This window comes from Zootoca vivipara, chromosome 2 (assembly GCF_965207765.1).
Source record: "Zootoca vivipara chromosome 2, rZooViv2.hap1.1, whole genome shotgun sequence".
Lineage (NCBI taxonomy): Eukaryota > Metazoa > Chordata > Lepidosauria > Squamata > Lacertidae > Zootoca > Zootoca vivipara.
In genome coordinates this window covers 106244688-106305635 of record NC_142584.1, presented here as the reverse complement: position 1 = coordinate 106305635, position 60948 = coordinate 106244688, and the positions used below count along the sequence as shown (strand labels likewise).

The 60948-nt window shown below is 47.0% G+C and overlaps 6 protein-coding genes across 9 annotated transcripts in view; 5 read left to right on the top strand and 1 right to left on the bottom strand.

Moving 5' to 3' along the window:
* Window positions 1-2826: 2826 nt before the first annotated feature.
* LOC118081094 (cholinesterase-like) lies at window positions 2827-10256 on the top strand. 3 transcript variants are annotated; one of them, XM_035107260.3, is made up of 4 exons: window positions 2827-2966; window positions 4579-6064; window positions 6878-7044; window positions 8924-10256. In XM_035107260.3, exons 1-4 carry the CDS (start codon window positions 2846-2848, stop codon window positions 8989-8991), a joined length of 1842 nt encoding a protein of 613 aa, XP_034963151.2. In that variant the 5' UTR covers window positions 2827-2845; the 3' UTR covers window positions 8992-10256. The 3 variants fall into 3 exon arrangements, with proteins under 3 accessions (XP_034963151.2, XP_034963153.2, XP_034963155.2); XM_035107262.3 differs by having other exon boundaries at window positions 2876-3337; XM_035107264.3 differs by having other exon boundaries at window positions 2922-3117.
* A 4937-nt stretch (window positions 10257-15193) lies between these two features.
* Window positions 15194-19652, bottom strand: LOC148687024 (uncharacterized). Of its 2 annotated transcripts, none has more exons than XM_088662702.1 (3): window positions 19541-19652; window positions 16883-18402; window positions 15194-16776 (listed from the first exon to the last, which is right to left on the bottom strand). In XM_088662702.1, exon 3 carries the CDS (start codon window positions 16280-16282, stop codon window positions 15272-15274), a length of 1011 nt encoding a protein of 336 aa, XP_088518828.1. In that variant the 5' UTR covers window positions 16283-16776; window positions 16883-18402; window positions 19541-19652; the 3' UTR covers window positions 15194-15271. The 2 variants fall into 2 exon arrangements, with proteins under 2 accessions (XP_088518828.1, XP_088518829.1); XM_088662703.1 differs by lacking the exon at window positions 19541-19652 and adding an exon at window positions 19096-19375.
* LOC118081096 (cholinesterase-like) lies at window positions 19555-25068 on the top strand. The gene is made up of 4 exons (XM_035107265.3): window positions 19555-19664; window positions 21252-22725; window positions 23147-23310; window positions 24548-25068. Exons 2-4 carry the CDS (start codon window positions 21263-21265, stop codon window positions 24640-24642), a joined length of 1722 nt encoding a protein of 573 aa, XP_034963156.2. The 5' UTR covers window positions 19555-19664; window positions 21252-21262; the 3' UTR covers window positions 24643-25068.
* Window positions 25069-27565: 2497 nt separating this feature from the next.
* Window positions 27566-34958, top strand: LOC118081097 (cholinesterase-like). The gene is made up of 4 exons (XM_035107266.3): window positions 27566-27652; window positions 30289-31753; window positions 32514-32677; window positions 34003-34958. Exons 2-4 carry the CDS (start codon window positions 30300-30302, stop codon window positions 34095-34097), a joined length of 1713 nt encoding a protein of 570 aa, XP_034963157.1. The 5' UTR covers window positions 27566-27652; window positions 30289-30299; the 3' UTR covers window positions 34098-34958.
* Window positions 34959-37936: 2978 nt separating this feature from the next.
* On the top strand, window positions 37937-44124 carry LOC118081098 (cholinesterase-like). The gene is made up of 4 exons (XM_060271009.2): window positions 37937-38231; window positions 40461-41928; window positions 42974-43137; window positions 44021-44124. The coding sequence occupies exons 2-4, from the start codon at window positions 40472-40474 to the stop codon at window positions 44122-44124; spliced, it is 1725 nt and encodes a 574-aa protein (XP_060126992.2). The 5' UTR covers window positions 37937-38231; window positions 40461-40471.
* A 7479-nt stretch (window positions 44125-51603) lies between these two features.
* Window positions 51604-60948, top strand: part of LOC118081099 (cholinesterase-like) — a 10042-nt gene continuing 697 nt past the window's right edge. Inside the window, exons 1-4 of the mRNA XM_035107269.3 lie at window positions 51604-51728; window positions 53352-54828; window positions 58009-58172; window positions 59934-60948. The exon at window positions 59934-60948 is cut by the window's right edge and continues 697 nt beyond it. Coding sequence (XP_034963160.1) covers window positions 53360-54828; window positions 58009-58172; window positions 59934-60001 — 1701 coding nt within the window. The 5' untranslated portion in view covers window positions 51604-51728; window positions 53352-53359 and the 3' untranslated portion in view covers window positions 60002-60948. The remainder of the gene's footprint in view (window positions 51729-53351; window positions 54829-58008; window positions 58173-59933) is intronic.

Below are 60948 nucleotides of genomic sequence, written 5' to 3'. Positions count from 1 at the left end.
GAAATGTCCCCTCTCTATTACTAAAAATGCGACACAGGAATCCAGAGGTGAAACCACCCACCCTCTTCTCCTGCCGCCTTCAAATAAGCCCCTTTTTACTTGTGGGTTTCTTAGTAAAGAGTGTCTTCCAGCTTACGTGGCCTGGTATCTTGAGAAACTCTAGGTTGTTTGACGGAATAACCTCTTGCCTACAGTAAAGGGTCTCACTCAGTTTGATTCCCCACTGCAAAAGTTTGCCCTTTCCACTCTGGCAACTTCGTGGCACCCCCGGTTATCCTCCTAAGCCTCCTCAGTGTAACTCTAAGACACAAACTGTCGCCTCTATTCCTGAGGTAAGTTTTGTCCTCTATTGAGCCACCACTTCTGTGAGTTCTCATACCCAGCTGGAACAATAATGATGATTCTTCTTGACACAAAAGAGATGAATTTTATTATCTTAAAACATATTAGTGTCTTTAACATTTAATGTGTTTATCAGCTTTGTTTCATTTGTACAATAACTCAGTCAAACATTTAACATCAAACTTTCCTAGACCATATCTAAATTCCCACTCTCCTGGCCTCTCAACTTTCTTCACATCACACCACTCCCTCCCCCTCTCCCTAACTGACCAAACCGCTGCTCCCTCCTTTTAAACTGGGAACAGTCCCGCCCCTGACCATTAGGTCCAGTCGTGACAGACTCTGGTTGCGGTGCTCACCTCGCGTTATTGGCCAAGGGAGCCAGCGTACAGCTTCCAGGTCATGTGGCCAGCATGACAAAGCTGCTTCTGGCGAACCAGAGCAGCAAATGGCAACACCGTTTACCTGTTTATCTACTTGCACTTTGACGTGCTTTCGAACTGCCAGCTGGGCAGGAGCAGGGACCGAGCAACGGGAGCTCGCCCTGTCTTGGGGTTCGAAACGCCGACTTTCTGATCGGCAAGCCCTAGGCTCTGTGGTTTAACCCACAGGACCACCCGCGTCCCTTCTACTCAGAGTAGACACATGGAAATCAATGGTCCTATCTTAGTCTTGTCCTTTAATGGTAGTCTCCTCTGAGTATGACTTATTTTGGAGGCAGCCTTTTGACTTTCCCCCTGCACCTTCTCCCATTTTATGTAAAAGCAAAGTCTCTCTGACCCCCGGCCTAAATTCTGATGCTGCCAAGATGTAACCTCCTCCCACTGGGCGAGCAAAACCAGTCGGTCATTGACTTTTGCTTACATACAGATGGGCAGATGCTCCCACGGCCAGGTGTTTTTCATATGAAAGTCTGGATCCTCAGCTGTACGTAACTTTCCTCTTCAGAGCGGGCTGTAGGGGATACTGGGGAGCAGGAGAACCCCATTAGAGTGAGTCTGTAAGGAACAGAAATGTGATGTGAGCTGGCCATGGGGGATAACTCAGAACATTACCAAAAACTGGAACCACAGCAACTCTAGACCATAAATGAATGGATATGTTAAGTCTAAATATGTACAAAACGCACAAAATATGTAAGCTGGAAAGGGTATGCAGATCAGAACACAGGTATCATTTGATTTTCACAGTACACTAAGTACCGCAATCCAGATCTCAGCTCAAAAACATACAAAATGCATATAAAATGGATACGTTAAGTCTAAATATGTACAAAATGCACAAAATATGTACAAAATGCACATTTCGTGGGAGGGAAACACTTTCAAAAGTAAATCAAACGCTGTGTAGTTTTTAAAGTGAGGTTTTTTTTGACACTTTAGGATGGGTTGAACTGATGAACAAAACTTAAGTGAAACATGCAAGACTTATCTGGAGAAGAAATCAACTAATATATTCATTCTCGATTCAGTAATCACCGAATCACCTTCCCATAGATGCTTACGTCTCCTCCCCCCCCAAATCCTTCCTAAGCAAACTGAGACTCTGTCAATGTGGCTGTCTTTGCTCGTCCCTCTTCATAACCCTGCTGGTTCTAGGAGAACAGGTGGCAGGAGAGCTGGTCGCAGCAGGATTGGAAGACACCCTGGCTTCTTCACCAACCTGACTCTTCTCTACCTATTGGCCCCCCTCCTCTTCAGCTTCTGCTTCTCGCTCTGATTCTGGACTTCCCTCTGCCACACCTCCTCCTCCCAGTCTGCTCTCTCTTCATTGTCATAGCTGACAAGTTTTCCCTTTTCTCGCGAGGAAGCCTATTCAGCATAAGGGAAAATCCCTTAAAAAAAGGGATAACTTGGCAGCTATGCTCATTGTCACCCCACCACCAATCTCCAGCCTTTGATCCTTCTTCCCTTGGGAGTTACCTACCTGGTGCCTTCCACCACTTCTCTGTGTCCAGCCAGTCCATGACATTGGGTGCTGACAGAAGAGTCACACAATTTATTCACTTAAGCACTGCATCTTGTTCTGACAGCCAGGCTATTCTTTGGTTGTATTTGTGGACATTGGTATTAACTCCATGGCCAAAGGATAGGAGGATTGCAATAACCTTGGGCTGAATCCTTTTAAGTTCTACTCAGAGTAGACACATGGAAATCAATGGTCTTAGTCATGTCCTTTAATTGTAGGTCTCCTCTGAGTATGATTGGATTTCTGTATTTTAGTGTTTTGTTGGAAGCCGCCCAGAGTGGCTGGGGGAACCTGGCCAGATGGGCGGGTTATAAATAATAAATTATTATTATTATTATTATTATTATTATTATTATTATTATTATTATGACTTATTTTGGAGGTAGCCCTTTGTCTTTCCCCCTGCATCTTCTCCCAATTTATGTAAAAGCAGGGTCCCTCTGACCCCTGGCCTACATTCGGATCCTGCCAAGATGTAGCCTCCTCCCACTGGGTGAGCAAAGCCAGTCGGTCATTGACTTCTGCTTACGTACAGATGGGCAGATGCTCCCACGCCCAGGTGTTTTTCATACAAGAGTCTGGATCCTCAGCGGTACCTAACTTTCCTCTTCAGAGTGAGCTGCAGGGGATACTGAGGAGCAGGAAAGTCCATCAGGGTGAGTCTGTAAGCAACAGAAATGTGATGCGAGCTGACCATGGGGGTTAACTCAGAACATTACCAAAAGTTGAAATCACAACAACTCTACATCACAAATCAGAGTGTCTCTTAAAATGGATGAGAATGGGGGAATGTTCTCTGGAGAACAGGTAAACAATTTGCCATAGGAAAGGAAATCAGAAACTTGAGTTCTAGCAGTGTCAATGTTGTTGCTGTTTTGGGTTTGTCTTTGGCGATTTCAATGATAACCCCTTCTGCCAGACTGTGCAACAATAGATCTGAAGAAACCTAATTCCTGGAATAGCTGAAGCACAGTTTGGAGATGCCTTGGAGTATCCGGGTGTTGATGCCCCAGGAGATCTGAGCAAGGTGAAGATACTTCTCAATGTCTCCATTTAAGGTGTAGCTGTTAAGATGTGCATGATCGAGAGATGTGATATACCCAGTTACCTGTTGCATTCATAATTTAGAGGAACCAAAACTTCTGTTTAGTAAAAGAGGACTTAATAACTATATATGCTTATGATGGTACAGGGACTAGAAACCATCAAAATATCAGGAAAAACTGGACAGTGTCTCCTGGCACCTTAAAGAGTTTTTATTGCGTGGACAGGCAGAGTCCCCCAAACCCCAGGCGACCCCTGAACTGAATAATGACTCAAGACAACTTGCTATGGGATTAAAATTGGCCACAACTTTATTAAGATTCAGATGTAGGGAGACCTTGGCTCAGGCACTGGGCGTTTATCCCTCCCAGTCCCCAGCCGGGGATCTGGGAGACTTCAGGATTATCCAGAATGTGTGGGGATTGGGCTGGCTCTGGAGAACATATGTTCAAGCAGAGAGCCCGCCCCCTGTTTGCTACCTCTGGAGGGGAGAGCAATGACAACCTTTTGGCATACGGCCAATGCCTCCCCTCTAGACCCCTAGTATCGCCGCCGCAAAGGGGGCGTGGGACACAGCTCCACGCCCCCCCCCCATTTAGGAAGATAGAGTAAAGGATTCCGCCCAAAGCCTGAAACCCCAAAGTTGTGACGTATTGGTACGGGAAAGGCGAAACCTGCCAGTGCAGGAAAATCCCTTTCCGGCCCTTCAACAGTGGCCCTAATGTAGCAGCGCCCACGTACCTGTGGAAAAGAGGTTAACCTGCAAAAGAAGACTTAAACAAGGATGTGGAGGGTGGGAGAAGCACTGGAGCAGACTGCCGCTTCACAGGTAAGATTCACCTTCTATTGTGTGGGCTGTATGGTCCCTCCCCATACCTGGCCAGTCCCCTGGCAATGCCTCCCCAGGCAGGATTGGACGATTGGCTGGGGTAGGCGGAGACTCCAGGTATCTAGCTTGGGGAGGATGCAGCCAGTCCGAACTACCAGGTAGCCGGTCTGGGATCCACGGGGCTGTGCACGGCCATGCAAAAGTCGCCCCCCATTTAATGTGGGGAGCGGTCATAGTGGTATATGTTCTTTTGTAGGCAGGGACATACAAAAAGCAGATTTGTTTGATACTGACCCTTTCATTTGGGTTTCTTCTTGTATTCAACCTTGGTTGCATTATTCTAATGTCTCATATTCTAATGTTTCCCACCACACCCCTATTTCTGATTCGTTCAGCTGCAGCTGCCATGCTTCATTTTTGGACTTCACCCTCCTCCTTCTGTCTCCTGTTCTTCCTCCTGGCTTCCAGCTCTGCCTCTGATGATGATGATACTGTGGTGGTCACCAGCAGTGGTCCTATTAAAGGCAAAATACTCCCAGCTGGCACTGGCTCTGTGACCGCCTACCTTGGCATCCCCTATGCTGAGCCCCCCGTGGGAAAATTGCGCTTCCAGAAGCCAGTTCCACATCAGCCGTGGAGCCAGGTCTTGGAGGCCACCACCTTTGGCAACTCTTGCCTTCAGTTAAACATTGAACAATTGCCATTTGCAGAGCTATTTGCTGCTAACACACCACTTTCAGAGGACTGCCTCTTCCTCAACATCTGGGTGCCCCACCCACGGCCAGTCACACCAGTGCCCATCCTCCTATGGATCTATGGCGGGGGTTTTACCATTGGCACAGCCTCTTTGGATATGTACAATGGGGCCTTGTTAGCAGCTACAGAGAATGTCATTGTGGCCTCCATGAATTACCGCCTGGGGAGTCTGGGTTTCCTGTACCTGCCCCCAGATGCCCCAGGAAACGTTGGCTTGTGGGACCAACATCTGGCTCTGAAGTGGGTGAGTGAGAACGCAGCTGTGTTTGGCGGTGATGCAGCCCGGATAACTCTCCTTGGCGAAAGTGCTGGAGGAGCCGCAGTTGGTTTCCACCTGCTTTCACCGGCAAGCCAACCCCTTTTTGCCCGTGCTGCGCTTCAGAGTGGGGTTCCCAATGCTCCCTGGGGTTGGAAGAATCCTAAAAATGCCCTAAGAGATTCAGTGACAGTGAGTCGCCTCATGGGGTGTCCTGAAGCTAACCACAGTGCTATGGTAAGCTGCCTACAGGGGATGGAAATGAACAGCAAAACGTTTGCTGCCTTGCAAGCTTTCTTATCATTGACAACGGATGGGGAGTTCCTCCCAGTTGATCCCTCAAAGTGGCTGGAGATTGGTCTTGTTCACGGCAAACCCATTCTCGCTGGTGTCACTGCTGATGAAGGGTCAACTATGGTATTTTTTATGTATCCTAACATGACATTGAAGGATGGAAAAATGACCCGGGAGCAGGCCCTTAAAGCAGTCAATGGAACTTTCACAGCAGAAGCCAAAGAAGATGTTGACCAGGATGTGTTACAGAAGTACACTGAAGGTAGCCATGGGCCAGAACAATATCGTTTGGCCATGACTCATTATATGGGAGATTACTACTTTGTGTGCCCACTGCTTGAATTTGCTGAGAAGGTGGGGAAAGATAAGAACCCAGTTTATGTTTACTCCTTCGACCACCGCAGTCCTGACTCTATTTGGCCTGAATGGGCGGGGACACCCCATGGAGCTGAGGTACCTTACTTGTTTGGAAGCGTGGAATTAGTGTTGCAAACAAACCGATCGGAGGTGAAGGCCGCTGAAGCCGAATTGAGCCGGCAAGTGATGCGATACTGGGCAGAATTTGCCAGAAGCGGGTAAGGCATTAATCAAACACTTTTGGCTCATCTGTGTCATTGATGGCACCTTTGTACAGCTTGTGAATGTGGTTCAGCTTGAATGTTGTGGGTGGTCCACTTCCCAGGCTCTTTCCTTTGCTAAAAGGCTTCCATTTTGTGGAGGACGGGTGGGATCCTCTCTGTCCAGTCATTGGGAGCTTCCCTCCCCAGGCCACACCTCTCATTTGCTGGGTTCTGTGCCATCCTTGAGGGCTTTTTCCAGGCTGGAATGTGTCCTTGAAATGTGATAATATCTCTTCCGTGCCCCGGTGGGGAGATCGGTGTTTTCATGGCTGGAATGTAGCCTATTGTACAAGGCAAGAGTCACATCCATTGACTGGCCCACTGTTGCCCTCACCCAACACTGGGTCCCAAAAGGTTATGTATGAGGTAATGTGGCCCCTGCTCTGAAAGGCGTTCTCCACCTCTGCTGTAGTTATCATGGACAATGCCTGACTGCACCTGTGTGAAAGCTTCTACCACAGCATGTGTGATCTTGGAGGGCACCATTTTGAGAAACACAGCCATTTTACCTAATGAGAATCTTTTGCCCATATACAGGACTGCTGTCAGCAACTGGAATCCTTGCACAGCTGCCCACTTCTGATGTCGGCTATGGGGCAACTTTTATTTCTGGCACAGCACTCTCGGCAGCACTGGGAGCAGGGTTTAGACAGCATTTAAATTCTGGCGTGGACTATCTATTTATTACATTATACAACACTGGAAGCTTCACTCTGCAAACCAATCTGCCGCTGAGATATGGCTCTGATTTCTTTGTTTCCTCTTCAGGAATCCCACTGGGTCCATGAGAGATGAGGCACAGTGGCCTGTCTACAACGCCACAGAGCAGAAGTTCTTCCACATTGGCACAGATGTGGCAGGCCAGCTCAAACAGATGTCGCCTAGCCCACGATGCGAATTCCTGAGCTCCCTGCATTCTAAGGCCATACAAAAAGGTGTGATCAGGGCCCTTTTGGGAGAGGAACCATATGCAGTTCCCCGCTCTGGAGTAGAATCACAGGACAGAATCAGAGAATTGTAGAGTTGGAACAAACCCCAAGGATCATTTAGTGCAAGCCCCTGCAATACAGGAATAGGCAGGTGGCTTGTGAGGAGGTGATGGCCTTGGTGTGATCAGATTCATGCTCCTACTGCAGCCACTAGTGAGAAATAAGGAGAAGGGATATCACTGAAAGTAGGCAATACTTCTGTGAGAGCTGCACAAAGAGGTGGCATTGAGGGCATATGTTCTAGGCCCACACCCCAGGAGAGGGACCACGGACAGGATCCCACCTTTCCTGCTTCTCTTCTTCACCTCTGCAACCTGCTTGTACACCTGCCTGTCACCCTGGCTCAGACAAGGGGTGGGTGGATGAAAAGGCCAAGCAGTGGATGTCCCTGTCTGCTTGCCTCTCCATCTGGCAAACAAGCCGGTGGTAGCAAGGAGGAGAAAGGTGAATCATACCAGCAGGTGATAATGCCAGAGTGGCGGTTTACTCGGTAAGAGAAGGGGCCTCATGACGTGTGCTTTGTTCAAGGGCCCTCCGAAACTTGGAACCAGTGCTATCTTCTGTTAGCCCAGAATGTTCTAGAACAAGGCCCAAATATGCCCCTCTCTAAGAAAGTTTTGCCTCAGCATTCCAGGCGCCAATGGTGAAAGCGGAACATCATCTAGCTGTTCTTTCTCACATCACGGTCCTTTTTCTTTTATCATAGGTTCTCCACAAACTCCCCACAGCAGTATTCTTCCCTCAGTACTCCAAGGTTCCTCCTCTCCATTTCCCTCACTGGCTTATCCACCCTCCAAAGGCCATTATCTCAACACTCCAAATCCCTTAGCAACAGGTGCCAAGGCTGCCTCAAACCAGAGCCAGTGTGGTGTAGTGGTTAAGAGCAACAGACTTGTAATCTGGGGAACCGGGTTCACGTCCCCGTTCCTCCACAAGCAGCTGCTGGGTGACCTTGGGCTAGTCACACTTCTTTGAAGTCTCTCAGCCCCACTCACCTCACAGAGTGTTTGTTGTGGGGGAGGAAGGGAAAGGAGAATGTTAGCCGCTTTGAGACTCCTTCGGGTAGTGATAAGGCGGGATATCAAATCCAAACTCCTCCTCCTCCTCCTCCTCCTCCTCTTCTTCTTCTCAGCCTTCACTTGCTTACAATTCAATCCCTTTCCTTGTTTTCCCAGGCAACTGGTCTTAATGAAACATATTATAACAGCAAGAACATTAAACAACTTAACAAAATGTGGCGAATAGATAAATTATCTCCCACACATCTTTTCATGAGTCCTTTCCCCCCTAAATTGCCGGCAGCTGCAGGAATGTGAGGAACTGAATTTAAGAATGAAGAAATGAGAAACTGGGAGAACCAAAATTGGCAGATCTGTCGATCTTTAGTGGCTACTGGTCAGGGATGATCAGGCCAACAACAACATCTGGAGAGCCACAGGTTCCCCATCCTCTGCTTTTTTAAAAAGGCCTCATCAGTTCCCACAGCATTCTGGTACAGGAGACATGCTGGCTGCATGCTGTGGAAAAGGAAACCTTGTTATTGTCATTGTAGGAGTAGCAGCAATTTTTTTTAAAAAAAATAATGGTAAAGTGAGGGGGGAATGAAACACCTGTTCCCCTCAGCCACCTCAGAGAGCTTTGCCCCTGAAGCAGCTTAAGACCCCATCTTCAGTGGGGCATGGAGGGTACCATAAAAATGTGGGGAGGGGGATTCTGCTTTTGATTAAAACCAAACGTCAGGAGACTGAGCAATCTCCTGCATGGATAGTTGTTTGACCTTCTGCTGATCCGTTCTTTCCCTCTGTCCCACCTTTGTCTTTCGCAGAAAAATCTCCAGAAGTTCCTGCTTCATCTACTTTGGAGAAAGATGTGAACAGTACAACACAAACTTAGAGAGGCAGAACAGGAAATATCTCGCAGCATGTGAAAATGGAATCTCTGAAATGGGGGAAATAATGTCTTAGGAACAGTTTCAGCTGGGCCTGCTCCTTAACACAACTATTCACAACGCAGCTGTTCATTGGGACAAACCTGACTGGAGAAATAAACAAATGTTTTGATAGGAATTTAATGAAAATGTAAATCCCGCTCAGGCATTTGGTACTCTGGGCAACTGAGTGCATGAATGGGATCTGCAGAAGACATGGGCTCATTTAGGGTTTCCATCCCCAAGGAGGGAGCCACCTGCATGGAATCATAGAATCAGAGTTGGGAGGGGCCCAAGAGTCATCTAGTCCTACCCCCTGTAATGCAGGAATCTAAATCTAAAGCATCCATGACAGATGGCCTATAGGACTCCTTTATGCTAATGTCAGAAATGCTAATGTCAGAAATGCATCCCCTAGGCCGCATGGCCTACCCTGTGCATTCTGGAGAGGCTCTTCAAACGTTCAGTATAAACAGGTAGCGAGTGCTTGAGCGGGACTGAAACTGAAAAGAATGAAGTGAGTACAGCCTCGTTCTCTTAGAGGGCAGCTGGATTACCCCCTTTGTCCTTGATCACATTCATAGGATTTTCCAACCACCACAAGAAGATATCAAGATTAGGGATCCTTGAAGCTTTTGTTCTGTCTGAATTTTTCATTGAACCAACCTAAATGTGTCTATCCTGGATAAGACATGCGGATCAGAACACAGGCAGACTTGGGTTTACACAGTTCACTAAATATTGCATACTGGGTTTCAGCTCAGATACATAGCAAAATGCATATTAAAAAAGGGATGTACTTAGTTGAAATGTGTAGATTAACTAATTCAACTAATTCCGCTGCCCACCTCCATGGTGAAGGCAGATTTCGTGAGGAAATATATACGTTCAAAAATAATGCAAGCGTTTGGTGTTTTATTGTGGTTATTATTAATTGTTGTTGTTATTATTATTATTAAAAAGAATGACAGGAATGATAGCTCAATCTATGCAGGTCTTTCCAGGAAGCAAGGTTCCCAGATGTGCCAGGAGTATAAAACAACAACAACAACAACAACAACAACAACAGCAGCAGCAGCAGCAGCAGCAACAACAACCACAACATATTATTTATACCCCACCCATCTGGCTGGGTTCCCCCAGCCACTCTGGGCGGCTTCCAACAAAATATTAAAATACAGAAATCCATCAAACATTAAAAGCTTCCCTAAACAGGGCTGCCTTAAGATGTATTCTAAAGGTCTGGTAATTGTTGTTCTCTTTGATCTCTGGTGGGAGGGCGTTCCACAGGTGGGTGCCACTACCGAGAAGGCCCTCTGCCTGCTTCCCTGTAACTTGGCTTCTCGTAGTGAGGGAACCGCCAGAAGGCCCTCGGCGCTGGACCTCAGTGTCTGGGTAGAACGATGGGGGTGGTGACACTCCTTCAGGTATACTGGACCGAGGCCTTTTAGGGCTTTAAAGGTCAGCACCAACACTTTGAATTGTGCTACTGTGTGACACACTCACTTTGCCATGACTGATCCGTTGGGCTTTAATTAACCACCCCATTTAACTTACATGATCTATATTTTAAATAGCATGGAAAGGGTTTACCAGCCATATTCTTTTTTTAAAAAATCAAAATATTTTCTCAGCAGCATTAAAATTAAAAAAATCCTAGTGACAATCTCCTCCACCTCCATGTAAATGACCTACTGGTTAACCAGTGTATCAGTAGAACCAGGCTACCCAGAGCTTATGCTGGAACAGAGACTCAGTAGAAGTTCCTATCTTGTTGGACTACCTTTGCTGTGATCTCTACCCATTCCCTTCTGGTGGGAGTTGCAACCGAACAATAGATGGTGGGCCACAGGCTCTTCAGCCTTGGCTTCATACAACGAGAGGGAGAAGGCTGGGATTTATTACAACTATTCATTACTGTCACAGGGGTGTTGATGGGCTACTTCAGAGTAACGACGCCACACCGCTCTGCATTTTATCTTTTATTTGGTGCTGCGTATTTACAGTGCTAAAGGCAGTGCTATTTACAGAGACACATCTTAACCGCTTGAGTCAGAACCTCCGAATGGCGTTTGGCGCGTCTTTCTCCAACATAACAACTTGGGGAGACCCAGCCTCTTCCCCCGACGCTTCCTGCGCAATTCCGGAGTTGGGGGGATCGGTCTACCCCCCTTGCTTTCCCCTTCCTGTCCCACCTGGGACGATGGCTCCGCTACCTTGCCAGAGCCTCGGACACCACTTCCTGCTTCCCCACTTGAGTCGGAACTCTCCCTGCTTTCCTCCGTGCTTGGGGATGGGCTGGACCTCAAGATGGGAGGGACTTCGTGATATCCCTTGTCCCTCACATCCACCCCCTCCCAAGCCCTCCTTCTCCCCTCCCGAGGGGCCCCAAGGGTGCCGGAGACGACTGAAAGCCTAAAAACTCCGTGCTGTCCGAGCCCGTGGGTGTGAACACCTCCCCCCAATCCAGCGAGCTCCCTCCTTCCGCCTGAGAAGACTGAAAGCCCAAAAATTCCGTGGCATCAGAGCTGGTGGGAGTAAAAATACGCTGCCAGTCCTCCTCTTCCTCCGACATGGTGGACCTCGGAGACGCCCATACCTCTTCCTCCGGGTCCTCAAATTCCGCTGCCCACCTCCATGGTGAACTGCTCTCTGCGACCTCCTCCCCCTCCCCTCCCCCTCCCTTTCCATGTGCCAGGGCTTGGGCCTGTGGAGGAAGAGGGCGTGGAATTCTTCCACTAAGAATTCCTCCTGTATTTCTGTGGCTGGTACCCATTCATTCTGGGAAGGCGGGGCATCCTCCCACGCCATGAGGTACTCCAGTCCTCCTGCCCCTCTACGGGAATCCAGGATGGCCGTGGCTTCATTGAGTTGCTCCCTGCCTCCCCTCTCCCCCCCTCCCTCGGTGGTCTGTTCGCTGGCTTGGAGCCTGCTGCTTTCCCTGTACGGTGACAGCAGCGATCTATGAAAGACTGGGTGTACCCTCATGTCTTCCGGCAGTTCCAGCCTGAAGGCTACCGGGTTGACCTGTTGCGTGACCGTGAAGGGGCCCAACCTTCTGGGTGCCAACTTCTTGCACCGCCCTCTGGTGGGAAGGCCCTCAGAGGACAACCAAACCTTGTCCCCCACCCTGATGTCCTCCCCCTGTCACCTGTGGCGATCTGCCCCCTTCTTGTACGCTTCCTTGGCCCTCTCCAAGTGCTCTCTGAGCTGCTGGTGCACCGTCTCCAGTTCCTCTGCCCAATCCTCTGCCTGCGGGCCCTCCTCCTCCTCCACCCTCTCCCTCTCTGGGAAAGATCTGAGGTTGCGCCCGTAGTTGGCCTTAAAGGGCGACACCCCTGTGGAGACGTGCACTGCGTTGTTGTAGGCAAATTCTGCCAGTGGCAGGCGATCCACCCAGTCCGTTTGCCGCTGGCTGACGTAGCATCTCAGGTACTGCTGCAAAATGGCGTTGACCCTCTCCGCCTGTCCATTGGTCTGCGGGTGCCGAGCCGTCGACAAGCTGACCTCCACCTGCAGGAGGTTCATGAGCCGCCGCCAGAACCTGGAAACAAATTGGCGGCCTCGGTCCGAAATAACCCTTAAGGGCAACCCATGCAGTCTGAATACGTGGTCTACGAACAGTTTGGCTGTCTCTTCTGCCGAGACCGCCCTGGCACATGGGATAAAATGGCACATTTTGGACATGAGGTCCACCACCACCACCACTGCGGTCTTGCCCCTGGAAGGGGGCAGGTCTGTGATGAAGTCCATGGACACTACTTCCCACGGCCTGTGCGGTGTGGCTAATGGCTCCAGCAACCCTGCTGGTGCTGCTCTGACTACCTTTGCTCGCTGGCAGGTGTCACAGCCCCTTACATAGTCCCGAACATCCTCCCGCACACCTGGCCACCAGAAGTGTCTCATGACTAAGTGTGTGGTCTTGTCCCTTCCAAAATGACCCGCCGTTGGGTTGTCGTGCATCTGCTTGAGGACCTTACCTCTGAGTTGGTTGGTGGGCAGGTACAGCGCTCCCCTGTAAAAAAGCAATCCCCTCCTTTCCTCGAAGTCTTTTGCTTGCTCCCTCCCCCCTCGCAGATCTCTGAAGAAGCGGGTGGCAAACTCATCTGCTGCCGTCAGTGCTGTGAGTTCCGCCTCGCTCACCACTGCTGCTCCGCAGGACCATGCCGACGGGGGAAACACGTGTCGGGGCGCTGGTTGCAACTCCTCCTCCATGTACTCTGGCTTGCGGGAGAGGGCATCTGCCCTGACATTCTGCTCCCCCGGTATGTAGTGGATGGAGAAGTTGAAGTGGGAGAAGAACTCTGCCCACCGTATCTGCCGCTGGTTGAGCACCCTGGCCGTTCTCTAGAACTCCAGGTTCTTGTGGTCCATGCACACCTGAATGGGGTGCTTGGCGCCCACCAGGAAGTGTCTCCAGTGTTTGAACGCAGAATGGATCGCCAAAAGTTCCTTGTCAAACACCGTGTAGTTGTGCTCTGGTTGGGTCAGCTTTCTGGAGAAGAAGGCACAGGGTCTCCACTCCCTGTTGGCATCCAGTTGCAGTAAAATTGCGCCCACCGCGCGGTCTGAAGCGTCGGTCTCGACGGGTAGGGGCGCGTGCTGTACCACGTGGAACAGGTTCTGGTCTGAGGCGAACACTCTCTTGAGGTCCTCGAACGCAGCTTGCGCCTCTGGTGTCCACCTGAACTTCTGCTTGCCTCTCAGGCAGTCAGTGATGGGAGCCGTAACACGCGAGAAGTTCTTGATTAACTTCCTGTAGAAATTGGCGAAGCCTAGGAGGCGTTGGGCGTCTTTGGGCGTCAAGGTGCAGGATGGCCTGCACCTTGTCCTTGTCCATTGCTAGCCCCTTGTCTGACAGCTTGTAGCCCAGGAAGTCCACCTCCTTGGTGTGGAACCTGCACTTCTCCAGCTTCACATACAGGTGGTGCTCCTTCAGGCGCTGCAACACCTCCCTGACATCCTTCATGTGTTGCACTGGGTCATTGGAGTAAATAAGGATGTCATCTAGAAAGACCAAGCAGTTCTTGAAGAGGAGGGATCCCAGTACGTGGTGCATGAAGGCTTGGAAGCATGCTGAGCCCTCTTGCAAACCGAAGGGCATCACCAGATATTCAAAAGAGCCCAGCAGCGTGAACATCGTGTTCTTCCACTCATCGCCTTCCCGGATCCTGATCAAGTTGTACGCCCCCCTCAGGTCGAGCTTGGTGAAGATTTTGCCCCTGCGCGCTGCTGTTAGCAAATCGTCCACTCTGGGCATTGGGAAAGCCACCGGTTCCGTCATGCTGTTGAGCCATCTGAAATCCACCACCAGGCGGCGCTGTTGCGTGTCTTTCTTGTCCACCCAGAAGACCGGGCTGCCCCCTGCCGCCTTGCTTTCTCTGATGAACCCCCTCTTGAGGTTCTTGTCGATGAAGGCCCGCAGATCCTCCAGTTCCTGGTCTGACATGGAGTACAGCTTGGCCGGGGGTAGAGTGGCCCCTGGCACCAGGTTGATCTGACAGTCAAAGGACCTGTGGGGAGGTAGGTGGTCAGATTCCGCTTCGCTGAAGACCTCCTGCAGGTCCCAGTACGGTTTGGGTATCGCCTCACCCCCCTTGACATGCATGGTGGCCACCGTGGCTATCGGAGGCCCCTCCCCTGGTTGGTGCTGCATGCAATGTTCCAGACAAAAGTCCGATCCAAACGTGATGCATCTCTGGTGCCAACTGATGGAGGGGTCATGGCGCGCCAGCCAGCTCATGCCTAAGACGATGGGGGGGTCTGAGATGGTGGTGACGTTGAATGCCAGTGTCTCTGAGTGCCGTCCCACCGTCATTCTCATGGGGGGGGGGTCTGATGGGTGATGGCCCTTCCCAGTAACTCCCTGCCGTCAATGGTGGAGACGTGCAGGGGAAAATCCAGCTGCAGAAGTTGGATCTGGTGCGCTTCTGCAAAGTTTCTCGAAAAGACGTTCGCCGAAGCCCCCGAGTCGATTAAGGCTAAGACCGTCAGGGGATACCCATTAGGGAGCGTTAGCGTCACTTCTAGAACCACCCCTGCTCTGGGGGGGGGGTGGGCTGTTGCTGCTCCTCGCTGTGCGGGTGGGTGGGTTGGGGCTGTTGTCTGCTGATTGCGCCTGGCTGCTGCCCCTTGTCTCCTGCAGCCAGGCTGTCTCGTTTCCCTGCTGTGGTGCTGCGTCAGTGGGGGAGGGCACAACCGTTCCCGCCTTTCCTTGCCACTCCCTGCAATGTGGGCAGTCTCTGACTAGATGCTGAGGGGAGTTGCAGAGGAAGCAGTTTCCGCCCCTTCCCTCCTTGCGTCTTGGCGCCGCTGGGGTTTGAAAAGTCCGCGCGCGTGCTCGCTATCAATTTGCATGGGTTCCTGGTCTTGGCTGGCCCCAGGCGTGGCCTGGGATGGCTGTTGGGGGAGTGGCTTCTCCTGCGACCGTGGGAACCAAGCCCGCTTTGCGCGCGTTGGCTGCTTGTCGTTCCACCGGGATTCCTGTCTCACCCCCACCGCCAGAGCCGCTTTCCTAAGCTGATCCATATTACTGGGCTTTGGACCTCTCGAGAGCTCATCCTTCACATCCTCATGCAACCCCAAATAGAACGCAGCTTCCATCGGAGGCGAGTGCAGTTCCCACCCCAGTCTGTGCACCAGCATGGTGAATTTCGCCCAATATTCGCGAACTGTCATTTTTCCCTGGCGTAAATTATGCAGTTCCTCTTTGGTATGGTCCATATGGCTATCAGACGCATACATTACTTTTAAAGCTTCTAAAAATAGTTTGACATTCTTCATGCAAGGATTTTTTGCCGCGATTAACGGTCTAAGCCACTCCCTTGCTGCCCCGGCAAGGTGTTCCACTATAAACGCTACTCTGTGCGCATCATCAGGGAACTCATCATGGTGCAGCTCAAGGGCATACAATATCTCAGTCTCAAAGCCATGAAATTCTCTTGGGTCTCCGTTGAACTTGCTCACTAGGGTCCCCGCTCTCCTTCCTGGCAGCACTTGGAGTTGGGGCCCCCCTCCTCCCTTGTTTTTCTCTGCATCCAACTTGCTCTGGAGGTCCACTGCTACCGCCCTTAACTGCTGCTCTTTCTCCTGTAGCGCTCTCACCTGTTCAACGAGGTTCTGCCTGTCCTCCTGGACCTTCCTCGTTTCTTCTTTAGCCGTCTTTAATTCACCCTGTGCCCGCACCGCCAGTTGCTGCAGCTCCTGCTTGGCTTGCTCCGCGATCTGCCGCCACTTCTCTGCTTCTGGCGAGCTCATCCCGGCAACTCAAAAGTAGCCCCCAACAAAGGATTCGGAGGTTGCTGTCACAGGGGTGTTGATGGGCTACTTCAGAGTAACGACGCCACACCGCTCTGCATTTTATCTTTTATTTGGTGCTGCGTATTTACAGTGCTAAAGGCAGTGCTATTTACAGAGACACATCTTAACCGCTTGAGTCAGAACCTCCGAATGGCGTTTGGCGCGTCTTTCTCCAACATAACAACTTGGGGAGACCCAGCCTCTTCCCCCGACGCTTCCTGCGCAATTCCGGAGTTGGGGGGATCGGTCTACCCCCCTTGCTTTCCCCTTCCTGTCCCACCTGGGACGTTGGCTCCGCTACCTTGCCAGAGCCTCGGACACCACTTCCTGCTTCCCCACTTGAGTCGGAACTCTCCCTGCTTTCCTCCGTGCTTGGGGATGGGCTGGACCTCAAGATGGGAGGGACTTCGCGATATCCCTTGTCCCTCACAATTACAGATACAGTTGTAAATCTGTATAGAAAAGAATAAACCTCATAGAGTGGTGGAAGCATAAAACACAGAAAAAAAAATGTAGGGATAAAACACGGTTCGAACCCAGCATGCCACAAACATTTACATGTTAGAAAGAGTTACATGCCACCAGGATCCCAGTGCTTATGCAGGATTCAGTTTCCTTGGAATGATGGACAGGGGAGTCCATTGGTGCTTTTAGGATATATGAATAAATTTCATTGCCTGCAATGATATCTTAGGAATGGGTGCGTATTGTTCGAAAGCTGCTACTTAAAAATCCAAAATGGAGTTCCAAGTTTCTTAAATGAGGGTTTGTTGTGTTTCCTATCCAGAAGACAATATAAGAAGAACAACCCCCTATGAGCCAAGCCCACCCACAGCAGAGCTCAGTGGCAGGAATGGTCAGCCAAGCAGTCAAGTCTTGGGGGGTGGGGGTGGGTATTTGCCTGGAGGCAGAGTTCAGTTCATTCCTAAAGTCAGGCGTATCTCAGTTTACGTAGTCAAACGGTCCAGCGGATCAAGGAAGCCGAGAGTCCAGGGTCGCAAGAAGCAGCAAGGTCAGGCCAGGAACGACAAATGTTGCTTCTAGCAACTGACTGAGGCTGGAAAGCTGCTTAAGAAAGCTGGAGCTATCTGGTTCTCCTCACGGGCAAGAAGTTTAATCAGCAGCTGGTGGAGTCACTCTGCCTTCTGCTCCTTCAGGCTGCTGCTCAGCAGGTGAAGCCGACTCCTGGCCCATGACAAGCCCTTTGTGCTGACAGAAGAGTCACACAGGTTTTCACTTAAGCACTGCATCTTGTTCTGAGAGCCAGGCTACTCGTTGGTTGTATTTGTGGACATTGGTGTTATGCTGTAGCCAAAGGACAGGAGGATGGCAATAACTTTGGGCTGAATCCTTTTAAGTTCTACTCAGAGTAAAGGTAAAGGGACCCCTGACCATTAGGTCCAGTCGTGACCGACTCTGGGGTTGCGGTGCTCATCTCGCGTTATTGGCCAAGGGAGCCGGCGTACAGCTTCCAGGTCATGTGGCCAGCATGACAAAGCTGCTTCTGGCGAACCAGAGCGGCACATGGAAACACTGTTTACCTGTTTATCTACTTGCACTTTGACGTGCTTTCGAACTGCCAGCTGGGCAGGAGCAGGGACCGAGCAACGGGAGCTCGCCCTGTCTTGGGGTTCGAACCGCCAACCTTCTGATCGGCAAGCCCTAGGCTCTGTGGTTTAACCCACAGGACCACCCGCGTCCCTTCTACTCAGAGTAGCCACATGTAAATCAATGGTCCTATCTTAGTCATGTCCTTTAAATGTAGTGGGTCTCCTCTGAGTATGACTTATTTTGGAGGCAGCCTTTTGACTCCCCCCCTGCACCTTCTCCCAATTTATGTAAAAGCAAAGTCTCTCTGACCCCCGGCCTAAATTCTGATGCTGCCAAGATGTAGCCTCCTCCCACTGGGCGAGCAAAACCAGTCGGTCATTGACTTTTGCTTACATACAGATGGGCAGATGCTCCCACGGCCAGGTGTTTTTCATATGAGAGTCTGGATCCTTAGCTGTACGTAACTTTCCTCTTCAGAGTGGGCTGTAGGGGATACTGGGGAGCAGGAGAACCCCATTAGGGTGAGTCTGTAAGGAACAGAAATGTGATGTGAGCTGGCCATGGGGGATAACTCAGAACATTACCAAAAACTGGGACCATAGCAACTCTAGACCATAAATGAATGGATATGTTAAGTCTAAATATGTACAAAACGCACAAAATATGTACAAAATGTACATTTCGTGGGAGGGAAACACTTTCAAAAGTAAATCAAACACTGTGTAGTTTTTAAAGTGAGGTTTTTTTTTGATACTTTAGGATGGGTTGAACTGATGAACAAAACTTAAGTGAAACATGCAAGACTTATCTGGAGAAGAAATCAACTAATATATTCATTCTCAATTCAGTAATCACTGAATCACCTTCCCATAGATGCTTACGTCTCCTCCTCCCCCAAATACTTCCTAAGCAATCTGAGACTCTGTCATTGGGCCTGTCTTTGTTCGTCCCTCTTCATAACCCCGCTGGTTCTAGGAGAACAGGGGGCAGGAGACCTGGCCGCAGCAGGATTGGAAGACACCCTGGTTTCTTCACCAGCCTGACTCTTCTCTACCTATTGGTCCCCCTCCTCTCCACCTTCTGCTTCTCGCTCTGATTCTGGACTTCCCTCTGCCACACCTCCTCCTCCCAGTCTGCTCTCTCTTCTCCGTCTGACCACTCATTGCCACCCCACCACCAATCCCTGGGATTTGATCCTTCTTCCCTTGGGAGTTACCTACCTGGTGCCTTCCACCACTTCTCTTTGTCCAGCCAGTCCATGACATTGGGTGCTGACAGAAGAGTCACACAATTTATTCCCTTAAGCACTGCATCTTGTTCTGACAGCCAGGCTATTCTTTGGTTGTATTTGTGGACATTGGTATTAACTCCATGGCCAAAGGATAGGAGGATTGCAATAACCTTGGGCTGAATCATTTTAAGTTCCACTCAGAGTAGACACATGGAAATCAATAGTCTTAGTCATGTCCTTTAATTATAGTGGGTCTCCTCTGAGTATGACTTATTTTGGAGGCAGCTCTTTGTCTCCCCCCCACTGCACCTTCTCCCAATTTATGTAAAAGCAAGGTCTCTCTGACCCCTGGCCTACATTCTGATACTGCCAAGGTGTAGCCTCCTCCCACTGGGTGAGCAAAGCCAGTCGGTCATTGACTTTTGCTTACGTACAGATGGGCAGATGCTCCCACGCCCAGGTGTTTCTCATATGAGAGTCTGGATCCTCAGCAGTACCTAACTTTCCTCTTCAGAGTGGGCTGCAGGGGATACTGAGGAGCAGGAGAACCCCATCAGGGTGAGTCTGTAAGCAACAGAAATGTGATGTGAGCTGGCCATGGGGGTTAACTCAGAATATTTCCAAAAACTGGAATCACAACAACCCTAGACCACAAATCAGATTGCCTCTAAAAAATGAACAAGAATGGGAGAATAGGTAGAAGATCTGCCATAAGAATGGAAATCAGAAACTTGAGTTTTAGCAGTGTCAGTTTTTACACACACACACACACACACACACACACACACACACACGGGGGGGGGGGAGAGAGAGACCTTTTTGGGAGGTTTGGAGGTCTTTGGAGATTTGAATGATAATCCCTTCTGCCCAACTGTACTTTTGCTTTGTTTCGTTTTTTCCTTGAGCTATGAGCCAAGGAGTGAAGCGGCCCCTGCAGCGGACGGCATACAAAATAAGCAACAACTCTGGGAAACAGATGTTTGGAAAGGGATCTGGCTCCACTTCAGACAAGAAACTCCCCTATTGCCCCTTTGAATGCCCATGAAATGCAATACATAAAGAGTTGTGTGTCCCCCGTCTCCCTCAAAAAAAGGGGCTTAATGCAAATTATTCCCCCCCTGCCCCAGAGCACAGTCCTTACCTGCGCAGTCCAGGAGCAGCAAGTGGGCAGCTGCCCACAGGATCGGGGGGCCAGTGGAGGAGGACCCTCCAGGGCCGCCAGGGTCAAGGACGGATCTGGATTGGGGCAAGAGCGCACCCGATGGCTGCCCAGCCCTTTCTCTTTCCGTTCCTCCTTCTCTCGCTTTTTTAAAAAAAGCGCCAAACTTTCCCGCTGCGGAAAACCCCGCGTTCCCATTGGTCCTTGCTGCGCCAGCCTGTCCCTGCCCACCAGATTTGATACCTTTTGCCAGACGAGGGGTGAGACTGGAGGTTCTGCTCTTAAAGGGGAAGCGTGTGGTCTCCCTTTGCACGCCTTGCTTCCTCTTGCTTAAAGCGGCTGGCGGAGGCTTCGCGTGTCATCAAAAATGCTTAGGCATGTCAGTGGTGATACGCGTGTCATAGGTTCGCCATCAAGGGCTTAGGGGGAGGCATTCCATGAAGAGAATTATTATTATTATTATTATTATTATTAGCCCCACCTTTCTGGCTGGGTTTCCCCATCCAAGAGACGTAGGAAGGACAGGTGGTACCCGGTACAGAAAATGTCTTGTCAAACCCCCCCCCCCCCACATTGATTATTATTATTTGCCTGCAAAATATCTTACTGCACTAGGGATTATATAGCTATATCTGAAATTTCATGCATATCAGTTAATATCTTGACCCTGCTCCACTGAATTGAAATTTCAGCCTTCATGACATAGGAAAACAGACATAGGTAAACAGCTATTTTTGTGGAGGGACAAGATATTAACTGATATGCACAAAATTTCATATATGGCTATATGATCCCTAGTGTAGTAAGATAAGACCTTTGGAGCAGGCATTTTCAAAAAAAAAAGTTTTTAATGAACAGCCCTAGTAGGGCAGTAATTGTTCCTTGATAATTTGTCACTGCCCTCCCTGACTGCACCCGGGGCGACCTGCCCCCTGCCCCCTTCCTATGCCATTGCCCCATCCCAGCCCTATTTCTGATTCTTTCAGCTGCAGCCGCTATGCCTTGTTTCCGGACTTCATCCTCCTCCTTGTGCCTCCTCCTCCTCTTCCTCCTGGCTTCCAGCTCTGCCTCTGAAGATGATACTGTGGTGGTCACCAGCAGTGGTCCTATTAGAGGCAAACGGCTCCCAGCTGGCTCTGGCTCTGTGACCGCCTACCTGGGCATCCCCTATGCTGAGCCCCCCATAGGAAAACTGCGTTTCCAGAAGCCGGTTCCACATCAGCCGTGGAGCCAGGTCTTGGAGGCCACCACCTTTGGCAACTCTTGCCTTCAGTTTAATAACGATTCCTTCCCAGATCGAGCCATATGGACTCCAAACACACCACTTTCAGAGGACTGCCTCTTCCTGAACATCTGGGTGCCCCATCCACGGCCAGTCACAGCAGTGCCCATCCTCGTATGGATTCATGGTGGGGCTTTTGGCATGAACACAGCCTCAGCAGATGTCTTAAATGGGGGCTTATTAGCTGCTACAGAGAATGTCATTGTGGCCTCCATGAATTTCCGCCTGGGGGCCCTGGGTTTCCTTTACCTGCCGCCAGATGCCCCAGGAAATGTTGCCTTGTGGGACCAACATCTGGCTTTGAAGTGGGTGAGTGAGAATGCAGCTGTCTTTGGTGGGGATCCAGCTCGGTTGACTCTCCTTGGCTTAGGTGAAGGAGGAGCTTCAGCAGGTTTCCACCTACTTTCACCTGCCAGCCAAGCCCTTGTGGCCCGTGGTGTGCTTCATAGTGGAGTTCCCATTGCCCACTGGTCCTGGAGGAGTCCTGAAAAGGCTGAAAGAGAATCAGCGATGTTGAGTCAGTCCATGGGGTGTCCTAAAACTAACCACAGTGCAATGGTAAGCTGCTTACAGGGGAAGGAAATTGAGAGCAAGGCACTTTCTGAACTCTGTGGTTTCAGATCAATAACTACGGATGGGGAATTTCTCACCGATGAGCCCCGAAAGCTCCTGGAGCGCGGCATTCAAGGCAAACCCATTCTCACTGGTGTCACAGCTAATGAAGACTCATTCCTGGCATACCTTATGCTTCCTAGTGCTGAAGTAAATGATGGGATCCTGACCTGGGAACAGCTTCTTGAGGGGGTGCTGGGAACTCTGAAAACTGGAAGTGCAGAAGACATAGCCAGGGCTGTAGCCCTGAAGTATGTTGAATACTTTCACGGGCCAGAGCGGTACCGTTTGGCCTTGATTCAGTATTTTGGAGATTATCCCTTTTTATGCCCAGTGATGGAGTTTGCTGCAAAGGCCAGAGAGGTTGGGAGCCCAGCTTATGTTTATGCCTTCAGCCACCGCAGTTCTGGCTTTCCTTGGCCAGAGTGGATAGGGACCCCCCACGGAGCAGAGATCCCGTACTTGTTTGGAAACTTGGCAGCATCAATGCGGACAAACCCATCGGAGGCGGAGGTGGAATTGAGCCGCCGAGTGATGCGATACTGGGCAGAGTTTGCCAGAAGCGGGTAAGATATTAACCTTTCTGTTCCTGCCCATATATAGAGACATGCCCTTTAATATGTTTAATGCCCCTCTCCATTTGATAACTGATGGGTGGGATTTCACGACTGAAAATATTCTAGGGATGGCAGCTCGATGCTGACAATCATGTCAATAATGTCTGCTTTAAGTACTGGGTGCTTCACCCTTCAATCAGTCTGAAGTTGTAATGTGGCAATGATTTCTTTGTTGCCTCCATAGGAATCCCACACTTGCAGATACATTTGTCTACAAATCTAAATGTTCCTATTTGGATCTGTGGATTTCAGAACTGTAAATGTTCTAGGGATGACTACTTGCTTCTGACTTCTATCCCAGCTCTGGATCTTCACCCTGAAATCATTCTGAGGCTGTAATACGGCTCTGCTTTCTTTGTTGCATCTACAGGAATCCCACCGGGTCTGTGCCGAATGAGGAACAGTGGCCCGTCTACAACGCCACAGAGCAGAACATCTTCCACATCACCACAGAGGCAGCCCAGCACAAATGGATGCCACCTGCTCCACGATGTGCTTTCCTGGCCACTCATCTAGCAAATGCATTAGAAGCAAGTAAGTTCTCTAAAAACTCCCCACACAGCAGTAGTGTTCCTTCAGAGCTCCAAGGTTCCTGCTCCTCTCCCGACGCCATCGCTGGCTTAACCTCTGGCTTTATGAAACATTAAAATAACAGTGAGAATATTAAGCTACCAACTGAACCACATTAATAATCATATTATCTGCCACACAAACTTTCATGAGTGTGTCTGTCTATCTATCATCTATCTATCTATCTATCTATCTATCTATCTATCTATCTATCATCTATCATCATCTATCTATCATCTCCAGTTGTGTGAAAAATGTGGAGAACTGAATTTAAGAATGGAGAAATGAGAAGCTGGGAGAACCAAAATGGGCAGCTCTGTTCATCCATAGTGGTTAGTGGTCAAGGATGAGCATTACAGGCCAACAACATCTGCAGGGCCATGTGTTCCCCATCCTCCTTCTTCATTTTTTTAAAATTCCTTTTTAGTTCCCACAGCTTTCTGGTACAGGAGACATGATGGCTAGAGCCTGTGGATCAAAAAGCTTTGCTGTTGTCATTGTAGGATTCACCATGAGGAGACATTTTCTTTAAAAAGTGAGCGGAGGAAGGGAACACTTGCTCCCCTCAGCCCCCTCAGAGAACTTTGCCCTTGAATGAGCTTAGGGCCCTATCTTCAATGGGGCACAAAGGGTACTGTAAGGGCTGTTGTGCGGCTACTCTCAAGTAAAGACGCCACAGACCGTCCTGTCTTTTAACAGGTTTATTGTGCATAGTATTTACAGTGCAGAGACAGCGGAAAACATGACCTCTCAGTCACTCGCAGAATTCGGGAGTGCCCGCCTCCTGCTACGTGACCAGCATAGGAGCTTGGGGACCCCGAAACGCCGCCTTCCCTCTTTACGCTTGACAGTGCGCCTTATTTCGGGCACCGGAAGTGGTTGCTCCGTTCCCCCGGTCTGCTGGCTGGGGTGGTGCAAGGGCTCTCCTACATCGCGGAGCCCTCTCTCCACCAACTTGGTCACTTCCTCTTCCCCCTCACCTGACCCGCTGCTACTGCTCTCACTGGGCAATGTGCTGGTCAGCACGAGGGGCGGAGTCTCCCTGTACGGAGGTCCCCTGACAGGTACCATAACAATTCAGAGTGGGAGGATTTTGGCCTGCTTTTGATTTAAAACAGGAAACTAATCAGATCTCCTGCATGAGGAGCGACCCTCTGTTGATCAGTTCTCTCCCCCTACCCTCTCTTTTTCCTATCTGCAGAGAAATCTGAAGAAGGCTGTGTTTCACCCATTCGGGAGAAAGATGTGAAGAATGAGGCCCAAGATGGAGAAAACCATGCCTCAGGAACAGTTTAGCTAGGTCCACACTTTGCCATGTACAAAACATAGCATAGTTATTCATTGCAACAAACCTGAATGAGGGAGGAAATTACTGTGATATGAATTGAATAAAAATGTAAACCATCTTTAGGCATTGGGTATCTCCAGAATACTTGGGTTTCTTCAAGAAGAATGGGGACCTGGAACAATGCCAACCACACATTCCCTAGGTAGGATGGCCAGTGAGACTGGCCTGTGAATTTTGGATAGCCTTTTCACACACTAAGTATATATGGATACTGACTGCTAGAGTGGCAGAAAAACTGAAGGGAATAGTGTGAGGACAGCCTTGTTCTAATAGAGGTTAGCTGGGCCACCCCCTTTGCCTCCATCTCATTTATAGGATTTTAATGCTTTGACAACAACTTATTCCTAATAAAGATGCTTGAAATGTTTGCTCAATCTGCATTTTTTTAATTGAGCCAATGTAATTTGCACATCCTGGAAATGGTATGCAGATCAGAACACAGGTATCATTTGATTTTCACAGTACACTAAGTACCGCAATCCAGATCTCAGCTCAAAAACATACAAAATGCATATAAAACGGATACGTTAAGTCTAAATATGTACAGAATGCACAAAATATGTACAAAATGGACATTTCGTGGGAGGGAAACACTTTCAAAAGTAAATCAAATGCAGTGTACTTTTTAAAGTGGTTTTTTCTGACACTTTAGGATGGGTTGAACTGATGAACAAAACTTAAGTGAAACACGCAAGACTTATCTGGAGATGAAATCAACTGATATATTCATCCCCAATTCAGTAACCACTGAATCACCTTCCCATAGATGCTTATGTCTCCTCCTCCCCCAAATCCTTCCTAAGCAATCTGAGACTCTGTCATTGTGCCTGTCTTTGAGCTCGTCCCTCTTCATAACTCTTCTGGTTCTAGGAGAACTGGGGGCAGGAGAGCTGGTCACAGCAGGATTGGAGGATACCCTGGCTTCTTCACCAGCCTGACTCTTCTCTGCGTATTGGCCCGCCTCCTCTCCAGCTTCTGCTTCTCCCTCTGATTCTGGACTTCCCTCTGTCACAGACTCTTCTTGCTCACTGAACCTTGTTACCTCTTCAGATTCCAACACCTTCTCCTCCCAGTCTGCTCCCTCTTCCTCCTCTGGTAAAATGCGGGCTAGACAATGCTACCATTCAATGGATTTGTAACTGGCTGACTGACCGAACCCAAAGGGTGCTCATCAATGGCTCCTCCTCATCCTGGAAAGTAGTGACTAGTGGGGTGCCACAGGGTTCTGTCTTGGGCCCAGTCTTATTCAACATCTTTATCAATGACTTGGATGATGGGCTTGAGGGCATCCTGAGCAGGTTTGCAGATGACACCAAATATTTCGGAGGGGTGGCTAATACCCCAGAGGACAGGATCACACTTCAAAATGACCTTAACAGATTAGACAACTGGGCCAAAGCAAACAAGATGAATTTTAACAAGGAGAAATGTAAAGTACTACACTTGGGCAAAAAAAAAATGAAAGGCTCAAATACAGGATGGGAGACACCTGGCTTGAGAGCAGTACATGTGAAAAGGATCTAGGAGTCTTGGTAGACCACAAACTTGACATGAGTCAGCAGTGTGATGCAGCAGCTAAAAAAGCCAATGCAATTCTGGGCTGCATCAATAGGAGTATAGCATCTAGATCAAGGGAAGTTATAGTACCACTGTATTCTGCTCTGGTCAGACCTCACCTGGAATACTGTGTCCAGTTCTGGGCACCACAGTTCAAGAAGGATACTGACAAGCTGGAACGTGTCCAGAAGAGGGCATCCAAAATGGTCAAAGGCCTGGAAACGATGCCTTATGAGGAATGGCTTAGGGAGCTGGGTATGTTTGGCTTGGAGAAGAGATGGTTAAGGGGTGATATGATAGCCATGTTCAAATATATAAAAGGATGTCATATAGAGGAGGGAGAAAGGTTGTTTTCTGCTGCTCCAGAGAAGTGGACACGGAGCAATGGATTCAAACTACAAGAAAGAAGATTCCACCTAAACATTAGGAAGAACTTCCTGACAGTAAGAGCTGTTTGACAGTGGAATTTGCTACCAAGGAGTGTGGTGGAATCTCCTTCTTTGGAGGTCTTTAAGCAGAGGCTTGAGAGCCCTCTGTCAGGAATGATTTGATGGTGTTTCCTGCTTGGCAGGGGGTTGGACTGGATGGCCCTTGTGATCTCTTCCAACTCTATGATTCTATGATTCTATGACCACTCATTGTCATCCCACCACCAATCCCTGGGCTTTGATCTTCCTTCCCTGGGGGGGGGGGTTTACCTACCTGGTGCCTTCCACCACTTCTCTGTGTCCAGCCAGTCCATGACATTGGGTGCTGACAGAGGAGTCACACAATTTATTCACTTAAGCACTGCATCTTGTTCTGAGAGCCAGGCTGTGCTTTGGTTGTATTTGTGGACATTGGTATTACTCCATGGCCAAAGGATAGGAGGATTGCAATAACCATGGGCTGAATCCTTTTAAGTTCTACTCAGAGTTATTGTTGTTTAGTCATTTAGTCATGTCTGACTCTTCATGACCCCATGGACCAGAGCATGCCAGACACTCCTGTCTTCCACTGCCTCCCACAGTTTGGTTAAACTCATGTTGGTAGCCTACTCAGAGTAGATACAAGGAAATCAATGGTCCTATCATAACCATGTCCTTTAATTGAAGTGGATCTCCTCTGAATATGACTTATTTTGGAGGCAGCTCTTTGTCTTCCCCCCTGCACCTTCTCCCAATTTATGTAAAAGCAAGGTCTCTCTGACCCCCGGCCTACATTCTGTTACTGCCAAGATGTAGCCTCCTCCCACTGGCTGAGCAAAGCCAGTCGGTCATTGACTTTTGCATACGTACAGATGGGCAGATGCTCCCACGCCCAGGTGTTTCTCATATGAGAGTCTGGATCCTCAGCAGTACCTAACTTTCCTCTTCAGAGCGGGCTGTAGGGGATACTGGGGAGCAGGAGAACCCCATCAGGGTGAGTCTGTAAGCAACAGAAATGTGATGTGAGCTGGCCATGGGGGTTAACTCAGAACATCACCAAAAACTGGAACCACAGCAACTCTAGACCACAAATCAGAGTGCCTCTAAAAATGAATGAGATAGGGGGAATGTTCTTTGGAGAACAGGTAGAAGACCTGCCATAGGAAATGTAAATCAGAAACTTGAGTTCTAGCAGTATCAGTGTTGTTGTTGTTTTTACCTTCTTTTGGTTTTGTCTTGGGTGTTTTGAATGATAGTCCTTTATGCCCAACTGTACAGCAGTAATTCTGGAGAAGCTTCACCCATAGAATGGCTGAAGTACAGTTTGATGATGCTTTGAGTAACTGGGTGGGATGCCCCAGCAGATTTGAGCAAGAAGGGGACTCTTTTCAATTTCTCCATTTAAGGTGTAGTTATTAGAATAGATGTTCATGATCGAGATATATCCAGTTATCTGTTACATTCATAACCAAAAAATAATTTTTTTAAAAAAGGAATTAATAGTATAGTAATGAATAACTATATGGGATTAGGATGCTACAGGGACCAGAAACCATCAAAACCTCAGAAAAAGCTGGAAAGAGTTCCTTGCCACCTTAAAGGGCATTTACGGTCCTATAAGAGCTTCTGTTGTTCTAATGTCCTATTTATTATTTATTTATCGCAGGAAATGGATATGCCATTTGATTGTTAAAAGATGCTCAGAGTGTTTTACAAATAGATAAAGCAATAACTTTATCAGTAAGAAGAATTAACAACAATAATTTAAGATTCCCCCCCCCAAAAGTTATCAGTAAACTAAAAACAGATTAAAACTCTCACACCCATATTAAAATATTCATTTCCGGTTACAGAGGTTATGGTTAATGGCATTGAGGAGAAAGTTTTTTAAAAAAATAAAAAAATAAAAAAATAAAATGATATATACCTGTATATATAAATGTGTGATATTATTGTAGCATTGTGATGGTGAAGTGTTTTACCTTTCCCACATTTAAAAGAATCTGGAGAGCCTTTTAGGGCAAAATAGAAATTGATTAAAAAATAAAGTTTCATCCAATGGGGCCCATTGCCAAGGCCATACTGAACGTATGGTCAGTTGGCCGATATTCACTGCCCATATGAAAACCCCATTCTCTTCAAAATATGGAAGAGTAAAAGCTGTGGGGAACCTCAGGTATGGCGGCTGCTGAATGTGATCCCTGGGGACTTCATCGATCCTAGCGACTTGTCACTATGGTTGACCTAGTTCTGGGAGAATGGGAGAAAATTATTCCCCCCTCACCATCATCATCATTTCAGATTTCCATATTTTGGGGGCAACCAAAGATGGAGGATATTGCATACATTTCTGTCTTCTAAATAAAATAGCAGCATGCCATGCTACATGCAAATCCCTTGGTTTGCCTGTGCGAACATCTGGAAGATTGGCCTTCCCGTCACCTCTGACTGTAATACATTTTATTCAGTCAGTTATTATTTTGCAAAACGAGCCTGAAGGTTTTGCGAATTTACACATACAATGATACCTGCATGAATGGAATTTTTTTTTGAATGAACCTAGTCTCCAGGCAAGATGACTAAAGAGGGACAGCTATCTGATGGCAATCTGAAATAATCAGGACTTAAAACATCAGCAGGTGAGGTGGTGACGCAACAGTTACTGGAAGAAGAATGTCAGCCTTCAGGGTGGTTAGAATCGTAGGATTATAGAGTTCGAAGGGAACTTGAGGGCCTTCTCGTCCTTCCTCCTCAGGATCCCTTCTAGCTCTATGATTCTATGGAACTGTCTCCCTGTTCCATATATTCCTCTGCCCTTTACATCTCGGACGGCTGTTCTCTGGTGTTGTAACTCTATCCTTGCAGGCCATTGCAAATGTGGTGTATGGCTGACAGTTCTTGAATAAATGAAGTTGAGGAATGATTGTTTCCTATTGAAAATTTGTACCAATGCCCTGGTCAGTGTTTTTTTCTGGGGGGACGCAGGGGAACACATACCCCTAAACGTTTTGTTAATCTAACGGGGGAAGAAACTATTTCTTTTAATAAAATTTTTTAGTTTCTTCACTAGCACGGTGAATTGTCAGTTCCGTTGCTACTCATTTCCTGTCATGGTGTTTCCTGAGTCTCAGACGGAAGAGAGTGTTTAATGTGCGAAGCGGTGTGAAAAGTGAGTACAGTGATACCTCATGTTGCGAACGGGATCCGTTCTGGCGGCCTGTTCGCAACACGAAAAGGCCGCAACATGAAGTGCCGAGTCTCTGCACGTGCGTGACGCAATGCGGCGGTTCTGCGCATGTGCAAAAAGCGATTTAGCACTTTGCGCAGGCGCACAGGTTACGGACGTGCCGAACACAGAAGTAACCCATTCTGGGACTTCAGGGTTCGGTGCATCTGTAACCCGAAAATACGCAACATGAAGCGGACGTATCATGAGGTATGACTGAATTCCTAAACATTTTTTAAGAAAAAAAAGCACTGGCCTTGGTCCCTGCTTTCCTTCTGCGATGCCCAGTTGTATTCCTAACATGCCTGTAGGTCATGTTAGCTGAAACTGGTGAGCATCCCAAGAAGAAAAGTGGAATATTTATGTTGTGTTTCCCATGCCACTCTTATTTCTGATTCTTTCAGCTGCAGCCACTATGCCTTGTTTCCGGACTTCACCCTCCTCCTTGTGCCTCCTCCTCCTCTTCCTCCTGGCTTCCAGCTCTGCCTCTGAAGATGATACTGTGGTGGTCACCAGGAGTGGTCCTATTAGAGGCAAACGGCTCCCGGCTGGCTCTGGCTCTGTGACCGCCTACCTGGGCATCCCCTATGCTGAGCCCCCCATAGGAAAACTGCGTTTCCAGAAGCCGGTTCCACATCAGCCGTGGAGCCAGGTCTTGGAGGCCACCACCTTTGGCAACTCTTGCCTTCAGTTTAATAACGATTCCTTCCCAGATCGAGCCATATGGACTCCAAACACACCACTTTCAGAGGACTGCCTCTTCCTGAACATCTGGGTGCCCCATCCACGGCCAGTCACAGCAGTGCCCATCCTCCTATGGATCTATGGTGGGGGTTTTAGCATGAACACAGCCTCAGCAGATGTCTTAAATGGGGGCTTATTAGCTGCTACAGAGAATGTCATTGTGGCCTCCATGAATTACCGTGGAGGAATGTTAGGTTTCCTGTACTTGCCGCCAGATGCCCCAGGAAATGTTGCCTTGTGGGACCAACATCTGGCTCTGAAGTGGGTGAGTGAGAATGCAGCTGTCTTTGGTGGGGATCCAGCTCGGTTGACTCTCCTTGGGCTCGGTTCTGGAGCAGTCTCAGTTGGTTTGCACCTGCTTTCACCGGCAAGCCAACCCCTTGTTGCCCGTGGGGTGCTTCATAGTGGAGTTCCCATTGCCCACCGGATTTGGAGGAGTCCTGAAAATGCCGAAAGAGAATCAGCGATGTTGAGTCAGTCCATGGGGTGTCCTAAAACTAACCACAGTGCAATGGTGAGCTGCCTGCAGGGGAAAGAAATTGAGAGCAAGGCACTTTCTGAACTCTGTGGTATCAGATCAATAACAATGGATGGGGAATTTCTCACTGATGAGCCCCGAAAGCTCCTGGAGAGCGGCATTCAAGGCAAACCCATTCTCACTGGTTTCACAGCTAATGAAGACTCATTCCTGGCATATCTTAGGCTTCCTAGTGCTGAAGTAAATGATGGGATCCTGACCTGGGAGCAGCTCCTTGAAGGGGTGAGGGAAACTGTGAAAACTGAAGATGTTGCCAGGGCTGTAGCCCTGAAGTACGCTGAATACTTTCACGGGCCAGAGCGGTACCGTTTGGCCTTGATTCTGTATTTGGGAGATTATCCCTTTTTTTGCCCAGTGATGGAGTTTGCTGCAAAGGCCAGAGAGGTTGGGAGCCCAGCTTATGTTTATTCCTTCAGCCACCGCAGTTCTGGCTTTCCTTGGCCAGAGTGGATAGGGACCCCCCACGGAGCAGAGATCCCGTACCTGTTTGGAAACTTGGCAGCATCATTGCGGACAAACCCATCGGAGGCGGAGGTGGAATTGAGCCGCCGAGTGATGCGATACTGGGCAGAGTTTGCCAGAAGCGGGTAAGGTATTAACCTTTCTGTGCCAAGAACTAAGTATGCCAGCCCATATATACCAACATGCCTTTTAATATATTTTTTGAAACTAAATTAAGTAATTATCTTGTTGCACACCATCCCAATATCTTAGTGGTGCTAGATTCCGGGGTTCCAGGTACTTAAGCTTGGTTTTGTTCCCTTGGGATGAAGACTGTTGTGTCTTTAGGATATATGGTTTATTTACACACAGAGAGATATAAAATCTGCTCCTATGATGGAGAGGCTCACAGCATTAACACTCCAGAAGGTCTTGGAACCCAAGAATTACAAGGAATGCAGGCATCATGCAGGCTAACTCCCCGCCCCCCGACTCAAAACAATATTTTCAGCTGCTAATTTTATTTATACTGTTTTTTAATATTACTTTTTGTAAACCTCTGAATGTTATTTTAAGATATCTATTATGTTCCTGCAAACTGCTTAGAGGTCTGAGAATCCAACTAATTAAATATAAATGAATAAATGGCGGAACCTGGATCATTAAACCATCGTAAAACACACACACACACACACACACACACACACACACACACACACACACACGTGCAGATACATTTCAATGTCTACTAATCTAAATGTTCCTATCTGGATCTGTGGATTTCAGAACAGTAAATGTTCTAGGGATGACTACTTGCTTCTGACTTTTATCCCAGCTCTGGATCTTCACCCTTAAATCATTCTGAGGCTGTAATACGGCTCTGCTTTCTTTGTTGCATCTATACAGGAATCCCACCGGTTCTGTGGCGAATAAGGAACAGTGGCCTGTCTACAATGCCACAGAGCAGAGCATCTTCCACATCACCACAGAAGCAGCCCAGCACAAATGGATGCCACTTGCACCACGCTGTGCTTTCCTGGATACTCTTCTAGCAAATGAAATAGAAGCAAGTGAGTTCAGGGCTCTCTTTCGAAAGCGGGGGGGGGGGGGATAAGGCGTCACCTAGCTATGGATTGGGAACCTACAGCCCTTAGTAGTGCAATTGCTAGATGAAAATGTGGAGAAGGGATTTTATTGAAAGGGGGCATTTTTCTCCACAAACTCCCCACAGCTGTCTTGTCCCCTCAGTGCTCCAAGGTCCCTCCTCTCCTCCCCACTCCCTTACTGACTTATCCTCTGGCTTTCCCAGGCTTCGGGCTTTATCAAACATTAAAATAACCACATGGATAGTTATGTTATCTGTAACACAACACTTCGTGAGTTTTGTTTTGTTTTTAATTGCCAATTGCTGGAGAAATGTGGAGAACTGAATTATAAGAACGGAGAAATGGGAAGCTGGGAGAACCAAAATGGGCAGATCTGTTCATCGACAGTGGTCAAGGATGAGCATTAAAGGCCAACAACAACTGGAGGGCCACGTGTTCCCCATCCTCATTTTTCATTTTTTAAAATTCATTTTTAGTTCCCACAGCATTCTGGTACAGGAGACATTTATTGCTGGAGCCTTGCTATCATCACTGCAGGAGCCACCGCGATAAAGCATTTTTAAAAATGTGAGCTGGGGGAGGAAATATTTGCTCCCCTTGGATGCCTCAGAGTACTTCCCGTGAAGCAGCTTAGGACCCATCTTCAATGGGGCATGAGGAGTACCATAAGAATGCAGGGTGGAAGGATTTTGGCCTGCTTTTGATGGAAAATGTTGGGGGATTGTTGAGGCTACTCTCGAGTAAAGACGCTCCAGCCTGCTCTGTCTTTAAGAGCTTTATTGTGCATACTATTTACAGTGCAGAGACATCAGAAAACATGACTGCCTGGTCTGATTCAGAACCCGGCAATGGCGCTTGTCTGTTTTTGCGCCAGCATAATAGTATGGGTACCCCAAAACGCCCCCCCTGCCCTACGTCTGGGTGCATGACCCACCGTGGGCGCCGGAAGGGGCTGCGTTCCTTCTCCCGTCCTTTGGCTGGGTTGTTGCCAAGGCTCCGACACCATCCTGCACTGTCCTTCCTCCTCTGGCCAGCTGGGTCGGTGCCAAGGCTCTGATACGTCTTGGAGCCCCCTCTCCATTCTGCTCCCTTCCTCATTTCCTCCTCCTGACCCGCTGCTTGCGTTGTCACTGGGGGAAGTGCTGGTCAGGATGACTGGGGGAGGATCCCTGTAGGGAGTCCCCCTGACAGAAAACAAAAATCGGGAGACTAATCAGATCTCCTGCATGAGTTTGATCTTCTGTTGATCAATTATTTCCCCCAACCATTGTTTTTCCCCTCTTTCGCAGGGAAATCTGAAGAAGGTTGTATTTCACCCGTTCAGGGGAAAGATGTGAAGAATGAGGCCCGAGATGGCGAAAACCATGCCTCAGGAACAGTTTAGCTGGGCCAGACTCTGAGGGATCTGCAGCCATGTACAAAACATACAGTAGCATAGCTATTCGTTGCAACAAACCTGAATGAGGGAAGAAATTACTGTGATATGAATTGAATAAAAATGTAAACCATCTCTAGGCATTGGGTATCTCCAGAATACTTGGGTTTCTTCAAGAAGAATGGGGATCTGGAACAATGCCAACCACACATTCCCTAGGTAGGATGGCCAGTGGGACAGGCCTGTGAATTTTGGATAGCCTTTTCGCACACTAAGTATATATGGATACTGACTGCTAGAGTGGCAGAAAAACTGAAGGGAATAGTGTGAGGACAGCCTTGTTCTAATAGAGGTTAGCTGGGCCACACCCTTTTGCCTCCATCTCATTTATAGGATTTTAATGCTTTGACCACAATTTATTCCTAATAAAGATGCTTGAAATGTTTGCTCAATCTGCATTTTTTTAATTGAGCCAATGTAATTTGCATATCCTGGAAACGGAACATAGGTATCATTTGGTTTTCAACAGCACACTAAATACTATGATCCAGTTCTCAGTGCAAAAACATAACAAAATGCATATAAGATAGATATGCTAAGTCAAAACATGCATAAAATGCACAAAGCATGTACAAAATGCACATTTTGTGGGAGGGAAACTGTTTCAAATATAATACAAATGTTCATGCTCTTTTTAAAGTGCTTTTATCACATGTTGGGATAGGACAAACTGATGAATAAAAGTTAAATGAAGCACGCAAGACTTATAATGCAAATGTTCGCGCTCTTTTTAAAGTGCTTTTATCACATGTTGGGATAGGACAAACTGATGAATAAAAGTTAAATGAAGCACGCAAGACTTATCTGGACAAGAAATCAACTGATAATCGACTGATCTGTAATTCAATAATCACTACTTTCAACACTGGCAATTTGAGGGCAGCAGCCTAGCTTCCGGGTTTGCATAACTTGTGGCACATAAAGCCCTGATCTCCTGCTGAGGGGAATGCTGACAGGCTAGGGATGAGGGGAAAATTCCACTTAGTTTGCATTGAAAGGCAAGTTTAACTAAATCACACTTTCTGTTGCAACATACCAACCAAACATCCTTCAAAATGTGCAATTCTCTGAATTTTGCAATGCAATTTTCCAGTCATGCAATGTTTACAAAAACACATATTACTAGGGTAAAGTGTGCGTAGAAAGGCATATATAGAAGAAAATGACATACAAAAATGTGTTACATTAGGGGAAATTAATTTGCAGAGATATGAGTATTGGGCAAAACTGCATTAAAATGTATATATTAGGAGAGACGCTCACACTAAAATGCCTGTGAATTTTCACGAGGATGTTCTTTTAGATAATGACCAACTGATGTGGAAATGTGGAGAACTGAATTTAAGAAGGGAAGAAATGAGAAACTGAAATGGACAGATTTGCCCATGGTTTACAGGAGGAGTGGTGTGTGTGTGTGTGTGTGTGTGTACTCCCCATCACTCCAGCACCAGCCTTCTAAGGCAGGCACCCCCAAACTGCGGCCCTCCAGATGTTTTGGCCTACAACTCCCATGATCCCTAGCTAACAGGACGAGTGGTCAGGGATGATGGGAATTGTAGTCCAAAACATCTGGAGGGCCGAAGTTTGGGGATGCCTGTTCTAAGGCAATAGTCTCTCTCTGCCCTAATGCTAAGGCTGACCCTAGATCCATCAGGAGTTTTTCTCATTCTACAGAAGCAAATTTGTCCACTTCAGTTTCTCATTTTCCTACAGATTATTTGCTTAATAATAATAATAATAATAATAATAATAATAATAATAATTTATTTATATTCCACCCATCTGGCTGGGTTTCCCCAGCCGCTATGGGCTGCTCCCAACACAATATTACAAACACGATAAAACATCAAATATTAAAAATGTCCCTAAAGAAACTGGAGCATGAATTCTGGAACAGACACACAGCACATGAAAGCTGGAACAGACTTTGAGTTGCACACTGCTAATCTGGATCCTGCTAAAGCCTACATATGAACAACACCCAGGGGTGGATTTAGGTTTGATGAGGCCCCAAGCCACTGAAGGTTATACAGTGGTACCTCGGTTTATGAACACAATTGGTTCCGGAAGTCTGTTCATGAACTGAAGCGTTCATAAACTGAAGCAAACTTTCCCATTGAAAGTAATGGGAAGTGGATTAATCTGTTCCAGACGGTCCGCGGAGTACTTAAACTGAAGCGTTCATAAACTGAAGCGAACTTTCCCATTGAAAGTAACGGGAAGTGAATTAATCCGTTCCAGATGGGTCTGCGGCGTTCGTAAACCGAAAATTCATAAACCGAGGTGTTCATAAACCGAGGTTCCACTGTATGTCCAGCTGTCCTTTGTCAATAACAAATTGTTGCTGTTTTTTGTGTTGAGTATATGCTATATGGTAATTTATGGACCTAATAGGTATATCAGGCTATTTCCGCAGAACAAAATGGTTTTTATCTTATATTTTGGAAATGTACATCCAGGTTATTTCCCCTTTAATTTTTTGCCCCCCCCCAAGAGAGTGGGGCCCTAAGCTATAGCTTGTTTAGCTTATATGTAAATCCAGTACTGACAACACCCAGCAGTTATGGCATGTTTTGTGCATGCAACAGATTAGCCATGTCGGATCAAACTTGACACTGTGCCAGGTCTGCATCTTATGGAAGCTGCTGGGACCTGAGTGCATTTTGTTATTTATTTATTTTGCTGCTGCTTTTGATGAAGGCCCCACAGAGACCTTGGCCTTCCGATGAGAGTGACAGAAAAGCAACCATATTGCTTAAACAAAGCGGGAGCACAACATGTTTGGCCAGACCAATGGTGGAAGTGTGTCAAAGGTCCCTGCCTTAGCAAACACTTATACAACAGGGTCCCAGTTGCTCATTTTTCCTCTCCGTCCCAGATTGATTATGGTATTGATAGCTGGAAGTTCCCCTGCACGTATACAACAGGTTTCCCCCCCTCACTCTTTTTTCTTGCCATCCCAGATGTGCTTGGGCAATCAACAGTTAATATCTAGGATGCTGATGCTCTGTATCCACAGTTTTAGGCAGCAATGCTCCTGAATACCAGTTGCTGAAAACCACAGGTGGGGGAGAGGGCTCTTGTGAGCCAGTGTGGTGTAGTGGTTAAGAGCGGTGGACTTGTAATCTGGTGAACCGGGTTCGCTTCCCCGCTCCTCCACATGCAGCTGCTGGGTGACCTTGGGCTAGTCACACTTCTCGGAAGTCTCTCAGCCTCACTCACCTCACAGAGTGTTTGTTGTGGGGGAGGAAGGGAAAAGGAGATTGTTAGCCACTATCAAACCAAAATTGTTATTCTTCCTCTTCTCTTGTGCTCAGATTCCGCTTGTGGGTTTCCCCACAGGCATCCGGTTGGCCACGGTGAGAACAGGATGCTGGGCTAGAAGGGGCACTGGCCTGATCCAGCAGGCTCTTCTGATGTTCTTAACATTTGTTGGTGATCGTAATACTCAGCCATCGAATCATAGAACTGTAGAGTTGGAAGGGACCCTAAGGGTCATGTAGTCCGTCTTCCTGCCATGCCCAACATGGGGCTCGAACCCATGACCCTGAGATTCAGAGTCCCGTGCTCTTCCAACTGAGCAGCATAGTTAAAATATATGGATTTTCCCCCCATTACCAGGCACAAAGGGAACTAGAGGATGGAATTCAGAATCATTCAGACCCCCCACTCCCACCCCCATGCAATTCTGATGCTTGCTCTGATTCAAGACCCAATTGAATGACCAGTAGTTAAAACATTACGTAATTCTTGGTGACTTAAGATGTCGGCGGATGTGATGGTGAAACAACAATTATTCGAAGAAAGAATGTTACATTTCAGGACAGTTGTACCTGGTTGCTTAAGGGCACCCGGATGTGGGCATGAAACATAACACAGGAGCCTTGCAATTCCTGGAAGATGCTGTTGCCACACGGGCCTTACAATACTAAAGGAGCACCAGCAATCAACACATCAGTCTCAAAGAGGGGGAAGAGAGTGTAAGAACTGCAGAGGTGAAACTGCTTTTCTTGTAGCACCCCCAAGGAGCAGTCTGAAGCCTCCATAAGTGCCCCCTTCCTGCATCTAGAGCAACGGCATTTGGTAAGTATACCACTGCAGAGAATGTGCGGTTGTGTTGTAGATGGGAATATCTTTTATAATTGAGGTTTTGTTAAAAGTTTTAATAATGTTGTTGTTGTTGTTTAGTCGTTTAGTCGTGTCCGACTCTTCGTGACCCCATGGACCATAGCATGCCAGGCACTCCTGTCTTGCACTGCCTCCCGCAGTTTGGTCAAACTCATGTTCGTAGCTTCGAGAACACTGTCCAACCATCTTGTCCTCTGTCGTCCCCTTCTCCTTGTGCCCTCAATCTTTCCCAACACCAGGGTCTTTCCCAAGGATTCTTCTCTTCTCATGAGGTGGCCAAAGTATTGGAGCCTCAGCTTCACGATCTGTCCTTCCAGTGAGCATTTTAATAATAGATTACATTAAAAAGCAAACTGATCTAAACAAAAAGAAAAAAGAAAAAAAGAAAAGAAAAAGGAAAGAAATGGCTTGTTGATTTCATCTTCTCAAAAATTCTCAATATACTGGTTGGTGAAGAATACTGTGTGAGAGAGACAAGGAAGTGAGGATCTCCCAAGCTGGGAGAAGAATGGGAAACTCCCAGGTGAAATTTGGGAGTCTTCACTTCCTTCTGTTTGGGATAAGGGCTAATACATACCTGTGAGAGAGGACCTTCTTCCTTACTCCTTTTCTCTTTCTTTTTATTTTTGTTTAGATCAGTTTGCTTTTTAATGTAATCTATTATTAAAACATTAAAAAGCAAACTGATCTAAACAAAAATAAAAAGAAAGAGAAAAGGAGTAAGGAAGAAGGTCCTCTCTCACAGGTATGTATTAGCCCTTATCCCAAACAGAAGGAAGTGAAGACTCCCAAATTTCACCTGGGAGTTTCCCATTCTTCTCCCAGCTTGGGAGATCCTCACTTCCTTGTCTCTCTCACACAGTATTCTTCACCAACCAGTATATTGAGAATTTTTGAGAAGATGAAATCAACAAGCCATTTCTTTCCTTTTTCTTTTCTTTTAAAAACTGGTATCGATTCCTTGGTCTCCCCCTCTCTCCAATCCTGGGTTGCATTAACAACCTGACTATTGGCCATGTTAGGACATGGGTTGCACTGTGGGTTAAACCACAGAGCCTAGGGCTTGCCGATCAGAAGGTCGGTGGTTCGAATCGCTGTGACGGGGTAAGCTCCCGTTGCTCGGTCCCTGCTCCTGCCAACCTAGCAGTTCGAAAGCACGTCAAAGTGCAAGTAGATGGGTGGGAAGGTAAATGGCGTTTCCGTGCACTGCTCTGGTTCACCAGAAGCGGCTTAGTCATGCTGGCCACATGACCTGGAAGCTGTACGCCATCTCCCTCAGCCAATAACGCGAGATGAGAGCCACAACCCCAGAGTCGATCACGACTGGACCTAATGGTCAGGGGTCCCTTTACCTTTATTGGCCCCGTTGGCTGAAGCTGATGGGATCTGATATCCCATAACAGCTGGGATGTCACAGATTCCCCATCTTGTTTATATGGTTAACTTGGTTTGCATTCACATTGCAGTTCTTTCTTTCATGCTGTTTCCCTGTTAATTTCTGCACCTTACTTGAGATTTCACTAGAAGGGCACTTCTGGTTAAAAAAGGATAAAGGTAAAAGAACCCCGGGATGGTTAAGTCCAGTCAAAGGAACTATGGGCTTGCTTTCTGGGTCATGCGGTCAGCAAGACTAAACCGCTTCTGGCACAACAGAACACCGTGACGTGCGCCGGAGTGCAAGGAAATGCAGTATACCTTCCTGCCACAGTGGTACTTCTTTATCTACTTCAACTGGTGTGCTTTTGAACTGCTAGGTTGACAGAAGCTGGGACAGAGCAACAGGAGCTTACCCCGTCATGGGGATTCAAACCCCGCCGCCCTTCTGATCGACCAGCCCAGGAGGCTCAGTGGTTTAGATCACAGTGCCACCCACATCCCTGGCACTTCTGGAAATGTAGAGAATATGGTGCAAGGTTAGCACCACTTTCATGCTATTTGCTTCTGGGTGGGGAAAAAATCAGTTAGCAAATAAAGTAGAAATGAACTAAACATGCACCGTACCCCACTAGATTTTCAGAAATGGTTGTATGTCACATGAAAGCTCAAATACAATGTGGAAAACAGGAGTCTGGAAAACATCTGGAGAACAGAATAGACTGCCATGTGGCTGCGGTGTTTCTAAAAGAAATATATAATGATATATTGTTGTGTTTCCCACCCTAACCCTATTTCTGATTCTTTCAGCTGCAGCCACTATGCCTCGTTTCTGGACTTCACCCTCCTCCTTCTGCCTCCTCTTCCTTCTGGCTTCCAGCTTTGCCTTGGAAAATGATACTGTGGTGGTCACCAGCAGCGGTCCCATTAAAGGCAAAATACTCCCAGCTGGCACTGGCTCTGTGACCGCCTACCTCGGCATCCCCTATGCTGAGCCCCCCATGGGAAAACTGCGCTTCCAGAAGCCCCTTCCTCATCAGCCATGGAGACATGTCTTAGAGGCCACCACCTTTGGTAACTCTTGCCACCAGGTGGTTATTGATTTCCTACCTAATTCAACCATATTGCTTCCCAACACACCACTTTCAGAGGACTGCCTCTTCCTCAACATCTGGGTGCCCCACCCACGGCCAGTCACACCAGTGCCCATCCTTCTATGGATCTACGGTGGGGGATTTATCAGTGGCACAGCCTCGCTAGACCTCTACAACGGGGCATTCCTAGCTGCTACAGAGAATGTCATTGTGGCCTCCATGAATTACCGCATGGGGAGTCTGGGTTTCTTGTACCTGCCGCCAGAAGTCCCAGGAAACGCTGGCTTGTGGGACCAAAATCTGGCTCTGAAGTGGGTGAGTGAGAACGCAGCTGTGTTTGGTGGTGATGCAGCCCGGATAACTCTCTTTGGTGAAAGTGCTGGGGGAGCCTCAGTTGGTTTCCACCTGTTTTCACCGGCTAGCCAATCCCTTTTTGCCCGTGCTGTGCTTCAGAGTGGTGTTCCCAATGCCCCCTGGGGTTGGAGAAATCCTGATGATGCCTTAAGAGTTTCGGTAAATGTGAGTCATCTCATGGGCTGTCCTGAAGCTAACCACAGTGCTATGGTAAACTGTCTACAGGGGAAGGATGGCAAGGCATTTTCTGACCTGGGGCCTCTGTTTTCTTTGACAACCGATGGGGAGTTCATCCCAGATGATCCCCAAAAGCTCCTGGAGACTGGTGGTGTTCAGGGCAAACCCGTTCTCGCTGGTGTCGTTGCCGATGAAGGGTCATATATGTTATTAATGCTATTTCCTAGCATCATAGGAAACGATTCAGTACTCACCAGGGAACAGCTCTATGAAGGGGTAAAGCAAACGGTAAAAAATGGAACTGAACAAAAGATCGTCAATGCTGCAATACTGAAGTACCTCCAAGAGAGCCATGGGCCAGAAAAGTACCAAATGGCCTTGACTCAGCTTTTAGGAGATTGCTTCTTTGTGTGCCCACTGGTTGAGTTTGCTGCAAAGGTTGGAGGAGCCGAGAGCCCACTTTATGTTTACTCCTTCGACCACCGTTCTCCCATTTGGCCTAAGTGGGCAGGAGTACCCCATGGAGCTGAGTTGCCTTACTTGTTTGGAATCATGGCATCCGAGTCGCAAACAAACCAATCGGAAGCTGCGGCTGAGGATGCTGAATTGAGCCGCCGAGTGATGCAATACTGGGCAGAGTTTGCCAGAAGCGGGTAAGGCATTAATCCTTCTGCGTCGTAAAACAAACACTTCCTGCTTATCTGTGTCCTAGAGGCCACCTTTGATCTCTGTGCAAGTTGTGAATGTGGTTCAGCTTGAAAAGTGTGGGTAGACCACTTCCCAGCATGTTATTGTTGCAAAAGGGTTCAGTTTTGTAGAGGCAGAGTAGGAAACGTCAGTCGAGGAGGGGCAGAAAGGTGATTCTCCAGGCCTCTCTAGCCAACCACCATGAGCCTTCCACCCCAGACCACACTTCTCACTTGTTGGAGCCTGTCTGCCTACCATCCTCCTATTAGGTGCAGGTCAATTCGGTGTTCAGGGCAGCTGTCTACCAGCTCCATCTGGTACACAGGCTGTGACCCTACCTGCCCGCAGACTGTCTCGCCAGAGTGGTGCATGCTCTAGTTATCTCCCGCTTGGACTACTGCAATGCGCTCTACGTGGGGCTACCTTTGAAGGTGACCCAGAAACTGCAACTAATCCAGAATGTGGTAGCTAGACAGGTGACTGGGAGTGGCTGCCGAGACCATATAACACTGGTCCTGAAAGACCTACATTGGCTCCCAGTACATTTCTGAGCACAATTCAAAGTGTTGTTGCTGACCTTTAAAGCATTAAATGGCCTCGGCCCAGTATACCTGAAGGAGCATCTTCACCCCCATTGCTGAGCTCCGAGGGCCTTCTGGCAGTTCCCTCACTGCAAGAAGTGAGGTTACAGGGAACCAGCCAAAGGGCTTTCTCGGTGGTGGCACCAGCCCTGTGGAACATCCTCCCATCAGATGTCAAGGCAATAAACAACTATGACTTTTAGAAGACATCTGAAGGCAGCCCTGTTTAGGGAATTTTTTAATGTTTGATGTTTTAACGTGTTTTTAATATTCTGCTGGGAGCCACCCAGGGTGGCTGGGGAAACCCAGCCAGATGGGTGGGGTATAAATAAAAATATATCATCATCAACATCACCACCACCATCATCAATCTTCTATTATTTATTGATTACCTGCTATTTACTCTCTGGTTTCTTTGTTGCCCCAACAGGAATCCCACTGGGTCAGAGGCAAGTGAAGTGCAGTGGCCTGTCTACAATTCCACAGAGCAGAACTTCTTTCATATTAGCGGAAAGGAAGCTCAGTCCAAACACAGGTCACCTGCCTCACACTGTGGTTTTCTGGCATCTCTTTTTTCAAATGCAACAGAAGCAGGTGAATTTGGGGCTCCTTTGGGAGTGGGAGTATATGTAGTTGCTCAGCTGTGCTCCCGTTGTGACCTCCGAGACAAGGAAATAAGTCACTATACAACCTTTAGAAGATAACTATAGGGAAGTTTTTTTTTTAAAAAAAAAATGTTTAATGTTTTGTTGTGTTTCTATACAGGTGAAACTCGGAAAATTAGAATATCGTTGAAAAGTGCATTTATTTCAGTAATGCAACTTATTATTTTTTCTTTTTCTTTTAATTTTTACAAATGCTTTCTTTTGGAAATTCCTCAGTAATAAAACAAATAGTTACAATAATACAAAAATAAACATCGCTATTACATTTCATTAATTACATTCCAATTATAATTGACCTAATTACAATTACAACAAATAAAGGCTTGACATATCTTGCTTTGCATGTCATGCATCTATCTCATATATTGGTTTCACCTTTTGAGTTGCATTACTGAAATAAATGCACTTTTTGATGATATTCTAATTTTCCGAGTTTCACCTGTATATGATGGAAGGTGTTCAGAATGGCTGGGGCAACCAAGTCAGATGGGCAGGAAATAATAATAATAATAATAATAATAATAATAATAATAATAATAATGGAATAGGCCATCCCTATTTTCATTGGAGAAATGTTGTAGGGTATGCAATTGCTAGCTCAAAATATTGAGGAGTGATATCATTGGAAATGGGCAATATAAAAGTACTCTTCTGAAGCATTACAGAAGAGCTCTTTCAAGAAAGGGAGCATATTTAGTTAACTGGCCAGTTTTAGAGGACTGTGTCAGAGGTTGGCATGTGAAGGACCACTGCTAAATACACTCATGGCCCCAGGCCTGCTCCCCTGATTGTACACCTGCCTCTTACTCTAGCTCAGTCAGTGGTGGTGGTGGGGAAGGAGAAGTTGTGGGCACTTGCTCATTGGTTCTCTGACAAGAAATCAGGTGGTAACCATGATGAGGAAGACGAGGAGTAGCAGCTTGTGATAATGCCACAGAGGAGGTAGGCTCAATAAGGAGGTAGGCTCAATGTTTTGCCCGAGGGCCCTCCAAAACTTGGAGCCAGTACAGTTGTACCTTGGAAGCCGAAAGCCTTGCGAGTCGAACCTTTCGGCTCCCGAACGCCGCGAACCCAGAAGGGAGTGTTCTGGTTTTTTAACGTTCTTTGGAACCCGAATGTCCAACGTGACTTCCGCGGCTTCTGATTGGCTGCAGGAGCTTCCTGCAGCCAATCAGAAGCCGTGCCTTGGTTTCCGAACGTTTTGGAAGTCGAACGGACTTCCGGAATGGATTCCGTTTGACTTCTGAGGTACCACTGTACTGTGAATCCAGAATGCTCTAGAAAAGGGATGGGGGAACCTAAAATATGGGCCCTGCATATATCTCTATCTGGTCCTTGCAGTTCTCTCCAGCCCACACCCACTACCCTTGTTTTTGCCTGGCCTAGAGAGTGTCCTTGATTGCAGATAATGCCTTTTGCTCTCCTGGATAGAGGATAGAGAGGGCAGTGTGAAATTCCCCACAACAGTATGTTTCATTCATTGCTCCAAGGCTCCTCCTTTCTGCCTCCCACACTGGCTTACCTGCCCTCCAATGGTCACTCTCCCAACATCCCAAATCCCTTAGTAACAGTTGCCAAGACTGCCCTGAACCCTCACCTCTCAGTTGCTTGCTTGCAGTTCTTACAGCCAGAGGGGTGGTGTATTAATAATAATAATAATAATAATAATAATAATAATAATAATAATAATAATTTGTTGTTGTTGTTGTTGTTTAGTCGTTTAGTCGTGTCCGACTCTTCGTGACCCCATGGACCATAGCACGCCAGGCACTCCTGTCTTGCACTGCCTCCCGCAGTTTGGTCAAACTCATGTTCGTAGCTTCGAGAACACTGTCCAACCATCTTGTCCTCTGTCGTCCCCTTCTCCTAGTGCCCTCAATCTTTCCCAACATCAGGGTCTTTCCCAAGGATTCTTCTCTTCTCATGAGGTGGCCAAAGTATTGGAGCCTTAGCTTCACGATCTGTCCTTCCAGGGAGCACTCAGGGCTGATTTCCTTAAGAATGGATAGGTTTGATCTTCTTGCAGTCCATGGGACTCTCAAGAGTCTCCTCCAGCACCATAATTCAAAAGCATCAATTCTTCGGCGATCAGCCTTCTTTATGGTCCAGCTCTCACTTCCATACATCACTACTGGGAAAACCATAGCTTTAACTATACGGACCTTTGTCGGCAAGGTGATGTCTCTGCTTTTTAAGATGCTGTCTAGGTTTGTCATTGCTTTTCTCCCAAGAAGCAGGCGTCTTTTAATTTTGTGACTGCTGTCACCATCTGCAGTGATCAAGGAGCCCAAGAAAGTAAAATCTCTCACTGCCTCCATTTCTTCCCCTTCTATTTGCCAGGAGGTGATGGGACCAGTGGCCATGATCTTGGTTTTTTTGATGTTGAGCTTCAGACCATATTTTGCGCTCTCCTCTTTCACCCTCATTAAAAGGTTCTTTAATTCCTCCTCGCTTTCTGCCATCAAGGTTGTGTCATCTGCATATCTGAGGTTGTTGATATTTCTTCCAGCAATCTTAATTCCGGCTTGGGATTCATCTAGTCCAGCCTTTCGCATGATGAATTCTGCATATTCATTACTAATTCTGCATATACATTATTATTATTATTATTCTACTTCTTCCCTGACTTTCCCAGACAACTGGCCTTACGAAACATGAAAACAACAGCAAGAACATGAAAGCACCCCGACAAAACCGCACAGATAGTTATGTTATCTGCCACACACATTTTGCAGGGGTTTTTAAGAATGGAGAAATGAAAAACTGGGAGAGGCAAATTGGGACTATCACTCCAGACCAACAACAACTGCAGGATCATAAGTTCCCCATTCATCCCCCCCCCCATTTTTAGAAAGGTTCTCTTAGGTTCCCACAACATTCTGCTACAGGATGCATGGTGGCTGAACGCTGCGAACCAGAAAACCTTGTTATCATCACTGTAGGAGTAATTTTTTAAAAAAATAAAAAAAGTCTGGCTGCAGCATTCTGCCTCAGCTGGAGCTTTTGAACGGGACCCAAGGGCAGCCCCAATTACAGCACATTACAGTAATCCACTCTTGAATCATAGAATCATAGAGTTGGAAGAGACCACAAGGGCCATCCAGTCCAACCCCCTGCCAAGCAGGAAACACCACCAAAGCATTCTTGACATATGCCTGTCAAGCCTCTGCTTAAAGATCTCCAAAGAAGGAGACTCCACCACACTCCTTGGTAGCAAATTCCACTGCCGAACAGCTCTTACTGTCAGGAAGTTGAGGTTACCAATGCATGGACTACAGTAGACCGGCTATCCCTGTCCAGGAATGGCCATAGTTGGCAAATCAGACATAGCTGGTAAAAGGCACTCCTAGCTACAGAGGCATCTAGGAGCACCCCTATACTAAAGGTAAAGGGGCCCCTGACCATTAGGTCCAGTCATGACCGACTCTGGGGTTGCGCGCTCATCTCGCATTATTGGCCGAGGGAGCCGGCGTACAGCTTCCAGGTCATGTGGCCAGCATGACAAAGCCGCTTCTGGCAAACCAGAGCAGCACATGGAAATGCCGTTTACCTTCCTGCTGTAGCGGTTCCTATTTATCTACTTGCATTTTGACGTGCTTTCGAACTGCTAGGTTTTCACCTGCTTTTTAGTGGGAGTGCAATGCCATCCAGAACAGGTAACTTGCCAACTTCTCAAACATGGGAACCACCTACCCACAGAGCCTCCATCTTCCCAGGTTTCAAACAAAGCTTATTGGTTCAAGAGAGTATGCCAATAGATTAATATGTCAAGAGACTAATCAGATCATGGACATGAAGATTTCCTTGACCTTCTATTGATCAGTTCTTTTCTTTCTTTCTTTCTTTTAAAAAAACTTTTCAGAGGTGTCTGAAGAAGGCAGCGCTTCACCCATTTTGGAGAAAGGTCCGAAGAATGTGACCCAAGACAATGGAAACCACACTTTAGGAACAGGTTAGCTAGGCCCACAATCTGTGGGACCTGTAGCCATGTTACGAAACACTACACTACTGTTTGGGATGTAGCTGTTCAAGACAGTTTGGTTCACTGCCACAATATCACAGAATGGTCACTCACTGTATTGTTACTTTTAAATAAATGTTAAAAATAAACGTTAAAAAGAAAATAAAGGATGTAGTAGTTCATGGGGGGCAAAGCTAAGTGAGGAAACAGACAAATTGCTGAGATATGAATTGAATGAAAATATAAACCCTATTCAGGCACTCAGTACCTCTGAGCACCAAATGCATGAATGGGGTCTCTAGAAGACATCTGTTTCCTCCCTGAGAATGGAAATCCTGATTAATCAGGATTCCCATCCCCAGAAAGCTCTATGCATCTCGGGCTCTGGCACATGGATGCCAATTGTGATCTTGAAGAGAGGGGAATGCGCAGCGGGTAGGGATGGAGGAGAAATTCAAGTCAGTTTTCATTTAAAGGCAAACACACCTAATTCACACTTTCTGGAACAGCATGCGAACCAAAACAGATAGCCTTCCAAATCAGCCCTTCTTCGGATTTTGCAATGCCAGTCTCCAACAAAACACACACCCTAGGTTAATGTACTGGAGAAACTGTCAAGGAAAAAAAGTGTGATGTATTAGGGGAAATTGCTGTGCCAAAATAGGAAGATTATTGCATCAAAAAAATTGTATGCATACCTGCATAAAAATGTACATATCAGGAGAATTTTGCACTAAAATGCTGGTGAATTTCCATGTTGTTGTTTAGTCGTTTAGTCGTGTCCGACTCTTCGTGACCCCATGGACCAGAGCACGCCAGGCACTCCTGTCTTGCACTGCCTCCCGCAGTTTGGTCAAACTCATGTTCGTAGCTTCGAGAACACTGTCCAACCACCTCGTCTTCTGTCGTCCCCTTCTCCATGAGGTCATTTTAAAATAAATCACAAACAGATGTGGAAAAGTGAAGACTGGGGGAAAAGATAGAAACAGGGAGAAACTGAAAGTGACAGATGTGCTCATCCCTACCATAGCCCTGCCAACATAGCAGTTCGAAAGCACGGCAAAGTGCAAATAGATAAATAGGTACCGCTACAGCGGGAAGGTAAACGGCGTTTCCATGTGCTGCTCTGGTTCACCAGAAGCGGCTTAGTCATGCTGGCCACATGACCTGGAAGCTGTACGCCGGCTCCCTCGGCCAATAATGTGAGATGAGCGCTGCAACCCCAGAGTCGGTCATGACTGGACCTAATGGTCAGGGGTTACCTTTTTTCATGGCCCTCAGGAGAAATTTGTGTGTGTGTGTGAGAGAGAGAGAGCATGATGGAACTCAATTTCCCCAGCACCTGCCATCTAAGGTGATGGTCTCACTCCACCTAATGGTCCTGGATACATCATCAGCCTTTCTCATTCTACGTAAGGTACTTATTTACAGATTATTTGTCACCTTAAAGAAAGCTGAGGTCATTTCAATCTGTTTGAGTATTACCGGTATACCGCTGTATGTTTTCAAGTAGGGTTGGAAATTTTTCTTGATTTTCTTGTTTTGTCTTTCTATAAATCACTTTGAGGGTTTGTTTGTTTTACAATCAAGCAGTATATATGTTTTCTGAAATAAAAAAAGAAAAAGAAACCAGGGACTTTATCGAACTGGCAGAGAGCAGGAGGAGGGGGTGAGTGCGTGGAGCAAACACAGAACTTTGTCCTTCTCTGAACCTTGGGAATCACAAGTGGGGTGGCTACTATAGTGCTCATGTTCTGCCTGAGAGTTTCTCACAGGCCTCTGGTTCACCACTGTGAGAACAGGGGCAAATCTTTTAAGTTGTCATTTAACAAAATGTAGGCTATATACCGCTTCTTCAGTGGAAAACCTCTAAGCGGTTTGCAAGGGGCAATCTGAAACATTCATTTAAAACCTACCCCGAAAGAGCAAACATTAAAAACAAGCGAACACCATTTTAAAAGAGGCTGATAAAGTCTGCAATCTTTAAAACTTGATACATAAAATAAAACGACCTGTTAGAACTGCGTGTTAAAATGACTCGCCTGTGACAATTACTGGCTGAAACAATGCAGCAACAATGCAGCAAAGTCTCCTGACTAATATCAATGGGCAGGGAGTTCCAAAGTCTGGGTACTGCCACCCTGGAAGACCAACTCTTTCCAACTGCAGAATGAACACCAACTGATAAAAGGTTCTCCAAGCCACTGAGGTAGGGCTGCCGTATTTCAAGAAGTAAAAATACGAACATAAAAAGCGATACTCAGATTCAGACACACATGTGCTGGTTCTATTTGCCAGCCCACCCCCCACCCCCGGCCCGGGAGCCAGCCCTAAATAAGGAAACACGACAACGACGTATGGGATAAAATTAGGCCACAACTATATCGAGTTCAGTTGTAGGAAACCTTGGCTTAGGCACTAGACAGCAACCCCCTCAGCCCCAGTTGGGTATGAGGATGTGCAGGGCAGACAGGTATTGTGAAGGGGGCTGTAAAACGAGAATTTATACAACGTACCCCCCCATTTTACCTGATGTTGGTAGTTTGACCTTATGTTGCCAGTGACGCCCGCAAACAACCCTTTAACTGGCCCTGCAGACGCCGCCACATGGGGAAGCATAATAACGCTATCCCCCATTCCGAAGATAGACTATAGGATACCATCCAAAGGCTAAAACTGCCAAATTTGTGACCATTGCTAGCCGGGGAGGAGATGAAGCAATGGCCAGTAGGCAGGGGGGTGCCATCCTGGCACGGGAAGCCCACGCCAGGTAGCAAACCCCTCCCACTGCTTGATGTGTGAGCGGTAATTGCAAAGAGAGAGGGGGGGAGGGGGGAGGGAGGGAGGACATTTTGCCAATTTTTTGAAATCCCCCCACATGCTAATCTCACTACAAGACTACCACATATGATAAAATAACCTTCTTTCTCTTTCTTTCTCGCTGAGACCACATAACACCGGTCCTGAAAGACCTACATTGGCTCCCAGTACGTTTCCGAGCACAATTCAAAGTGTTGGTGCTGACCTTTAAAGCCCTAAATGGCCTCAGTCCAGTATACCTGAAGGAGCGTCTCCACCCCCATCATTCTGCCCGGACACTGAGGTCCAGCGCCGAGGGCCTTCTGGCGGTTCCCTCGCTACGAGAAGCCAAGTTACAGGGAACCAGGCAGAGGGCCTTCTCGGTAGTGGCACCCACCCTGTGGAATGCCCTCCCACCAGAGGTCAAAGAGAACAACAATTACCAGACCTTTAGAAGGCATCTCAAGGCAGCCCTGTTTAGGGAAGCTTTTAATGTTTGAGGGATTTCTGTATTTTAATATTTTGTTGGAAGCCGCCCAGAGTGTCCCCAGAGTATTATTATTATTATTATTTACATTCCCAACACTTATTTGATTTGGATTTATACATTTTTTTGCCAAATTACCATCAATATATCATTTTCATATAATTTTCTCTTGGGCCATAACATGCTGTAAATTTTACATCTATATTCCACAATCGTTCCCATGCTTCCATGTCTATATTATGACCAATAGCTATTGCCCATTGTATCGTTGATGATTTTACTTGCGTTAAGGAGGATTGCAAAAATGACAGCCAAAATGAGAGGGCAGATGAAACAAAATGTCTAAAAAGAATGGGGAGTATTTGAAGAATATTTAAATAATAATAATAATATAAAAAGAACTCCACTGGCAAAACTAGACTGAGCCTGTTAGACCATCAATCGATATTACAAAGGTGACAGAGAATATGAATAGAAAAGAGAAAAAGGTAATATGGGAAAAAATATTGTGCGACATTACTTACTTAACAGAAAAGATACAGCAAGCATAATTGGAGGTCAACGGAAAGTAGAAATAGTGTAAAGAATAGAAACTGAAACAAACAATGTGTATCTGTATTTGTATCAGTGTGTGTATTTGTGTGTTTTGTGTTTGTATTTGTGTGTTTTATGTTTGTTTATTCTTTGTAATTCTTTTTAATCAATAAAGACATTAAAAAAAAGGAGGATTGCAATTGACCAGTTTTGGGGGACACAGGAAACACCCCCAGCACTTCAGCCATCTTGTCCTTTACCTCAGGCAGCAAGACCCCTTGCTATGGCCCTGCTCCAGGACATCTCATTGGGGGTTGACATCGCATGCTCAACAAATAAAGATCCAGCTGCCCTCACTAATCAAACTCAACCTGACTTTTGATGTTCTTCACTGCCAGTCCACGGTTGCCAATGTTCACATATACTTGCATTTCCTTATGTCCAAAAGGCCAGAGACTTTGCGTAACCATGAAACCCATTTTTTTTTTTTGCATGCCACAGCTCTCACTCTGTGCCCTCTGATGTGGACTCTTACCTAAGATGCCTCCTCCTCCCCTGGAGAAGGCAGAGCCCGGCGGTCACTGCCCTTTGCATACACACATATTGGCAGCTGCCTTCTCACTGGGTGCTATTTGCGAGAGCTGGAAGTGTCCTATAAGCCTCAGTAGCCATCTTTCCCCTTTGGATTGAGCTGCAGAGGATACCAAGGAGCAGCAAAACCCTTCCGGAGATAAAGGAGGTGAGTCTTCAGGACGCAGAAGGTTTAGGTGCCTCCAAGGATGGGATGAGAAGTGGGGAACAAACCAGGGGGGTGGGGGTGGGAAATGACAGTAAACGTGGCACAAGAAAGGAAGTCAGGAATCCTGCATTCTAGTACAATAGCTTCTTGCTTAGTTTTGCTTCAGTTGTTGGACATTTGGGAAGTTAACTCTGTATCCAGCTCATGGTGTAAGTCTTGGACATATGCGTGTGAGTCTCTCCAGGTCAGGACTTGCTCCCTCAAAAGAGAAAAAGAGAAAGAGGTGAACAAAGTCAATGTATGAGGTGACTGCAATGTTTTTGTTAAGAAGTTCAAGGTCAGTACACTGAGTTTCCCACTTTCAGCTTTAGTGGAAAGTTAGATGGAAGATTCCAGCTCAAGGAATTACACAATTGGCCTTGCCATTCCCCTAGACCTGCTAATCTTTACTGGAATAATATTCCTTCTGTATATGAAGATTGGTAGGTGAGAATTGGCACCATCCAAAACATTGTCACAAAGACGCATATACGGTACGTTCTGTATTTCGTGAACACTGTTGTCGACATGCAAAAATGAATTTGGTGCACATCCATGCATAAATCATTTTATTTGTATGCCACCTTTCCACAATTTAAACCATGCTCCATGTGGCTTGAAACATGAGAAAAATGCAGAACAAAAGTAATCATAAACAATAAATAAAAATGTCAAAAATACACATCCAAACGGAACAATTTTCACATAAATCACAAGATCTAAAATAATGACCCAAAAAACCACCACCAGCAACAGAAACAATAGCAGCAACCCCCCAACATCCCTCCCAAAATATAGACATATGACCTCTCTTATTGGACTTCTGTGTATGTTTGCTTGCTGATAGAGTCATACCTTGGTTTTCGAACAGCTTAGTTCCCGAACATTTTGGTTCCCGAACATTTTGGCTCCCAAACATCGCAAAGTGACTGTTCCGGTTTGCAAACTATTTTTTTTGAAGCGGAACGTCTGACAGGGCTTCTGTGGCTTTTAATTGGCTGCAGGAGCTTTCTGCAGCCAATCAGAAGAAGCAATTTGGTTTTCAAACGTTTTGGAAGTCGAATGGGCTTCCGGAACAAATTCCGTTTGATTTCCAAGGTACAACTGTACATTTAAAATGTTCCTATGCTTTCAGGATCAGTGCTAGTTTTTGTGGGCTCCAGGTAGCATTGACCCCACTGTCATGGCTCCTTTCCTCCCTCCCTCCCCATCAAATAAAAATACTGTTGGATCAAGCCAAAGGCCCATCTAGACCAGCATCCTGTTCTCACAGTGAGCAACCAGAGGTCTTTGGGAAGCTCACAGGTAGAACCAGAGCACAACAGTCCACCTGCAATTCCCAGTCCTCACATGGAAGCTGCCCCTTTGATGCCAAGTTTTTCAACACACATCTATAATCCACTGATATTCAGAAGGGGATTGGGTGGAGAGAAGGGTTTTCGCCTGTCTTCTCCCATGTCTTCTTCTGCACAATACAGTCGATATGCTGGAGTCTATGCTTTTTATTTAAAGGGGGCGGGGCTTGTGTATGTTGCTTTGGATCAGAGCCAAGGTGTAACTGTGCCTGGGTCACATTTCTTTCAGCTTCTGCAATGCCTACTCTCCTCCAGGCATCCTTGGGCCTCTTCCTCTTCCTCTCCCTCCTGAGTTCCAGCTCTGCCTCTGAAGATGACACCGTGCTGGTGACCAGCAGCGGCCCTATCAGAGGCAAGCGAGTCCCGGTTGGCTCTGCCTCCGTCACTTCCTACCTTGGTATCCCTTATGCTGAACCCCCCCTAGGGAAGCTGCGCTTCCAAAAGCCCCTTCCCCACCAGCCATGGAGCCATGTCTTGGAGGTCACCAACTTTGGAAACGCTTGCTTCCAGAGGACCGATTTTGACTGGCCTTTCAACAAAATGTGGGTTGCCAACACGCCACATTCAGAGGACTGTCTCTTTCTCAATGTCTGGGTACCTCATCCACAGCCCTCTGCAGCAGTTCCTGTCCTTGTCTGGATCCACGGCGGGGGATTTCTGGTTGGTGCCGGTTCCTTGGACTTGTACAACGGAGCATTTTTAGCTGCTACTGAGAACATCATTGTGGTTTCCATGAATTATCGGTTGGGGTTCTTCGGCTTTCTGTTCCTCCCGCCTGAAGTCCCAGGAAACATGGGACTGTGGGACCAACAGCTAGCTCTGAAGTGGGTGAAGGAGAATGCAGCTGTCTTTGGTGGGGACCCTGCTCAGCTGACCCTCTTTGGCCACAGTGCGGGAGCAGCCTCTGTGGGGTTTCATCTCCTCTCACCCGCAAGCCAACCCCTTTTTGCCCGAGCTGTGGTGCAGAGCGGAGCTCCGAATGCACCCTGGGCTTGGAAGGATCCTGAGCATTGCAAGTTGCGCTCCTTGAAAGCGAGTCAGCTGCTGGACTGTGGCAATCGGAATCACAGTGTGGCGGTGAGCTGCCTACAGGAGAAGGAAGTGGATAGGGGAATGTTCCAACTTTTGATGCATCGCTTCTACCCCACCACAGACGGGGACTTCCTTCCAGATGAGCCAAAGAAACTTCTGCAGAGTGGGCTCCTTCAGGCAAAACCACTGCTCATAGGCATCACCGGTGAGGATGGGTCTGTCTTTGCACTAAGCGGTCTTTCCGCTCGCATAGAAGATGACGGAATGCCAACTTGGGAGCAGCTCTTGGAGGGAACAATGACATTGGTGGAAAGGCCTTTTGAAGGAGATGTTGCCAAGACTATAGCACTGAAGTATGCGGAAGATGGCCATGGGCCAGAAAAGTATCGCTGGGCCATGGTCCAACTGTGCAGAGATTATTATTTTTTGTGCCCATTGGCTGAAGCTGCTGCAAAGATGGCAGCAGGTGGGAGTCCTGTCTACACCTACTCCTTCAACCATCACATCTCTGGCTCCATTTGGCAGGAGTGGATGGGAGCTGCCCATGGAGTTGAGGTGCCTTACCTGTTCGGAACTCTGCCGTCGCTACAGAGGGCAAACCAAACCAACACGGAAGCTGACGCCCCTTTGAGCCTCAAGATGATGCGCTATTGGGCGGAGTTTGCTAGAAGCGGGTAAGCTATTCACAGTTCTTGTTCTAGAGCCCCAAACACAACTCATTCCATCAACTTGACCTTGGATGTGCTTCTTCTTCTTGTTGTTGTTTAGTCGTGTCCGACTCTTCGTGACCCCATGGACCATAGCACGCCAGGCACTCCTGTCTTGCACTGCCTCCCGCAGTTTGGTCAAACTCATGTTCATAGCTTCGAGAACACTGTCCAACCATCTCGTCCTCTGTCGTCCCCTTCTCCTAGTGCCCTCAATCTTTCCCAACACCAGGGTCTTTTCCAAGGATTCTTCTCTTCTCATGAGGTGGCCAAAGTATTGGAGCCTCAGCTTCACGATCTGTCCTTCCAGTGAGCACTCAGGGCTGATTTCCTTCAGAATGGATAGGTTTGATCTTCTTGCAGTCCATGGGACTCTCAAGAGTCTCCTCCAGCGCCATGTCTGTGCTAGACATGGTTTAATAGTCCTTGCTCTGGGCACTCTACATCCCAAGGTTCTGCCTGAACCTCCCAAGGTCTTTCATTTGTTTCCTAGGTATCTTTGACAAGGACCCGGCGCATCAAGTTTCAGTACAGAGGGGCAGGATTCAGAGAAAAGCTCAAATGCCTAATTCAGGGATGGAGAATGTGTGGCTCTCCAGAGGTTCCTAGACTACAACTCTTATCATCCTTGACCATTGGCTATGCTGGCTGGGGCTGATGGGAGCTAGAGTTCTCATCAACGAATAGCTGGACAGCTAGACAGTTTCTAATCCCTGTCTTAAACAAAAGGCAGGTATCTTTCTTTGGTGTTTTCCCCCCTTCTCACTGGCAAGCTGCCTGTTAATGGGAAAAAGCTCCTAGCACAATTCCAGGGACAAAGTGTTCCAGTTATGTATAAGGAGCTTCTCCAACCATCTCTTTCACCCTCTCAGGGTCTTGAGACCTTCTGAAGAAGCAAATGCTATTAAAATAATAATAATAGACAGGGATTTTTTCTGCTCAGTCTGACTGAAAGTGGATAAAATTTACAGACACAGAAATCTTTCATACAGACACACCAGCTACAAATCCCCAGTGTCTCCTGGGATTGGAAATGAATTACATATAACTTTTAGGGAGGTGAGTGAAGATCATTCTGAGATGTCAAGCTGTGCATTACAGTTGGTCCTCTTTGTTGCCTACTAGAGTTGATGACATGGTCATCCAAATACTCTTAATTCATGTTGAAGTATAGTAGCAAAGGCCAGAGCTGTGCACCAGATCCAAAGGAGATTCAAAGGAGGCCCAAATCCTGACAAAATCAGGCCTTTCACAGGCCTTGGAATCCAGAGAACCAGGCATCGGAAGCCACTTTGCATCTTGCAAGCTGGTGAACGGGAAGATGTTGCACATATCTGGTGCACTCACTTCAAAATGTATTTTTAAACCCTATATTTAACTGCATGCTTAAATAGGGTTTTAGAAAACCACCAGAAACCCTTAGATCTGCCCCTGAGCTGCTGGAGAGACAGATCCAGGTGGGGAGGGTGTCCATCAGGGCAGCACAGGGCATTGTTGTTGTTTAGTCGTTTAGTCGTGTCTGACTCTTCATGACCCCATGGACCAGAGCGCACCTGTCTTCCACTGCCTCCCACAGTTTGGTCAAACTCATGTTGGTAGCTTCGAGAACACTGTCCAACCATCTCGTCCTCTGTCGTCCCCTTCTCCTAGTGCTCTCAATCTTTCCCAACATCAAGGTCTTTCCCAGGGAGTCTTCTCTTCTCATGAGGTGGCCAAAGTATTGGAGCCTCAGCTTCACGATCTGTCCTTTCAGTGAGCACTCAGGGCTGATTTCCTTCAGAATAGATAGGTTTGATCTTCTTGCAGTCTCCTCCAGCACCAAAATTCAAAAGCATAAATTCTTCGGCGATCAGCCTTCTTTATGGTCCAGCTCTCACTTCCATACATCACTACTGGGAAAACCATAGCTTTAACTATACGGACCTTTGTCGGCAAGGTGATGTCTCTGCTTTTTAAGATGCTGTCTAGGTTTGTCATTGCTTTTCTCCCAAGAAGCAGGCGTCTTTTAATTTTGTGACTGCTGTCACCATCTGCAGTGATCAAGGAGCCCAAGAAAGTAAAATCTCTCACTGCCTCCATTTCTTCCCCTTCTATTTGCCAGGAGGTGATGGGACCAGTGGCCATGATCTTGGTTTTTCTGATGTTGAGCTTCAGACCATATTTTGCGCTCTCCTTTTTCACCCTCATTAAAAGGTTCTTTAATTCCTCCTCACTTTCTGCCATCAAGGTTGTGTCATCTGCATATCTGAGGTTGTTGATATTTCTTCCGGCAATCTTAATTCCGGCTTGGGATTCATCTAGTCCAGCCTTTCGCATGATGAATTCTGCATATAAGTTAAATAAGCAGGGAGACAATATGCAACCTTGTCGTACTCCTTTCCCAATTTTGAACCAGTCAGTTGTTCCATATCCAGTTCTAACTGTAGCTTCTTGTCCCACATAGAGATTTCTCAGGAGACAGATGAGGTGATCAGGCACTCCCATTTCTTTAAGAACTTGCCATAGTTTGCTGTGGTCGACACAGTCAAAGGCTTTTTCTCTAGCTTTCTCCATAATCCAGCGCATGTTTTCTATTTGGTCTCTGGTTCCTCTGCCCCTTCGAAATCCAGCTTGCACTTCTGGGAGTTCTCGGTCCGCATACTGCTGAAGCCTGCCTTGTAGAATTTTGAGCATAACCTTGCTAGCATGTGAAATTGTGCGGTAGTTGGAGCATTCTTTGGCGCTGCCCTTCTTTGGGATTGGGATGTAGACTGATCTTCTCCAATCCTCTGGCCATTGCTGAGTTTTCCAAACTTGCTGGCATATTGAGTGTAGCACCTAGAGTGTGCATTCTAGAACAGTTTTTTTTTGGGGGGGGGGTTTACCTGGCGGAGGTGTGACATCTGTCTTAGCAAACTTTCCTATATCCTTCGGACATTCGCATGTGATGTGTCAAAATTTCAATGCAATCGGTCAAGCAGTTTTGGTGAAAAGTGGAAACACACCCACATGCCCTTCATATATATATATATATATATATATATATATATATATATATATATATATATATATATGAGTTATTTTCTCTCTTTGTTTTGTGATATTGATGGCCTTTGGCTTAAAAAGATTTGGATCTGGACTATGGTCTTTTTTTTGTTTCCTCCACAGGAATCCCACTGGGTCCTTGCCCAATGAGGTGCAATGGCCGCTCTACAATGCCACAGAGGAGAACTTCTTCCACATCAGCGCAGGGCCATCCGAGATCAGGAAGCTGTCTCCTGCCCACCACTGCGATTTCCTGGCAGCCCATATATTCAACTCAACACTCCCAAGTAAGTCCAAGTCCTTTGGCTGAAGAAGTTTGGGCTCAGTTCAGCAACAGTCAGTACTGACTTAGGTCTTGTCGCATTTATAGTGTTGTTGCAGTGGGGTCCTATGCCAGTTCCTCTTTATAGCATTTTTGGGCAATATTTCCAGTGGACAACAAGGCACACAAGTTCTGCCCGTCCTGTCTATGTCAGAATTGGGTTCCCTGCTAAGGTAGTGTTTCTCTCGCCTCTAGAGATGGGGGAGAAAATTCACATTGAATGGGTGAGCCTTCCTAATTCTCATTTTCTGAAACAATGTGAGAACCAAAACGCTTCAAAATTTGCACTTCTTTGAATTTCGTAATGCAGTTACCCAGCTGTTCCCATTAGTGGGAAGTGTGCATCTATTAGTGTAAATAACTTACAAAATTGCATTATTTTGGGGGCAAATTGTACTGTAGAATTGCATACATTAGGAGAAATCTGCATTACAATATTGATGAATTCCCGTGAGGAATTTGTTGTTGGTGATTTATTGTGTGTGTGTGGGGGGATGCAAACTGGTGTGGGAATGTGGAGAACTGAACTTAGAATTGGAAAAAAGGAGAAACTGAAATTGACATACAGTGGTGCCTCGACTTACGAATTTAATCCGTTCTGAAGGCACTTTCGTAAGTCGAAAAATTCATAAGTCAAAAAACGCCATTGAAAATGCAATTTACCATAGGAATGCATTGAAAACGGAAAAATTCGTAAGTCGAAGCAACCCTATCTAAAAATTCGTAAGTTGAAAAATCCCTATCTAAAATCGCCGTGGTTTTTTTCCGGATGTCGAGACATTCGTAAGCGTGCGGCCATTACCCCCATTCGTAAGTCGAAAAATTTGATTGTCGAGTCGTTCGTAAGTCGAGGTACCACTGTATTCATCTATCCCAGGTACCCTTCGGCCTTTCCTTTCATCTAGCTCTCTTTTTATGGCTCCTTTGGTGAAGTGCTTGCCAGTGAAGTGCTTGGCCTCCTTAGTTTCTCTCTTCCCTAGCGTTATTGGCTTATTTTGTATCAATGGCAGCCCTTCTCCCTAGTCACCTTGGCTTATGTCTGCTCCTTTCCCTTTGCACTCCCTTTCACCGCCACCTCCCACTATCTATTCCTCCACTCCCTCCTGCTTCTCCCTGGCTCCTTCCTGCTGACTTCTCGCTCTATCCCACCGCGATGCAACCATCCCAGTAGCTCCTGGCAAACACTATTCACAATTACGTGTGAACTGAGAACCTTTTAGGTCACAAGTCACCAACATGACACCCATGGGTGCCCTCAGGAACCTTCCTTGGCACCTGAGGGACCTCACCTCCCACTTCACTCCTGCTGAAGTTAGACTTTAGAGAAACTTTGAGCAAATAGAATGCTTTAAAAAAGCCTAGTGTAGTTTTTTTTTGGGGGGGGCTATGTGAAGTGTGGGTTTTACAGCTTGGGAGGGGTTTATTGCTGTGGCGTGTCCAATATAATTTTCTGGGGTTTGCCAATGTGCCCTCAGTTCCCCAAAAGCTGGCAACCTCTGTCTTAGGTATACCCCTTTAAAAATTCTCAAAACTTGGGTAAGGAGGGAGCAACAGAAGGAAAGGAATGAGCCCCCCCTCCACTTTTGGTTGAAAGTGATTGGCTGTCCTTTGTGGATGTATTTCAGTTAAAAATCAAGTTGAGTTGTATCCAGTCTCTTGCATGAAGGCTTGTTTGGCTCTCTGCGGACCATTATTTTTCCAATTGCTTTTTTTTTTTTTTTTGCAGAAAAAGTCCAAGAAGACTCTGCTGCACCCATTTTGGAGAAAGATATGAAGAACGAGACCAGAATTTAGCAAAAAAAGGCAGAATGCAAAAATAGCTTACATCAAGCGCGAACGGAACTGAGATGGGGAAGACATGCCTAGAAACACTCACTTTGTAGGATTGCTGCCCATTTGCAAATATAATTGTTTGCTTTACATTGTGAGATGATGCTGAATGAGAAATGGAACTTAATGAACAAGATAAGCCATTGGGACCATCGTTTTAGAATGGTGGTCCCATTTTCCTCCACCACATTCATATGTTAATTATGAGGGGGGGGGGATGACCTATCCAGCAGCTATGAATGATAGCGGCTTCTTTTCAATAACTTTTGCTTTATTCTGCAAGCAGCAGGTTATTTGGCAGCCTGAATTCACTTCCTGAATTTTGCAAAGCCTCATATATTGAGGAGCTGTGCCTTGGAGCTAAAGGATAATTAGTTTCGTATTGTTACTATGTTACTATGTAACATCAGGGAAGGAAGCTAACTCCAACCCGGTGCTGTCCCTCCCTCCTTGCATAGCATGAGCACTATAATCTGGGTAGAATGTATTCGAATCTGTGGGTATCTGCAGAACATACAGGGAGCTGAAAGAGGAAGTTGGAAGAATGACACTCTTTCTCACTTCCTCTTTCATCTCTATGTGCTTTTCAAGACTCAGATTAATTATGCTGGATCCACTTAGATCCATGGGGTCTACATGACTTATAAGACTGGTAATTCCACAATGGGTTTTCTTCTCCCATGCCCCAGAATTATTGCCATTCATGGTGTCCCCTCGGCCAGAGCAGGGACAGGGAAATGTACATCTCTGTGAAATCAGGATGAGAGGCAAGCTGATGTAGACATCATGGGGAATGGTTGATGCCAAGCGAAGTCTAGAAGCATTTTGCCAGCATTAGCATTGTTTTCCTGAAAATTTCAGGTCCCAATTAATTAATGTATTGGTTATTCAAGCACAAGTTCTGCCCATGT

Excerpts from the sequence above, each read along its gene's own strand:
- LOC118081094 (XM_035107260.3), top strand. The coding sequence starts at position 2,846 with ATGGGCAGATGCTCCCACGCCCAGGTGTTTTTCATACAAGAGTCTGGA. Across the intron at positions 2,967-4,578 it reads GAGCAGGAAAGTCCATCAGG|CTGCAGCTGCCATGCTTCAT; the intron begins GTGAGTCTGTAA and ends TGATTCGTTCAG. Across the intron at positions 6,065-6,877 it reads GCAGAATTTGCCAGAAGCGG|GAATCCCACTGGGTCCATGA; the intron begins GTAAGGCATTAA and ends TTTCCTCTTCAG.
- LOC148687024 (XM_088662702.1), bottom strand. The coding sequence starts at position 16,282 with ATGAGCTCGCCAGAAGCAGAGAAGTGGCGGCAGATCGCGGAGCAAGCC.
- LOC118081096 (XM_035107265.3), top strand. The coding sequence starts at position 21,263 with ATGCCTTGTTTCCGGACTTCATCCTCCTCCTTGTGCCTCCTCCTCCTC. Across the intron at positions 22,726-23,146 it reads GCAGAGTTTGCCAGAAGCGG|GAATCCCACCGGGTCTGTGC; the intron begins GTAAGATATTAA and ends TTGCATCTACAG. Across the intron at positions 23,311-24,547 it reads AGCAAATGCATTAGAAGCAA|AGAAATCTGAAGAAGGCTGT; the intron begins GTAAGTTCTCTA and ends TCCTATCTGCAG.
- LOC118081097 (XM_035107266.3), top strand. The coding sequence starts at position 30,300 with ATGCCTTGTTTCCGGACTTCACCCTCCTCCTTGTGCCTCCTCCTCCTC. Across the intron at positions 31,754-32,513 it reads GCAGAGTTTGCCAGAAGCGG|GAATCCCACCGGTTCTGTGG; the intron begins GTAAGGTATTAA and ends GCATCTATACAG. Across the intron at positions 32,678-34,002 it reads AGCAAATGAAATAGAAGCAA|GGAAATCTGAAGAAGGTTGT; the intron begins GTGAGTTCAGGG and ends CCTCTTTCGCAG.
- LOC118081098 (XM_060271009.2), top strand. The coding sequence starts at position 40,472 with ATGCCTCGTTTCTGGACTTCACCCTCCTCCTTCTGCCTCCTCTTCCTT. Across the intron at positions 41,929-42,973 it reads GCAGAGTTTGCCAGAAGCGG|GAATCCCACTGGGTCAGAGG; the intron begins GTAAGGCATTAA and ends TTGCCCCAACAG. Across the intron at positions 43,138-44,020 it reads TTCAAATGCAACAGAAGCAG|CTCAGTCAGTGGTGGTGGTG; the intron begins GTGAATTTGGGG and ends CTCTTACTCTAG.